At 40.5% G+C, this 72,089-nt stretch overlaps 1 protein-coding gene across 1 annotated transcript; it reads left to right on the forward strand.

The window, feature by feature from the left end:
- The first annotated feature begins 18,262 nt into the window (after window positions 1-18,262).
- LOC102550682 (carcinoembryonic antigen-related cell adhesion molecule 5-like) lies at window positions 18,263-53,038 on the forward strand. The gene is made up of 8 exons (XM_039097369.1): window positions 18,263-18,326; window positions 19,594-19,953; window positions 32,319-32,678; window positions 45,254-45,613; window positions 46,780-47,130; window positions 49,729-50,100; window positions 51,411-51,761; window positions 52,755-53,038. The coding sequence occupies exons 1-8, from the start codon at window positions 18,263-18,265 to the stop codon at window positions 53,036-53,038; spliced, it is 2,502 nt and encodes an 833-aa protein (XP_038953297.1).
- Window positions 53,039-72,089: the final 19,051 nt, after the last annotated feature.

Raw genomic sequence — 72,089 nt, forward strand, 5'->3', positions numbered from 1 at the left:
TCTGGTTTGATGTGGAGGTCCTTAATCCACTTGGACTTAAGCCTTGTACACTTCTTTATCTTTTTTGATGTCTTTTGGTTGTAAGTCAATTTTATTCAATATTAGAGTGGCTACTCCAGCTTGCTTCTTCAGACCATTTGCTTGGAAAGTTGTTTTCCAGCCTTTTACTCTGAGGTAGTGCCTGTCTTTTCTCTGAGGTGTGTTTCCTATAGGCAGCAAAATGTTGGGTCCTCATTGTATATCCAGTTTATTAATCTGCGTCTTTTTATTGGGGAATGGACTCCATTGATATTGAGAGATATTAAGGAATATTGATTGTTGCTTCCTGTTATATTCGTGTTTGGATATGAGATTATGTTTGTGCTTGTCTTCTCTTTGTTTTGTTGCAAAATGATTAGTTTCTTGCTTTGTCTAGGGTGTAGCTTACCTCCTTATGTTGGGCTTTACCATTTATTATCCTTTGTAGGGCTGGATTTGTAGAAAGATATTGGGTAAATTTGGTTTTTTTTCATGGAATATCTTCGTTTCTCTATCTATGTTAATTGAGAGCTTTGCTGGTTACAGTAACCTGGGCTGGCATTTGTGTTCTCTTAGGGTCTGTGTGACATCTGTCCAGGATCTTCTGTCTTTCATAGTCTTTGGTGAGAAGTCACTTGACCTTTTTCCCTTACTTCTTTTAATATTCTTTCTTTGTTTTGTGCATTTGGTGTTTTGACTATCATGTGACAGGAGGAGTTTCTTTTCTGGCCCAATGTATGTGGGGTTCTTTATGCTTCTTGTACGTTTATGTCTTGGGTTCCTGTGCTTGCCTCTTGCCTCTTTCTTTAGGTTAAGGAAGTTTCCTTTGTTGAAGATATTACTGGTCCTTTGAGCTGGGAGTCTTCACTCTCTTCTATACCTATTATTTTTATGTTTGATCTTCTCATAGTGTCCTGGATTTCCTGTATGTTTTGGGCCAGTATCTTTTTCCATTTTACCTTATCTTTGACAGTTGAGTCGATGATTTCTATGGAATCTTCTGCTCCTGAGATTCTCTCTTCTATCTCTTGCATTTTGTTGGTGGTGCTTGTATCTATGACTCCTTGTCTCTTCCTTTGGTTTTTCTATATCCAGGGTTGTCTCCCTTTGTGCTTTCCTTATTGCTTCTAATTCCATTTTTAATTCCTTCACCTGTTTGATTGTGTTTTCCTGTAATTCTTTCAGGGATTTTTGCATTTTCTGTCTATAGGCTTCTGCTTGTTTATTTGTGTTTTCCTGCATTTCTCTAAGTGAGTTCTTTATGTCTTACTTGAAGTCCTCCATCATCATGATCTAATGTGATTTAAAACTAGATCTTGCTTTTCTGGTGTGTTTGGATATTCAGTGTTTGCTTTGGTGGGAGAATTGGGCTCCGATGATACCATGTAGTCTTGGTTTCTGTTTCTTGGGTTCCTGTGCTTGCCTCTTGCTATCACGTTGACTCTGGTGTTACCTTGTTCTGCTATTCCTCAGTGGTTTGACTGTCCTATAGGCCTGGTTGTCAGGAGTCCTGTAGACCTGTTTTCCTGTTGTCTTTCAGCCAGTTGTGCGAACAGAGTGTTCTGCTTTCAGGCATGTAGTTGTTCCTGTCTACTCATCTTCAGGTGTTCCTGTGGGCATGTGTACTGAGTCCATCAGGAAGGTCACTTGGAGCAAAAAAGTTGGTCTTACCTCTGGTCTCAAGCCTAGAGTTTTTTGTCAGAGCCAGGTTTCAGCTGTCTGTGAGGACAGCAACCAGAAGGGCCTGCCCCAAGTTCCCTCAGAACCCTGTGAACGGGGGCCCAGATGGCACTAGGCATTTTCCTCTAGAGTCAGAAGTGTGGGCAGAGAGTAGTCTCCTCTGGCTTCCCAGGTGTGTCTGCCCCTCTGAAGGTCTAGCTCTCCCTCCCACAGGATTTGGGTGCACAGAGCTCTTTGACTGGGTCCCTTCATATCTGGGTGGTGTCTCTCCCCTGTCTTTCTTTTTTTTTGAAGATATTAATAATTATCGTCTTTATTCTTTAATATTATCCTGTGTTCAGTGAACAATAAAATGTCACACAACATCATCAAAAGTACAATGACAGTCCTCACAATGGGTCTATATTGCACTTTTACAGTACCCAGTGATTTTCAAAAACAGATATGCCAAGATTTATTCTCCTGGAAAGAATTTTAAGACATAATAGAATGTGATTTAGTCTCTATTTTTCATTAATACACTTCTGAGATTCATATTTTATTAGAAATAGTCTGATAAAAACTTTGTGTATTACTAGTATTCCCAAATGGAGAATAGTAAATATAAATTCATATTTTGCTTGAAGAATTTGTAGATGATTAGAGTGCTCTAAAGGAAATATGCATTAACCACCACTCTTTCTGCTTGAGGATATGTCAGGGCCAAATTGAATAGCAGGGTCATAAAAACATAAAGAAATAAATCGTCTAAATCTAATAAAATTGTGTGCTGAGAGATTAAGTTAGAATTTTAGAAACTTTCTTGGATCAAGTCAAATTGTGATGATGTTCCCTTTCTCTGTTGTCTCCACTCCATCCCTCCTGCTTGTTTTTTTTTTTTTTTAAAGGTACAACTTTTTTTTTTATTAACTTGAGTATTTCTTATATACATTTCGAGTGTTATTCCCTTTCCCGGTTTCCGGGCAAACATCCCCCTCCCCCCTCCCCTTCCTTATGGGTGTTCCCCTCCCAACACTCCCCCCATTGCCGCCCTCCCCCCATAGACTAGTTCACTGGGGGTTCAGTCTTAGCAGGACCCAGGGCTTCCCCTTCCACTGGTGCTCTTACTAGGATATTCATTGCTACCTATGGGGTCAGAGTCCAGGGTCACTCCATGTATAGTCTTTAGGTAGTGGCTTAGTCCCTGGAAGCTCTGGTTGCTTGGCATTGTTGTACTTTTGGGGTCTCGAGCCCCTTCAAGCTCTTCCAGTTCTTTCTCTGATTCCTTCAATAGGGGACCTATTCTCAGTTCAGTGGTTTGCTGCTGGCATTCGCCTCTGTATTTGCTGTATTCTGGCTGTGTCTCTCAGGAGCGATCTACATCCGGCTCCTGTCGGTCTGCACTTCTTTGCTTCATCCATCTTGTCTAATTGGGTGGCTGTATATGTATGGGCCACATGTGGGGCAGGCTCTGAATGGGTGTTCCTTCAGTCTCTGTTTTAATCTTTGCCTCTCCCTTCCCTGCCAAGGGTATTCTTTTTCCTCATTTAAAGAAGGAGTGAAGCATTCACATTTTGATCATCCGTCTTGAGTTTCGTTTGTTCTAGGGATCTAGGGTAATTCAAGCATTTGGGCTAATAGCCACTTATCAATGAGTGCATACCATGTATGTCTTTCTGTGATTGGGTTAGCTCACTCAGGATGATATTTTCCAGTTCCAACCATTTGCCTACGAATTTCATAAACTCGTTGTTTTTGATAGCTGAGTAATATTCCATTGTGTAGATGTACCACATTTTCTGTATCCATTCCTCTGTTGAAGGACATCTGGGTTCTTTCCATTTTCTGGCTATTATAAATAAGGCTGCGATGAACATAGTGGAGCACGTGTCTCTTTTATATGTTGAGGCATCCTTTGGGTATATGCCCAAGAGAGGTATAGCTGGATCCTCAGGCAGTTCAATGTCCAATTTTCTGAGGAACCTCCAGACTGATTTCCAGAATGGTTTTACCAGTCTGCAATCCCACCAACAATGGAGGAGTGTTCCTCTTTCTCCACATCCTCGCCAGCATCTGCTGTCACCTGAGTTTTTGATCTTAGCCAATTGCACTGGTGTGAGGTGAAATCTCAGGGTTGTTTTGATTTGTATTTCCCTTATGACTAAAGATGTTGAACATTTCTTTAGGTGTTTCTCAGCCATTCGGCATTCCTCAGCTGTGAATTCTTTGTTTAGCTCTGAACCCCATTTTTTAATAGGGTTATTTGTTTCCCTGCGGCCTAACTTCTTGAGTTTATTGTATATTTTGGATATAAGGCCTCTATCTGTTGTAGGATTGGTAAAGATCTTTTCCCAATCTGTTGGTTGCCGTTTTGTCCTAACCACAGTGTCCTTTGCCTTACAGAAGCTTTGCAGTTTTATGAGATCCCATTTGTCGATTCTTGATCTTAGAGCATAAGCCATTGGTGTTTTGTTCAGGAAATTTTTTCCAGTGCCCATGTGTTCCAGATGCTTCCCTAGTTTTTCTTCTATTAGTTTGAGTGTGTCTGGTTTGATGTGGAGGTCCTTGATCCACTTGGACTTAAGCTTTGTACAGGGTGATAAGCATGGATCGATCTGCATTCTTCTACATGTTGCCCTCCAGTTGAACCAGCACCATTTGCTGAAAATGCTATCTTTTTGCCATTGGATGGTTTTGGCTCCTTTGTCAAAAATCAAGTGACCATAGGTGTGTGGGTTCATTTCTGGGTCTTCAATTCTATTCCATTGGTCTATCTGTCTGTCTCTGTACCAATACCATGCAGTTTTTATCACTATTGCTCTGTAATACTGCTTGAGTTCAGGGATAGTGATTCCCCCTGAAGTCCTTTTATTGTTGAGGATAGCTTTAGCTATCCTGGGTTTTTTGTTATTCCAGATGAATTTGCAAATTGTTCTGTCTAACTCTTTGAAGAATTGGATTGGTATTTTGATGGGGATTGCATTGAATCTGTAGATTGCTTTTGGTAAAATGGCCATTTTTACTATATTAATCCTGCCAATCCATGAGCATGGGAGATCTTTCCATCTTCTGAGGTCTTCTTCAATTTCTTTCCTCAGTGTCTTGAAGTTCTTATTGTACAGATCTTTTACTTGCTTGGTTAAAGTCACACCGAGGTACTTTATATTCTTTGGGTCTATTATGAAGGGTGTCGTTTCCCTAATTTCTTTCTCGGCTTGTTTCTCTTTTGTGTAGAGGAAGGCAACTGATTTATTTGAGTTAATTTTATACCCAGCCACTTTGCTGAAGTTGTTTATCAGCTTTAGTAGTTCTCTGGTGGATCTTTTGGGATCACTTAAATATACTATCATGTCATCTGCAAATAGTGATATTTTGACCTCTTCTTTTCTGATTTGTATCCCTTTGATCTCCTTTTGTTGTCTGATTGCTCTGGCTAGAACTTCAAGAACTATATTGAATAAGTAGGGAGAGAGTGGGCAGCCTTGTCTAGTCCCTGATTTTAGTGGGATTGCTTCAAGTTTCTCTCCATTTAGTTTAATGTTAGCAAGTGGTTTGCTGTATATGGCTTTTACTATGTTTAGATATGGGCCTTGAATTCCTATTCTTTCCAGGACTTTTATCATGAAGGGGTGTTGAATTTTGTCAAATGCTTTCTCAGCATCTAATGAAATGATCATGTGGTTCTGTTCTTTCAGTTTGTTTATATAATGGATCACGTTGATGGTTTTCCGTATATTAAACCATCCCTGCATGCCTGGGATGAAGCCTACTTGATCATGGTGGATGATTGTTTTGATGTGCTCTTGAATTCGGTTTGCCAGAATTTTATTGAGTATTTTTGCGTCGATATTCATAAGGGAAATTGGTCTGAAGTTCTCTTTCTTTGTTGTGTCTTTGTGTGGTTTAGGTATAAGAGTAATTGTGGCTTCGTAGAAGGAATTCGGTAGGGCTCCATCTGTTTCAATTTTGTGGAATAGTTTGGATAATATTGGTATGAGGTCTTCTATGAAGGTTTGATAGAATTCTGCACTAAACCCATCTGGACCTGGGCTCTTTCTGGTTGGGAGACCTTTAATGACTGCTTCTATTTCCTTAGGAGTTATGGGGTTGTTTAACTGGTTTATCTGTTCCTGATTTAACTTCGATACCTGGTATCTGTCTAGGAAATTGTCCATTTCCTGAAGATTTTCAAATTTTGTTGAATATAGGTTTTTATAGTAAGATATGATGATTTTTTGAATTTCCTCTGAATCTGTAGTTATGTCTCCCTTTTCATTTCTGATTTTGTTAATTTGGACGCACCCTCTGTGTCCTCTCGTTAGTCTGGCTAAGGGTTTATCTATCTTGTTGATTTTCTCAAAGAACCAACTTTTGGTTCTGTTGATTCTTTCTATGGTCCTTTTTGTTTCTACTTGGTTGATTTCAGCTCTGAGTTTGATTATTTCCTGCCTTCTACTCCTCCTGGGTGTATTTGCTTCTTTTTGTTCTAGAGCTTTTAGGTGTGCTGTCAAGCTGCTGACATATGCTCTTTCCTGTTTCTTTCTGCAGGCACTCAGCGCTATGAGTTTTCCTCTTAGCACAGCTTTCATTGTGTCCCATAAGTTTGAGTATGTTGTATCTTCATTTTCATTAAATTCTAAAAAGTTTTTAATTTCTTTCTTTATTTCTTCCTTGACCAGGTTATCATTGAGTAGAGCATTGTTCAATTTCCACGTATATGTGGGCATTCTTCCCTTATTGTTATTGAAGACCAGTTTTAGGCCGTGGTGGTCCGATAGCACGCATGGGATTATTTCTATCTTTCTGTACCTGTTGAGGCCCGTTTTTTGACCAATTATATGGTCAATTTTGGAGAAAGTACCATGAGGAGCTGAGAAGAAGGTATATCCTTTTGCTTTAGGATAGAATGGTCTATAAATATTCGTTAAGTCCATTTGGCTCATGACTTCTCTTAGTCTGTCGACATCACTGTTTAATTTCTGTTTCCATGATCTGTCCATTGATGAGAGTGGGGTGTTGAAATCTCCCACTATTATTGTGTGAGGTGCAATGTGTGTTTTGAGCTTTAGTAAGGTTTCTTTTACGTATGTAGGTGACCTTGTATTTGGGGCATAGATATTTAGGATTGCGAGTTCATCTTGGTGGATTTTTCCTTTGATGAATATGAAGTGTCCTTCCTTATCTTTTTTGATGACTTTTAGTTGGAAATTGATTTTATTTGATATTAGAATGGCTACTCCAGCTTGCTTCTTCTGACCATTTGCTTGGAAAGTTGTTTTCCAGCCTTTCACTCTGAGGTAGTGTCTGTCTTTGTCTCTGAGGTGTGTTTCCTGTAGGCAGCAGAATGCAGGGTCCTCGTTGCATATCCAGTTTGTTAATCTATGTCTTTTTATTGGGGAGTTGAGGCCATTGATATTGAGAGATATTAAGGAATAGTGATTATTGTTTCCCTTTATATTCATATTTGGATGTGAGGTTATGTTTGTGTGCTTTCATTCTCTTTGTTTTGTTGCCAAGACGATTTGTTTCTTGCTTCTTCTAGGGTATAGCTTGCCTCCTTATGTTGGGCTTTACCATTTATTATCCTTTGTAGTGCTGGATTTGTAGAAAGATATTGTGTAAATTTGGTTTTGTCATGGAATATCTTGGTTTCTCCATCAATGTTAATTGAGAGTTTTGCTGGATACAGTAACCTGGGCTGGCATTTGTGTTCTCTTAGGGTCTGTATGACATCAGTCCAGGATCTTCTGGCCTTCATAGTTTCTGGCGAGAAGTCTGGTGTGATTCTGATAGGTCTCCCTTTATATGTTACTTGACCTTTTTCCCTTACTGCTTTTAATATTCTTTCTTTATTTTGTGCGTTTGGTGTTTTGACAATTATGTGACGGGAGGTGTTTCTTTTCTGCTCCAATCTATTTGGAGTTCTGTAGGCTTCTTGTATGTCTATGGGTATCTCTTTTTTTAGGTTAGGGAAGTTTTCTTCTATGATTTTGTTGAAGATATTTACTGGTCCTTTGAGCTGGGAGTCTTCACTCTCTTCTATACCTATTATCCTTAGGTTTGATCTTCTCATTGAGTCCTGGATTTCATGTATGTTTTGGACCAGTAGCTTTTTCCGCTTTACATTATCTTTGACAGTTGAGTCAATGATTTCTATGGAATCTTCTGCTCCTGAGATTCTCTCTTCCATCTCTTGTATTCTGTTGGTGAAGCTTGTATCTACAGCTCCTTGTCTCTTCTTTTAGTTTTCTATATCCAGGGTTGTTTCCATGTGTTCTTTCTTGATTGCTTCTATTTCCATTTTTAATTCCTTCAACTGTTTGATTGTGTTTTCCTGGAATTCTTTCAGGGATTTTTGCGATTCCTCTCTGTAGGCTTCTACTTGTTTATTAATGTTTTCCTGTGTTTCCCTAAGTGTGTTCATGTCTTTCTTGAAGTCCTCCAGCATCATGATCAAATATGATTTTGAAACTAGATCTTGCTTTTCTGGTGTGTTTGGATATTCCATGTTTGTTTTGGTGGGAGAATTGGGCTCCGATGATGTCATGTAGTCTTGGTTTCTGTTTCTTGGGTTCCTGCGCTTGCCTCTCGCCATCAGATTATCTCTAGTGTTACTTTGTTCTGCTATTTCTGACAGTGGCTAGACTGTCCTATAAGCCTGTGTGTCAGGAATGCTGTAGACCTGTTTTCTTCTCTTTCAGTCAGTTATGGGGACAGAGTGTTCTGCTTTCGGGCGTGTAGTTTTTCCTCTCTACAGGTCTTCAGCTGTTCCTGTGGGCCTGTGTCTTGAGTTCACCAGGCAGCTTTCTTGCAGCAGAAAATTTGGTCTTACCTGTGGTCCTGAGGCTCAAGTTCGCTCGTGGGGTGCTGCCCATGGGCTCTCTGCAGCGGCAGCAACCAGGAAGACCTGTGCCGCCCCTTCCGGGAGCTTCAGTGCACCAGGGTTCCAGATGGTCTTTGGCTTTTTCCTCTGGCGTCCGAGATGTGTGTGCAGGGAGCAGTCTCTTCTGGTTTCCCAGGCTTGTCTGCCTCTCTGAAGGTTTAGCTCTCCCTCCCACGGGATTTGGGTGCAGAGAACTGTTTATCCGGTCTGTTTCTTTCAGGTTCCGGAGGTGTCTCAGGCAGGTGTCCTGCCGCTCCTGGGCCCTCCCCCACGGGAGCCCAGAGGCCTTATACAGTTTTCTCTTGGGCCAGGGATGTGGGCAGGGGTGAGCAGTGTTGGTGGTCTCTTCCGCTCTGCAGCCTCAGGAGTGCCCACCTGACCAGGCGGTTGGGTCTCTCTCTCACCGGGTCTGGGAGCAGAGAGCTGCTGTGTGCCGGGATCCGCGTGTGTGGGACTTCCGGTAAACAGAGAACGTGCCCGGTCCTAGAGAAATTCTGCTTCCGTGTGTCCCAAGCTCACCAGGCAGCTTTCTTGCAGCAGAAAATTTGGTCTTACCTGTGGTCCCGAGGCTCAGGTTCGCTCGTGGGGTGCTGCCCATGGGCTCTCTGCAGCGGCAGCAACCAGGAAGACCTGTGCCGCCCCTTCCGGGAGCTTCAGTGCACCAGGGTTCCAGATGGTCTTTGGCTTTTTCCTCTGGCGTCCGAGATGTGTGTGCAGGGAGCGGTCTCTTCTGGTTTCCCAGGCTTGTCTGCCTCTCTGAAGGTTTAGCTCTCCCTCCCACGGGATTTGGGTGCAGAGAACTGTTTATCCGGTCTGTTTCTTTCAGGTTCCGGTGGTCCCCTGTCTTTCTTGTAGCTTTTCTTTAAGTTTAATTTTAAGGAATGTTTAAGAATTTATTTATTTTTCTATTTATTTATTTATTTATATTTAAGTTTTGTACATATGTTTTTCTGTGTATTAACTTCATGTGTTGCCAGCAGAGCTTTGAAAAAATTCAGATCCCCCCAAACTGGAGTTATAGGCAGTGTAAGCTGCTCTGTGGATTGTGAAATTGAATCCAGTTCCTCTAGTAGAGAAGCCAGTGCTTTCAACCACTGAGTTATTTCTGCAGCTCCTAGCCTCTTTGTCAATGGTACCATCCACATACTGCTCAATTCACTTTTGGATCACTGTTGTACAATTAAGTTAATGGGGAATATTCTACTTGTTCTTGATATGCCAGGCAATGTTTAAATCTTTTACTAATTCAAAGGGATATGTGTGGTTGACAGCCATGGACTCACACAATCTGTAATTGCCAGGAACATAACTGGACTTGATTCTCCACACAGTACCACAACACCAATGTACCTCTGCTGATTCAGATCACCATCCAGATGGCCACAAGTTTTTTACCCTATAAATCTGAAATGTTGGAAGAAACACATGTGAATCACCATATAAACAGTCCATGGTTCTTTTTAATTTCTGGGTGCTAGTTATGGTGTTTCTACTTTGTACAAACTAGAGCATTATATTTGGACTGTGACTACTCCTTGACAGTATTTTGTACCTAAATTAGATTTTAGCATTTAGTGTAGGGCACATGGAGTGTAGACAAAGTACAGTATCATCATCTTTTATCTGAATTCACCCTGTTGAGAGGAGGATTATTATAGGAGAACTCAGTCAAAGAATTAGAATAAGTCATTGTTACTCAAATTTTGGCTACTTTATTTCTTCTTCACTTTTATCTCTTCCAACCCCTAAACAATAGGCAGAAGAGAAGAAGGTTAGAGGGGGAAAGGGTGTATCAATATTTTTAGACTACTTTCTACTTATTAGGTGTGTCAAGATCCTTGGGGGCAATCTTGATCTGTGCTGTCAGTATATATACTTTCTTATTATCTCTTTGAACATGACCACTTTACAAACTACTACAAATCAAGTACAAGCACCATACAGTCAACCAGCCCCTTCTATTAGTCTTCTAGTATTTGTATATCCTCTGAAAAGTCTCCAGAATTTCAAACATTATACTCTTGCCAAAAGTTTTTGCAGCTGGCAAAATCCTTCCCCTGCTAGAGCATAAAGCTGATGTTGACAATCTGAAGCATCCATCCCCATATCCCACACCTGGGAATAAAACAAAAAAAACTATATTCATATTAAAGAAGCCCAAATTCTCACTACAGAACCCTCTATAAATTTGACCTTAAAAAGATCTTTGGGCTTTAGGAAATATCTTGTTGAGTGAACTATGGAGTCTAATTAAAAGGGGGAACCATTAGAAATTCCTAGCTCCAGATCATTGTCCCTGTCTCCTGACCCCAGGTGAGTTGGAGAAGTGTGGGTGGGGTTAGAACTAACAGGGAAGAATGATTTATTAGTTGTCTGAATCTCATAGTCTCTAGAACCAGCTATTGTACTGCCATGAAAGCCATAGGTAGGATTGGTCACTGGGCATCTCTTTCTTCTGAGTTTCAGCATGAAAGCACAGCTGCACAGATGTCCATGCTACTAGCCAAGTGTTCTGATGGACTTACAAGTCTTCACATGAAGGTCACGTTCCCCATGAGAGTGACAGAAGTCATAAGTCCTCTTTATGACTCCATGTCCTCAGGGATTAAGTTTGGATAAATCTTCCCTGCAGGTAAATAGTAACAGACACTGCTGGTCTAGACAGATGACCTGCTCAAATACTTTGCTCCTATTCATATTTGAAGCTACTTTATAGATATTACAATATTCATTAACCATTGTTCCATCATAGGGAAACTGTGAGACACAATGGTCACATCAGGCTCACACAGGCAGATTTGAAGCACAAGGTATATGTCTTAGTCACGTATCCTGTGTCTCCACCCTGGAGGCCATCTCTCATGTCTGTTTAGAAGGGAGGATCTGTTTTTGAGAGATATTAATCTCAGTCTTTGGCAGCTTGAGAAAACATCTGACCCAGGAACTGAAAAAAAATGGACAGTTAAGGTTGACTCTAGAACTAAGTCACCTGCCTATTTTGAATTTCTGCAGAATTCCAGGACTCCCAGACCACTTACTGAACAGGAAATCATCTGTTATCTGGTATGCCACTGTCACTACTCCTGAAACATGATGGACAGGGATTTGCTTTGTCCCTCCCAGTAGATCCTACATCAAATACATAGCCTTCTTTCCTTAGAGAGTCACAGATTTCAAAGAATAGAATCTACCTCTTATCTTAACCTTGTTGTCAATAGCATCTGCCTCTCATATCACTATGCTTTTTAAAGAATTAATCCATATAGGAATTGGCCTTAGATCATGGGTGTTAATAACAATAGTCTCATACAGAGAAAATTAATGTTCCCTAGCCCAGGTCTTCCAAACATACCTCTTTCTTCTAGCCAGATTTCTAGAAAGTTCTTGCACTCTAACTTTTGCCAGTCAGATTTGCTTCTGAAAATATCCATCTGGGAGAGCTGGAATGATATCTGAGTGGCTAAGAGGACTGGATGCTCTTATAAAGGATCCAAGTTCAGTTCCCAGCACATACATATCATCTTATAACCATCTGTAACTCAGTTACAGGGGATGCATGTCCTCTTCTTGCCTCTTTGGGTACCAGGCATGCTTTTGTTTCAGATATACATGTAGCCAAAATAAGTTACACATACAAAAAATTAAAAGAAAGAAAATAACCACCTGTAGTTCACAAAATATCTATGCATTATGCTTATCTTTATGAAACATATCATTAGATACCCAGGACAAAGCAATGGTCCTGCTTCAAGTCTGTCTTTTCCCATATTATAAGCACCCGTGATTCCTATTGTACGTTTACCTGTTATGGCTGGTCAATTAATCAGGCATAGGTTGGAGGGACCACATCAAGACTGAGGTTGTCACAATTTTATTGAGAACAATCAGACTTTTGTGTAGCCTAATCAAAAACAGAATATAGTGGCAGTTTCTATAATCAATGCAATTGTGGTTGCCAGAATACAATGGCATCTCCAAGATATACAGGGTACACAAGATTAATATTTAAGAACAATTTCTGTATCAAATTCTATGTTTCCTTTTCTTCTAGGGGAACATCAAGAAACAAAGTGGATTGAATGATAAACTATCTGAGGGTGTGTCTAGGTTTCTCAGTAACTGAAAGGCACACAGTGCCCCATGAGCCATGGACTCTAACCTTAGAATCATATGGTGCATGCTTCTCAAGCTAGGTAGGCAAAGCAAATTCCATGGTCCCTTGAACCATACCTTCACTCTCCTTGATCATTCTGAGATCTATTTGGTGTCCTGTGCTTCTTATCAGCCACCCTAAAACACCTAGAAAGATTGACCCATATTATTATACAGCCTGAGTAGTTAGCTTAAAGCCAAGTCTGCTCTTGGTATCATGTGCGAGATTTCTGTATAGACATACATCAAGTCCTGAGAACACATTGTGGGTGATTATTAGAGGATAGTCTTGAGCAGGAAAAAAACTTGGAAGGCAATAGACCTGACTTAGAAATGGAGATCAGTGAATCCGGAGGAACACAGCACTCCATAGTGTCAGGAAGACAGAGGGTCTGCAAGGACCAGAAGAAACAATGGGGCTTTGACTCCAGGTTCTTAATCTGAACCTTAAAGTTATGCAGCTCAACTCCTATATAATAAAGACTGTTTCTCCAACAAAGCACAGGAGACCCACCACCTCTGATCACTCAGGTCCTCCTATATCTGCCTTTGAGCCATCTTATCCCTGGTCCTCTAAGGCATGGATTGGGGGTGAAGTTTAGAGATGTCAATATTGGTTAAAAAGAGGCCCTTTCAGGAGTTCCACTCTTGTCTGAACAACACTGATACCTGAGGCTAACACCTCAAGTCACAATTCTAACCCCATGGGAGGGATATTGAAGATGGGGCTTTAAAGCATGAACATGAAACTCAGAATATGACTTACCTGTGGAGGATAAATGATTAAAACCATTCAGAAGATTACAGACTGAAGCTGTCAGAGGACAATTGGGCTTTCACTTATTCAAAGTCACAATTGATATTAACCTGTAACTAAGTGGATGTCATTTTAAATGACCCATTCAACCTGAATGTGAGCTATGAGTGATTTCTGTTTAATCATGATTGTGCCTGCCTAAAAACAGAAGGCTAGAGCTATCTTGAGCTGCACAGACTCCACAGATTCATCATACAGATACCTAAGCTGGCCAGGGTGTCCTGACATCATTCAAGCACATTCAGTCCAGCCCAACATTGAGCTAGAATGGGTTGGAGGGACTCTGCCCATAGAAGAGGCTCATGGTGATAGAGACGCATGAGGCACCACAGATTCAGGCTGAGTGAACAACCGTGCAACTGTTTTGGGTTTATGCTGGTGATGGAGCAGGGGTTTGTGCATGCTATATTAGAAATCCTATACTAATATGCACATTAAGTTCAGGTTGGAACCTGCTTAACTGAGATTATAGCATATCTCAAAGAGATATTATGGCCTTCTGTAGAACAGAACTTCCCCTTCAACCTGCTGATATAACATGTGGCTTTATTCTGTTTGTTCCACATGGTTCAATGATTATGGGTCAAATGTCCTGTGCTTATCATTCTTGGATATTCATTTCCAACCAGATGCAAACATCAACCTCTCCAGCCATGTTGACTTTCACCTCCAAGACCCCACCCCACAGTACTCTAGAGGCATCAAGGAGAAACCTCAATCATCCTTCAAAGAGTACTTTATTCCCAACATCACTACTAATATTAGCAGATCAGGCCCTATATATCCCTTGTCCAGAACTATGCTATGAGCCTTGATAGAATCACAGTGGAAAAAAATTACATGTCTTTGTAAATGAATCTGTGAAATGTCAGCACTTAGTTTTGGGGTGAAGCCTTGGTTTCATGGATAGAGAAATTAACTTCCAGCCTGTGTCCATTTGTATAAACAAGTCCCAGTTCTCTTATGAGATTCTATCTCTGTTTCTTACCCCCCTTCTTGCATCTCTGATTTTTACTGGGTGTCCCTGAACTGCACTTAATGTGAAGTTGGGAAAAACTTCCCTTGTACAGAGACTGTTCTTAATGTCAAGTAGTGTTTCCTTCTTTCAATAACTTAATGCCTTTCTGTCTTTTCCATTTACGTTCATGATCTCCATGACCTAGAAGGAACACCCAGATCGTTAGATGATGCTCATGTTCTTTTATCCCACATGCTCCCAGCTCTTCTCTTCTATCAGATGATCACTTTCATCTACTTCCAATAGAGCCAGAATGTACCTGGGAGGTCTTTCTTTCGTCAGGATGAAACTAATGTTTTGATGGCATTGTTTCACTTATTCTTCACAATGTCAGTGGTGGGCATCACAACAAGGTCTGGGGAATGTGAAAAAGTGAAACCCTAGATAGATGTCCTGAGATGTGCCTGCCTCTGAAGATACAGCTGTGAGACGCAGTGGACAGTAGCACAAGTCATGGCCACAACAAACAGAGCAGGAAACTCACTTGAAAACTGTAGAATTTTCTGCGGAGTCTCCTTGCAGAGGACTTCCTCCTTGCACAGGACTCAGAGTTTGAATCAGCATCTTAGTTAGCATGAACCAGTGAGCTTGACCCAGCCCAAAATTATCTGGGTCTCAACTGTAAAAATTTCTTCAACCGAGTAACTGTCTTATCAAATTCCATGGTAGACATATCTGTGGGGATTGTCCTAACTGATGCAGGAACATCTAAGCCCCTATAGGCAGTACCATACATAGGTAGATGTTCCTAGTTTGTATAAGAAAACTAGGTAATTGTGAGTCAGAGTGTGAAATAGAGAATGAGTCAGCAATCACCATGTTTTATGCCTTGAGGTCCTTCAGTGCAATGCTATGACTCACTTTGAAGTTAAAGTCTCCTGAACTGAGCCTGCCCCACAGGTGGCCCATACATATACAGCCACCCAATTAGACAAGATGGATGAAGCAAAGAAGTGCAGGCCGACAGGAGCCGGATGTAGATCGCTCCTGAGAGACACAGCCAGAATACAGCAAATACAAAGGCGAATGCCAGCAGCAAACCACTGAACTGAGAATACGACCCCCGTTGAAGGAATCAGAGAAAGAACTGGAAGAGCTTGAAGGGGCTCGAGACCCCATATGAACAACAATGCCAAGCAACCAGAGCTTCCAGGGTCTAAGCCACTACCTAAAGACTATACATGGACTGACCCTGGACTCTGACCTCATAGATAGCAATGAATAGCCTAGTAAGAGCACCAGTGGAAGGGGAAGCCCTGGGTCCTGCTAAGACTGAACCCCCAGTGAACTAGACTGTTGGGGGGAGGGCGGCAATGGGGGAAGGGTTGGGAGGGGAACACCCATAAGGAAGGGGAGGGGGAGGGGGATGTTTGCCCGGAAACCAAAGAATTATTATTAAGTATTAAATAAATTAAAAAAAAGGAATAATTTACCCCGCCCATGAACAAAATACAAAACACTTTGCAGTTTTTGTAGGCGGGTTTCTTAGTTATAAATTCTATGTGCATATGGTGGAAAAACATGATAATGTAGCAAATGGTAAAACTATATAGAATGCTTTTAATTGAAATAATATTACATCAACAAAAAAAAAGAAATTGAGTGAGCAATAAAAAGTTCTCAAAATGCAATAAGAAAAAAAAAAGTCTCCTGAACTGCTTCTGTTCAGGGAGGACTTATCACAGCAAGAGAAAGAGACCTAGAACATTGTATAGGTAAAAGCACCTGACACATGCATTTGGATCAGTGTTCTCTGTATTCAACAGCAGAACCCTTCTGCAACCTCTGGGCAGAAAAGGGAAGAATTTGGATACCAAAGAAGGACCAGAAAGTGCAGGCAGAGCCCCTATACTTATGTCTTTTTCTTTGAATACCAAGAGAAATCTCTAAGGATTTACCTTTGAAAATTTTCAGACAAACATCTCCTCGAGAGAATTCCCATTCTTTGGAGGACCAATACTTACAACTTTAGTCCAGGTCTTCCCAGGAAAAGTCTGGGAACCCCATAGAGTCACTCCCTATATTAGATGTAATTAGGAGTTCTGCAGAGCACAGTGTGCAGGATGACAGGCCCTACATCCCACCTATGCTGAAGGGATCAGGGTAGGTCACATTTTGACCATGCCTGCTATATGCCTAGACATGAGATTGCAGTTCTTCCAATGATCTCCAGAACATATAATCAATACTCAAAAAAGTACTCGACAGAGGGGGATTGCAACCCCATTGGAAGAACAACATAGGATGGCCTGACAACCCAGTTCTTCCAGAGTCTAGACCACTAACCAAGGAGTGTACATAGAGGGATCCATGGCTCCAGATGCAGAGGATAGCCTTGTATGACAGCAATGGGAGAGGAAGCCCTTGGTCCCAGGGAGACTTGATGCCCCAGTGTAGGGGATGCTGGAGCAGTGGGACAGGGGAGTGTGAGTGGGTGAAGGAGCACTCTCATACAGGCTAAGTGGAAGGGGAAGGGCATATGTGGGATAGGGGATTGGTGGAGTGGTATCAGGGAAGTGGGCTATCATTGGATGGAGGAGTGATAGAAGGGGTAACTGGGAAGCGTAATATAATTTGACAGGTAAATGAATGGAATGATTAATAAAAATAAAAATTAAAAACAGAGGGGCTTATATTTATTAAGTATAGTTGAATGTGATTCCTGGCTAGATCACTTGTTACATATGAAATTCCAAGTTTGAAAATACTTATATTTTAATTATTTATTTTAATGAAATAAACTAAATGTATTAAAATTTTGAAAAAGTGCTCAAGTTATGTCTTTCCCTTGTAGACTGGTCTTCATCCCTAAGTCTAGCAACCCAGAGATCTCATTCTAGATCATGATCTGACCTACCAGCTGCTACCTGTGCCTGAGAACACCTCTTTGTTTGAGTAGCCTAGAACTCATGTTCATCCTGGCTTCTCTCATAGGGGTGATACCACTAGGAATCACCTAGACAAAGGTCATAGGTGACCAAAGAAGATCAGAGAGGACACAGCTTACACAGCATATGAAGCTAGCAGGTTTCATTGAAACCCTCTGCAGGAAAAAGGAGCACAGAGTTCTTTCTAGAACACACATGTCACTTCTTCTTAAACACTGAAGACATGAAACTCCACACACAACTGGTATAGCACATTTCTCCTGGATCAGAAATTTGACTGGTAATAACAGTGATAAATGATTGCTATTCATCCCTAATCACCACTCAGTGGGTCCTTTTCTGGCCCTTAGAGATATCTTTGTTACCCTCCTGCTAGGAGTGAATATCACCTTCCCAGAGGACTGAGCGCACATGGCAGACTGGGTGCTCAACTGAGTCTATCTGTCCAAAGGACACGTAGGTAGGATGGAGACTCCCTCTTTGACGCTGACAGATTCAAGGCCAGGATTCTGCAGATTTCAGTCCTGAGATGAGCTGTTATTCTCTGAGGGCATGGGGATGCTTATCAGCATTGTTGCTCAGTGTGTTTCTTGGAGGAAAAACATAAAAGGGAGATAAGTTGAGAGGAATTCAGGACAGCACTGGGAATGGAAGGAACAGAGTAGTGCCTTGGACAGACTCCGCCACCCATAGCCCATTGAATTCTGGAAAGTAGTCCTTCCTTGGGAGATGCTCAGCTAAGAAGAAGGAAAGACAGAAGAACCTTGGTGCTGTACTGGAGCTGAAGCTCTTCTCCACAGAGGGGTAACAGCACAGCTAGAAGAAAAATGGAAGTATTCTCTGTGCTTTCCTGCAAGTGGTGTACCCACTGGCAGGGGCTCCTGCTCACAGGTAAGGGTAACCACTCTCTGAGTGTGGAGGTAAGGAAACTTAGAAGCCATCTGTGATCTCCTAAAGAGGGCAGGAGCTCAAGATGAGACTTAGGATTTTTATTCGCAGCCATAGGGCAGAAGGTACTGTGATCTCAGCAGTCAGAAGCTCTCAGGAGACAGGAGATGATGAGGAAAGTGAAAAGCCCCAACAACTCATTATCCATAAGTCACAAGTCAGTCATAATGGCTGCCATATTCTGAAGATTGACGCCCCCATTCATGACAGTGGGACTCTGCAAATAGAAATAAAAAAGATGGGACAGTGAGAAGGCTCAGTGTCTCTATATGTGACAACCTGAATTCATACCATAACTTCTACATAGTAAATGGAGAGAACAGACTCCTGAAAACTCAACCCTGTCCTCCACACAGGTGCTGATAAATGTATCTGTACATGCTCCCACCATTAGATATCTTCTTCCACATAGCACTGTTACATAAAATGGCACATGTGCACAGTAAGACAGGTACCATCACAAAACACACATACAACTCATAAGAAAATGTAAAATATAAATAAAACTTGAGTATATTGTTGTTGATGTCAAACCTGGAAACTATGTAGATAAACCCATGGGCAGTTCCTTCTTTCCTTCCCTCTCTTCCTCCTCCCTCCCTCCTCCCTCCTCCCTTCCTTTCTCCCTCTCTCCTTGCTTCCTTCCTCCCTTCCTTCTTCCTTCCTTTCTTAGATTTCTTTCCCTCCATGCCTCCCTCCATTCCTCCCACCCCTTCTTCCTTCCTTTCACCCACTCCTTCCCTCTTTCCCTACCTTCCTTTCTTCAGTCCTTGACTGGTGTCTTGTCCTTTTGTAGGAATTGAACCTTCCAAAGATATCAAACTAATAGATCGATGAAGTTGCTCCCAAAACTCTGAATATAGTGGACCAGAAATTCCACTGTATTGGATGCGAGGTTACAGTTTTTCTAGAACCACAAAGGGAACATAGATAAAAGGTCAGAAAGTGAAGACCCTCTAGATGAGTAGGTCAGAGAAGCGTTGACCCTTATACTAAATACTCTTTTAATGAGGAGGGATACTAAGCAGTGAATCAGGCAACACCTGAGCAAAGAATAATGGAGAGAGGAAAGGACTTAGATACTCTGAGGGAGTGGAGTTTATGTTGTTGACCTTAATCAAGGAGGATGAGCACACCTCTACCCACACACATAAGCTAAGTGATAAATACAGCTGTTTAATATTGATTGTTTTCTTCTCTTCCTGTCTAGCCTCCCTTTTAACCTACTGGCACTTGCCTACCACTGCTCAAATAACCATTGAATTAGTGCCACCCCAAGTGGTTGAAGGAGAAAATGTTCTCATACGTATTGACAATCTGAGAGAGAATAATATAACCTTGGCCTGGTATAGAGGAATGAGTATTAAAAGCCCTCAAATTGGACAATATACACTGGCCACTAATGTTACTGAGCTGGGGCCTGGTCATAGTGGTAGAGAGACTTTGTACAGCAACGGATCCCTGCAGATCTACAATGTCACCCAGGAGGATATAGGATTCTACAGCCTACGGATCATAAACAGTCATGCAGAAATTGTATCAATAGCATCTATATACCTCAACGTGTACTGTAAGTAATTCTTTGTAAACTCTCGGTGCTGGGTGGAGTTCATTTCATGAGAATTACAAAGAAATATCAGGCCTGCCTGTGGCTACCTCCTTCTTCATTGTATCCTTATGTTGGGGTTTGAGCATTTATTGCAGAACACACATGCTGTAGAATAAGGCAATAGATCATAAACCTTCATTTGACTTCATCTTGCAGACAGGTAGACACATCATGGTTAAATCAGCCAAGGATATCATCATCTCTTCAGGAATGTATGGTTGAGAAAGACCCTTAATCAAAGAATCTTAGATCTTTTTGTGAAGTTTCTAGGGTTCTAACCAGGAATATGTCCTTGAGAAAGACCTCAGGTGACAAGAATTTAGTTTGATTGCAAAAGCAAAGGGGGCCTCTGAAAAAGCCAATCTTCAGGTGGGAAAAACCTTCATTGAAAGGGGATCATATTCAATTCTCTCTTTTATGTAGTTTCTTAGGAAAGATATGGTAGCCAAGGGAAATCACGTAGACAAATGTCCAAAACATCCACAAAAGCCCATGGAGCACAGGGGCAGACCCATCACACCACACCAAGCAGAGGAAATGGGAATATCATCTTGAATCTCTTCATGGGAAAGTGAAGCCCACTACCTGTTTTCAGGAATCAGTTTAACCTACACCCATAAACCTAAGGTGTGAAAATCCATAAATCTGTTCCCAGCACCTGTTTCGGATCAGAATTTTTCATTGAGAATAGTTCTATCCCTTTCCTCATGTACCATTCAGCTTGGCCCTTTGGGGTCTTCCCAGGAATATGTCCCCTTCCAACTGAAGGAGATTACAACTTTATAGAACAATGAGATCACAGGGTAGAGTGTGTGTGCAGCCAATTTTGTGCTTCACACAGGAAGCCCAGAGACTTTCTTTGGTGCTGACGGACTAAATCCAGATCATGGCAGAAGTCAGCCCTGAGATAATCTGATTTCTTATCAGGGCACAGGATTGTTTGTAAGTCTTTTTGATTACAGTGTGGTTTGGAGAACTCAAATGTAAAGAGGGAAAGAGGAGAGGGACACACAGCAGTACTGAGAAAGGAGAAGGCAGAGCAGTTTTTTGAACACAGATTCACCCACAGCTCATGGGACCCATGAGAGGCTGCTGTCTGGGAGGAGGCTCTGTTCAGAAGGGGCACAGGGCAACATAGCTTAGGAGCTTTTGTGTAGCAGAAGTTTCACAGTAAAAGAACTGGTCAGGCCAGAGAGACCAGGGAGAAACCTTTGTATGACTTTGTAAGGGGTATACTCTCTCTCTCTCTCTCTCTCTCTCTCTCTCTCTCTCTCTCTCTCTCTCTCTCTCTCCCTCTCTTCCTTCCTTTCTTCCTTCCTTTCTATTTAAGGAAAATCTCAAACATTCAATTTAACCCAGGAATTAGATGCTGGGATGAAATGCTGATAGCTCAGAGAGGCAGAGAAAGCATCCAGCTTACCTTCCTCTTCAGTCAGTATCCCAGAAGAAAGTTCTCCTTCTCTATGTCATATCAAAAACCCCTCAAACTGAATGCCCCTCCCCCTACTTCCTACACATCTCTCTATCCATCCAAACTCCCTCTTACTCTGTTTTCACCCCTACATACAGTCCCTGTAAACTGGTTGCTTTCTCTGCCTCCTGGCCTACGGTTGACTTTCTTTAATCCTGTTTACAGTAAACAGAAAGCTCTTGGATTAAAGGTATGTGCTGTGGCTCACCCAGACCACAACTAGAAATAGGCTTTTCCAGTAAATAACACAACCTCAAGGCTCACAGTGTGATCAAATATCCTGCAACATTACTATTATTTTGTCTAACTAAAATGAAAATATTTTAACTCTAATACAGTAAAATTATTTACTGTTGTGGCCTTGCAATTGCCACACAATCCATACATACCCCAATCTTTCTTAAGTAAGAATAGCTTACAGAATGCACAGCATAATACTAGGTGTTCAGGACCACAAGAAGGAAAAACCTAATTGTGGCACCAGTCCCTCCCTCAGGGCAGGCTTTTATATGAAAAACCAGGTTCAAAAGTTCAAAGGTAAGCATTGAAGTGGTACAACATCTTTTGGCTAACTAGACAAAGTATTATTAGGTAAAGTGAAGCTGATTGGTTCTGAATGAGTTAAGGGGTGGAGGACAAGTGGTGAGAAAGGGATTTTCAGAATATTGAGACAGCAGAATTACAGTGATTCAACCATAAGTTTTTGGCTTATTAGTAACATTCTTCAGTGTCAGCTATGGATAACTTCCTTGGTAAGTAGAGTTTGAGAATTTGAACTTAATTTCTTTTTATGAGCAAAATGGAGACTGAATACAAAATGGTTAACATATGTTAAAAGGAGAGGGTCTCAACATTTACAGTAATGAAGCATTTTCCCCATGCTTTCCAATGTCCAGCTTGGATGTATTTGATAGTCTTATGAGGAAGTAGTTTTGAGTTCAAAGTTCTGTAAAAATTTTTCTGTCAGTCTCCTACGATCTCAGCAATTGGCATGTCCTGAGCAGTTTGTAGTCCAAAGCTGATCTTTGGATGGTTGTCAACTTAGTGGCAATCCTAGCTACGTAGAACACTGCAGTCAACCTAAAGGTGTCCCCTGTTTGTGAAAAACCTGCTGGCAGAAGAGGCTTGTGGCAGTTTTGTCTAGTGGCTAGTGTTACCACAATCTATGGGGATTCATCAGTGAAGACCCCCACCACCTTCCCTCAGATCTTGAAAGTTACCATTATGAATGATAGAAAACTTAATTTTTAAAAAAGTTTTAAGTATTTTTATTTTCTTTAGAGTCAATTCCTTTGATCAATCTTTCTTTTTTATTGGATATTTTATTTACATTTCAAATGTTATCTCCTTTCCTGATTTCCCATCCATAAACCCCATATCCCATCCCCCCTCCCACTTCTTCTATGAGGTTGTTCCTTCATCAATCTCCCCACACCTTTCTGTCTCCCCACCCAGACATTCCCCTACACTGGGGCATCGAGCCTTGGCTAGACAAAGGGCTTCTCCTCCCACTGATGCCCAATAAGTCCATTCTCTGCTACACCTGGAGCCATGGGTTTGTCCATGTGTACTCTTTGGATGGTATTTTAGTCCCAAGTTGGACTGGTTATGGTCTGCCTTTCCTTAAGTCTTTTCTCCATTTTTGTCCCTGCAGTTCTTTTAATACAAGAACAATTCTGGGTCATAGCTTTTGACTGTAGGATGGCAACCTCATCCCTCCACTTGATGCTGATCTTTCTACTGGAGGTGGACTCTACAACTTCCCTCTCCCTACCCTTAGGCATTTCATCTAAAGGACTGTCCTTTGAGTATTGAGATCTTCTTATCTCTCAGGTCTCTGGTACTTTTAAGAGGGTCCTTCCACCTCCCACCCTACCTTCAGATTTCATATTTCCATTTATTCTGCTGACCCTTGGAGCTTCTCTCCTTTCTCCCCCGACAACGAATCATGTTCCTCCTTCCCCTTCCCACCTCATCCATGTCCCTTCCTCCCTCTGCTTCCCTTTAATGATTTCTTCTCCCTACTAAGTGTGATAGAAACATCCTCACTTGGGCCTTTCTGCTCGCTAACCTTCTCGAGTTTTGTGGATTGTATCCTAGGTATTCTATACCCTTTTGGCTAATACCCACTTGTTAGTGAGTACTTAGTATGCACGTCCTTTGGGTCCCAGTTACCTCTCTCAGGATATTTTTTAGTTCCATCCATTAGCCTGCAAAACTCATGATGACCTTGTTCTTGATAGCCAAATAGAATTCCATTGGGTGATAGCTTCTAACTATCACAGATAAGGCTGCTATGAACACAGTGGAATGTGTGCCCCTGTGTTATGGTGGGGCATCTTCTGGATATATGCTGAAGAGTGGTATAGTCGGGTTTTCAGGTAGACCTATTTCCAACTTTCTGAGGAACTTCCAGATTGATTTCCAGAGTAGTTGTACCAGTTTGCAATAGCACCAGCAGTGGAGGAGTGCACTTCTTTCTCCATGTTCTTGCCAATATGCTCTGTCAACTGAGTTTTTTATATTAGCCATATAATGTGGAATCTTAGGATTCTTTTGATTTGCATTTCCCTAATGAATAAGGACTTTGAACATTTCTTTAGGTGCTTCTTGGCCATTTGAGATTCCTCTGTTGTGAATTCTATTTTTAGCTCTCTACTCCAGGTTTTTATTAGGTTGTTTGATTTTTTGGAGTTTAGCTTCTTGAGTTCTTTATAGATTTTGGATACTAGCCCTCTATTAGATATGGGGTTAGTGAAGTTTTTTTCCAATCTATAGGTACTGATTTGTCCTATTGACTATTTCCTTTGCCTTACAGAGCTTTTCATTTTAATGAGGTCCTATTTATCAATTCTTCATTTTAGAGCCTGAGGCATTGGAGTTCTGTTTAGGAAATACTCCACCCCCACCACCGTGCCAATGAATTGATAGCTCTTTCCCAGTTTCTTTCCTATTCAATTCAGTGTATCTACTTTTATGTTGAAGTCCTTGATCCACTTGGACTTGAGATTTGTAAAAGGTGACAAAATGGATATACTTTCATTTTTCTACATATTGACTGCCAGTTAAACCAGCACCATTTATTGAAGATGTTTTCTTTTTTCCCCATTGTATATTTTTGGTTTCTTTGTCAAAGATCAAGTGTCCATAAGTGTGTGGGTTTATTTCTGCATCTTCAATTCTATTCCATTGATCAACCTGTCTGACTCTGTTCTAGTGTCATGCAAGCCTTATTAATATTACTCTGTAGTACAGCTTGAGGTGAGGCGTGATGATTCCTCTAGAAGTTCTTTTATGATTAAGGATTGTTTTTACCATCATGGGTTTTTCTTTTTCCACATGAAATTGAAAATTGCTCCTTCCCTGTCTGTGAAGAATTGAGTTGGGATTTTGGTGGGTATTGCATTGAATCTGTAGGTTGCTTTTGGTAGGATAGCCATTTTTACTATGTTAATCCTATCAATCCATGAGCCTGGAAGATCTCTCCATTTTTTTGATGTATTCTTCAATTTCTTTTTTGAGAAACTTGAAGTTCTTGTCACATAGACTTTCACTTGATTCGTTAGAGTTACCTGAAGATATATTATTCATGACTCTTGTGGAGAATGTTTTTTCCATATTTCTTTCTCTGATCGATTATCATTTGTATAAAGGAAACCTTCTGGTTTGTTTGCACTAATTTTATATCCAGCCACTCTGCTGAAGTTGTCTACCAACTATAGAAGTACTCTGGTAGAATTTTTGGGGTCACTTATATATACTATCAAGTCATCTGTAAATAGTGATACCTTGACTTCTTTTTGCCAATTTGTATCTCCTTGATCAGTTTTTACTGTCTTTTTGCTCTAACTAGAACTTCAAGTACTATATTGTATAGATATGTGGAGAATGGGCAAACCTGATTTTAGTTGAATTGGTTCAAGTGTCATTCCATTTAATTTGATATTGGCTGTTGGTTTCCTATATATTGCTTTTATTATGTTTAGGTACTGGTTTTGAATTCATGATCTCTCTAATATTTTTAACATGAAAAGGTGTCATATTTTGTCAAATGCTTTTTCACCATTTATTGAAATGATCATGATCAAACTTTTTTCTTTGAGTTTGTTTACATAGCCAATTACATTGAAGGATTTTTGTATATTGAATCATCCTTGCATCCCTGGGATGAGGTCTACTTATTTGTGGTGAATGATGGTTTTTATGTGTTCTTGGATTAGGTTTGCAAGAATTTTATTGAATATTTTTATATTAATATTCATAAATGAAATTGGTCTGACATTCTACTTCCTCTTCTGTAGTTTAGGTATCAGAGGAATTGAAGCTTGATAGAAAGAATTAGGTAGCATTCTTTTTGTTTTTATTTTATTTTATGAAATATTTTGAGAAGTGTTGGTATTAGCTCTTTTTTGAAGGTCTGGTAGAATTCTGCACTAAAGTCATTTGGACCTGGGATTTTTTGGGGGGTGTAGTTGGATGTCTTTAATTAATTCTTCTATATCCAAAAAGGATATGGAATTGTTTAGATAGTTTATCTACTCTTGGTTTAACTTTCGTATGTGGTATCTGTCTAGAAAAAGTCCATTTCCTCCAGATTTTCCTTTTTTATTGAGTATAGGCTTTTGTAGTAGTATGATGATTTCTTTTCATTTCCTCAGTTTCTGTTGTTATGTCTCCCTTTTCATTTATGATTTTGTTAATTTGGGTACTCTATCTGTGCCCTTAAGGTAGTTTGGCTAGGGGTTTACCTACCTTGTTGGTTTTCTCAAAGAACCAGCTTTTGGTTTTGTTGATTCTTTGTCTTGTTCTTTTTGTTTCTATTTGGTTGATGTCGGTTCTGAGTTTGATTATTTCCTGCCTTCTACTCCTCTTGGATGTGTTTGCTTTTGTTGTTCTATGGCTTTGAGGTATGCTGTTATGCTACTAGTGTAAGATCTCTCCAATTTCTTTATGAGGGCACTTAGTGCTAAGACTTTTCTCTTAGCACTACGTTCATTGTGTCCCATAAATTTCGGTATGGTGTGTCATCATTTTCATTGAATTCCAGGAAGTCTTTAATTTTTTTTTATTTCTTCATTGACCAAGTTATTAATGAGTAGAGTGTTGTTCAGCTTACATGTGTATGTGGGCTTTCTGTTGTTTTTGTTGTTATAGAAGACCAGCATTATTCCACGGTGATCTGACAGGATGCATGCGATTATTTCAGTCTTCTTGTATCTGTTGAGGTTTGTTTTGTGATTGTTATATGGTCAGTTTTCAAAAAGGTACCATGAGGTGCTAAGAACAAGGTACATTATTTTGTTTTATAGTGAAATCTTCTATATATGACTTCTAAATCTATTTGAATCAAAACCTCTATTAGTTTCACTGTGTCTCTGTTTAGTTTCTGCTATAATAACCTGTCTATTGGTGAGAATATGGTGTTGAAGTCTCTCATTATTATTATGTGGCATTCAAAGTGATTGGAGCTTTAGTATATTGTCTTTTACAAATGTGGTTACCCTTGAATTTGGGGCATATATGTTCAGATTAGAGACTTTCTCTTGGTGAATTTTTCCTTTCATGAATATGAAGCATCTTTCCCCATCTCCCTTGATAATTTTTTGTTGAATGTCTATTTTATTGGGTATTAGAGTGATAATTCCTACATGTTTCTTGGGACCATTTGTTTGGAAGACTTTTATCTAATTTTTTACTTTGAGGTTGTGACTATCATTGAAGTATGTTTCTTATATTCAGGAAATGCTGGATCATGGTTTCACATCCAGGCTATCAGCTTTGTCTTTTCATTGGGGAACTGAGTCTGTTGATTTTGAGAGATATTAAAGACAGATGGTTGTTAGTTACAGTTATATTTGTTTTTGTAGGTGGCATTATGTGTTCGTGATTCTTTCCTTTTGGTTTTGTTCTGAGATTATTAATTTCTTGTTTTTTTTTCCTTTAGTGTAGGTACTCTTCATGTGTTGAAATTTTCCTTCTAGAATCTTCTGTAGTACCAAATCGGTCGATAGATATTGTATAAATTTGGTTCTGACATGGAATATTTTGGTTTCTCCTTCTATGCTTATTAAGAGTTTTGCGGTGTATCTTAGCCTGGGATGGCATTTGTGTTTTCTTTCTTTTTTTTCATCTTTATTAATTGGGTATTTCTTATTTACCTTTCGATTGTTATTCCCTTTCCCGGTTTCCAGGCCATCATCTTCCTAACCCCTCACCCTCCGCTTCTATATGGGCTTCCGCTCCCCATCCTCCCCCCATTACCATCCTCCCCCCAACAATAACGTTCACTGGGGGTTCAGTCTTAGCAGGACCAAGGACTTCCCCTTCCACTGGTGCTCTTACTAGGCTATTCACTGCTACCTATGAGTTTGGAGCACAAGGTCAGTCCATGTATAGTCTTTGGGTAGTGGCTTAGTCCCTGGAAGCTCTGGTTGCTTGGCATTGTTGTTCATATTGGGTCTCAAGCCCCTTCAAGCTCTTTCAATCCTTTCTCTGATGCCTTCAAGGTGGTCCCGGTGTCAGTTCAGTGGTTTAATGATGGCATTCGGCTATGTATTTGCTGTATTCTGGCTGTGTCTCTCAGGAGAGATCTACATCCAGTTCCTGTCGTCCTGCACTTCTTTGCTTCATGATCTTATCTAGTTTGGTGGCTGTATATGTATGGGCCACATGTGGGGCAGGCTCTGAATGGGTGTTCCTTCTGCCTCTGTTCTAAACTTTGCTTCCCTATTCCCTGCCAATGGTATTCTTGTTCCCCTTTTAAGGAAGGAGTGAAGCATTTGCATTTTGGTTATCCTTCTTGAGTTTCATGTGTTCTGTGCATCTAGGGTAATTCAAGCATTGGGCTAATAGCCACTTATCAATGAGTGCATACCATGTGTGTTTTTCTGTGATTGGGTTACCTCACTCAGGATGATATTTTCCAGTTCCATCCATTTGCCTATGAATTTCATAAAGGCATTGTTTTTGATAGCTGAGTAATATTCCATTGTGTAGATGTACCACATTTTCTGTATCCATTCCTCTGTTGAAGGGCATCTGGGCTCTTTCCAGCTTCTGGCTGTAATAAATAAGGCTGCTATGAACATAGTGGAGCATGTGTCTTTTTTATATGTTGGGGCATCTTTTGGGTATATGCTCAAGAGAGGTACGGCTGGGTCCTCAGGTAGTTCAATGTCCAATTTTCTGAGGAATCTCCAGACTGATTTCCATAATGGTTGTACCAGTCTGCAATCCCACCAACAATGGAGGAGTGTTCCTCTTTCTCCACATCCTCGCCAGCATTTGCTGTCACCTGAGTTTTTGATCTTAGCCATTCTCACTGGTGTGAGGTGAAATCTCAGGGTTGTTTTGATTTGCATTTCCCTTATGACTAAAGATGTTGAACATTTCTTTAGTTCTTTCTCAGCTATTCGACATTCCTCATTTGTGAATTCTTTGTTTAGCTCTGAACCCCATTTTTAAATAGAGTTATTTGTCTCCCTGCAGTCTAACTTCTTGAGTTCTTTGTATATTTTGGATATAAGCCCTCTATCTGTTGTAGGATTGGTAAAGATCTTTTCCCACTCTGTTGGTTGCCGTTTTGTCCTAACAACAGTGTCCTTTGCCTTACAGAAGCTTTGCAGTTTTATGAGATCCCATTTGTTGATTCTTGATCTAAAAACATAAGCCATTGGTGTTTTGTTCAGGAAATTTTCTCCAGTGCCCATGTGTTTGAGATCCTTCCCCACTTTTTCTTCTATTAGTTTGAGTGTATCTGGTTTGATGTGGAGGTCCTTGATCCACTTGGACTTAAGCTTTGTACAGCGTGATAAGCATGATCTGTATTCTTCTACATGCTGACCTCCAGTTGAACCAGCACCATTTGCTGAAAATACTATCTTTTTTCCATTGAATGGTTTTGGCTCCATTGTCAAAAATCAAGTGCCCATAGGTGTGTGGGTTCATTTCTGGGTCTTCAATTCTGTTCCATTGGTCTATCTGTCTGTCTCTGTACCAATACTATGGAGTTTTTATCACTATTGCTCTGTAATACTGCTTGTGTTCAGGGATAGTGATTCCCCCAGAAGTCCTTTTATTCTTGAGGATAGTTTTAGCTATCCTTGGTTTTTTGTTATTCCAGATGAATTTGCAAATTCTTCTGTCTAACTGTCTGAAGAATTGGATTGGTATTTTGATGGGGATTGCATTGAATCTGTAGATTGCTTTTGATAAAATTGCCATTTTTACTATGTTAATCCTGCCAATACATGAGCATCGGAGATCTTTTTATCTCCTGAGTTCTTCAATTTCTTTCTTCAGAGGCTTGAAGTTCTTATGATACAGATCTTTCACTTGCTTGGTTAAAGTCACAGTGAAGTATTTTATAGTATTTGGGACTATTATGAATTGTGTCGTTTCACTAATTTATTTCTTGGCTTGTTTCTCTGTTGTTTAGAGGAAGGTAACTGATTTATTTGAGTTAATTTTATACCCAGTAGTTTAGTAGTTTTCTGGTGGAACTATTCGGATCACTTAATATAGTATCATATCATCTGCAAATAGTGATATTTTGACTTCTTCCTTTTCAATCTTTATCCCTTTGATCTCTTTTTATTGTCTGATTGTTCTGGCTAGAACTTCAAGAACTATATTGAATAAGTAGGGAGAGAGTGGGCAGCCTTGTCTAGTCCCTGATTTTAGTGGGATTGCTTCAAGTGTCTCTCCGTTTAGTTTAGTGTTTGCTACTGGTTTACTGTATATGCCTTTTACTATATTTAGGTAAAAAAACCTTGAATTCCTATTCTTTCTAGGACTTTTATCATATTTGCGAGCTGAATTTTGTCAAATGCTTTCTCAGCACCTAATGAAATGATCATGTGGTTTTTATCATTGAGTTTGTTTTTATAATGGATTAAGTTGATGGTTTCCCTTATATCAAACCATCACTGCATAACTTGGATGAAGCCTTCTTGATCATGGTGGATGATTGTTTTGATTTGTTCTTGGATTTGGTTTTCAAGAATTTTATTGAGTATTTTTGCGTCATTATTTATAAGGGAAATTTGTCTGAAGTTCTCTCTTTTGGGTTTTTGTGTGGTTTAGTTTTAAGAGTAATTGTAGCTTTATAGAAGGAATTTGGTAGTGCTCCATCTGTTTCTATTTTGTGCGATAATTTGGACAGTATTGGTATGAGGTCTTTTATGAAGGTCTCATAGAATTATGAACTAAACCCACCTGGTCCTGGGGTCTTTTGGGTTGGGAGAATTTTAATAACTCCTTCTATTTCTCTAGGAGTTATGGAGTTGTTTTAAATGGTCAACCTGTTTCTGATTTAACTTTGGTACTTGGTGTTTGTCTAGAAAGTTGTCCATTTCCCCCAGATTTTCAAGTTTTATTGAATATTGATTTTTGAATTAGGATCTGAATGCTATTTTGAATTTCCTCTAATTCTGTGTCTATGTCTCCCTTTTCATTTCTGACTTTTTTGTTTTGACACTTTCTCCGTGTCCTCTAGTTAGTCTGCCTAAGGGTTTATCTATCTTGTTCATTTTCTCAAAGAAACAGCTTTTGGTTCACTTGATTCTTTGTACAGTCCTTTTTGTTTCTACTTGGTTGATTTTAGCTCTGAGTTTGATTATTTCCTGCCTTTTACTTCTCCAGGTTGTACTTGCCTCTTTTTGTTCTAGAACTTTTAGGTGTATTTTCAAGCTGTTTATGTATGGTCTCTCCTGTTTCTTTCTGCAGGCACTGAGAGCTATGAGTTTTCCTTTTACCACAGCTTTCATTGTGTCCCATAAATTGGGTTACATTGTACCTTCATTTTCATTAAATTCTAAGAAGTGTTTAATTTCTTCCTTGACAAAGTTATTATGGAGGACAGCATTGTTAAATTCGATGAATACGTGGGCATTCTTTCCTTATTCTTGTTATTGAACACAACCTGAATTCATACCATAACTTCTACATAGTAAATGGAGAGAACAGACTCCTGAAAATTCAACCCTGTCCTCCACACAGGTGCTGATAAATGTATCTGTACATGCTCCCACCATTAGATATCTTCCTCCACATAGCACTGTTACATAAAATGGCACATGTGCACAGTAAGACAGGTACCATCACAAAACACACATATAACTCATAAGAAAATGTAAAATATAAATCAAACTTGAGTATATTGTTGTTAATGTCAAACCTGGAAACTATGTAGATAAACCCATGGGCAGTTCCTTCTTTCCTTCCCTCTCTCCCTCCTCTTCCATCCTCCCTCCTCCCTTCCTTTCTCCCTCTCTCTTTGCTTCTTTCCCTCCCTTCCTTCTTCCTTCCTTTCTTAGATTTCTTCCCCTCCTTACCTCCCTCCATTCCTCCCACACCTTCTTCCTTCCCTTCCCCCCACTCCTTCCCTCTTTCCCTACCTTCCTTTCTTCAGTCCTTGACTGGTGTCTTGTCCTTTTATAGGAATTGAACCTTCCAAAGATATCAGACTAATAGATCGATGAAGCTGCTCCCAAAACTCTGAATATAGTGGACCAGAAATTCCACTGTTTTGGATGCGAGGTCACAGTTTTTCTAGAACCACAAAGGGAACATAGATAAAAGGTCAGAAAGTGAAGACCCTCTAGATGAGTAGGTCAGAGAAGCGTTGACCCTTATACTAAATACTCTTTTAATGAGGAGGGATACTAAGCAGTGAATCAGGCAACACCTGAGCAAAGAATAATGGAGAGAGGAAAGGACTTAGATACTCTGAGGGAGTGGAGTTTATGTTGTTGACCTTAATCAAGGAGGATGAGCACACCTCTACCCACACACATAAGCTAAGTGATAAATATAGCTGTTTAATATTGATTGTTTTTTTTCTCTTCCTGTTTAGCCTCCCTTTTAACCTACTGGCACTTGCCTACCACTGCTCAAATAACCATTGAATTAGTGCCACCCCAAGTGGTTGAAGGAGAAAATGTTCTCATACGTATTGACAATCTGAGAGAGAATAATATAACCTTGGCCTGGTATAGAGGAATGAGTATTAAAAGCCCTCAAATTGGACAATATACACTGGCCACTAATGTTACTGAGCTGGGGCCTGGTCACAGTGGTAGAGAGACTTTGTACAGCAACGGATCCCTGCAGATCTACAATGTCACCCAGGAGGATATAGGATTCTACAGCCTACGGATCATAAACAGTCATGCAGAAATTGTATCAATAACATCTATATACCTCAACGTGTACTGTAAGTAATTCTTTGTAAACTCTCGGTGCTGGGTGGAGTTCATTTCATGAGAATTACAAAGAAATATCAGGCCTGCCTGTGGCTACCTCCTTCTTCATTGTATCCTTATGTTGGGGTTTGAGCATTTATTGCAGAACACACATGCTGTAGAATAAGGCAATAGATCATAAACCTTCATTTGACTTCATCTTGCAGACAGGTAGACACATCATGGTTAAATCAGCCAAGGATATCATCATCTCTTCAGGAATGTATGGTTGAGAAAGACCCTTAATCAAAGAATCTTAGATCTTTTTGTGAAGTTTCTAGGGTTCTAACCAGGAATATGTCCTTGAGAAAGACCTCAGGTGACAAGAATTTAGTTTGATTGCAAAAGCAAAGGGGGCCTCTGAAAAAGCCAATCATCAGGTGGGAAAAACCTTCATTGCTAGAGGACCATATTCAATTCTCTCTCTTATGTAGTTTCTTAGGAAAGATGTGGTAGCCAAGGGAAATCATGTAGACAAATGTCCAAAACATCCACAAAGGCCCATGGAGCACAGGGGCAGACCCATCACACCACAGCAAGCAGAGGAAATGGGAATATCATCTTGAATCTCTTCATGGGAAAGTGGAGCCCACTACCTGTTTTCAGGAATCACTTTACCTACCATCTATTGGGATGATCATGATCAAACTTTTTTCTTCGAGTTTCTGTATATAATCAATTACATTGAAGGATTTTTGTATATTGAACCAACGTTGCATCCCTGGGATAAAGTCTACTTACTTGTGGTGAATGATGGTTTTTATGTGTTCTTGGATGAGGTTTGCAAGAATTTTAGGGAATATTTTTTATTTATTTATTTATTTTTTATTTATTAACTTGAGTATTTCTTATATACATTTCGAGTGTTATTCCCTTTCCGGGTTTCCGGGCAAACATCACCCTCCTCCCTCCCCTTCCTTGTGGGTGTTTCCCCCCCCATTGCCACCTTCCCCCCAACAGTCTAGTTCACTGGGGGTTCAGTCTTAGCAGGACCCATGGCTTCCCCTTCTACTGGTGCTCTTACTAGGATATTCATTGCTACCTATGAGGTCAGAGTCCAAGGTAAGTCCATGTATAGTCTTTAGGTAGTGGCTTAGTCCCTGGAAGCTCTGGTTGCTTGGTATTGTTGTACATATGGGGTCTCGAGCCCCTTCAAGCTCTTCTAGTTCTTTCTCTGATTCCTTCAATAGGGGTCCTATTCTCAGTTCAGTGGTTTGCTGCTGGCATTCGCCTCTGTATTTGCTGTATTCTGGCTGTGTCTCTCAGGAGCGATCTACATCCGGCTCCTGTCGGCCTGCACTTCTTTGCTTCATCCATCTTGTCTAATTGGGTGGCGGTATATGTATGGGCCACATGTGGGGCAGGCTCTGAATGGGTGTTCCTTCAGTCTCTGTTTTAATCTTTGCCTCTCTATTCCCTGCCAAGGGTATTCTTGTTCCCCTTTTAAAGAGGGAGTGAAGCATTCACATTTTGATCATCCGTCTTGAGTTTCATTTGTTCTAGGCATCTAGGGTCATTCAAGCATTTGGGCTAATAGCCACTTATCAATGAGTGCCTACCATGTGTGTTTTTGTGCGATTGGGTTACCTCACTCAGGTAACATCACTCAGGATGATATTTTCCAGTTCCAAACACTTGCCTATGAATTTCATAAAGGCATTGTTTTTGATAGCTGAGTAATATTCCATTGTGTAGATGTACCACATTTTCTGTATCCATTCCTCTGTTGAAGGGCATCTGGGTTCTTTCCAGCTTCTGGCTATTATAAATAAGGCTGCGATGAACATAGTGGAGCACGTGTCTCTTTTATATGTTGAGGCACCTTTTGGGTATATGCCCAAGAGAGGTATAGCTGGATCCTCAGGCAGTTCAATGTCCAATTTTCTGAGGAACCTCCAGACTGATTTCCAGAATGGTTGTATCAGTTTGCAACCCCACCAACAATGGAGGAGTGTTCCTCTTTCTCCACATCCTCGCCAGCATCTGCTGTCACCTGAGTTTTTGATCTTAGCCATTCTCACTGGTGTGAAGTGAAATCTCAGGGTTCTTTTGATTTGCATTTCCCTTATGACTAAAGATGTTGAACGTTTCTTTAGGTGTTTCTCAGCCATTGGGCATTCCTCAGCTGTGAATTCTTTGTTTAGCTCTGAGCCCCATTTTTTAATAGGGTTATTTGTCTCCCTGCCGACTAACTTCTTGAGTTCTTTGTACATTTTGGATATAAGGCCTCTATCTGTTGTAGGATTGGTAAAGATCTTTTCCCAATCTGTTGGTTACCATTTTGTCCTAACCACAGTATCCTTTGCCTTACAGAACCTTTGCAGTTTTATGATATCCCATTTGTCGATTCTTGATCTTAGAGCATAAGCCATTGGTGTTTTGTTTAGGAAATTTTTTCCAATGACCATGTGTTCCAGATGCTTCCCTAGTTTTTCTTCTATTAGGTTGAGTGTGTCTGGTTTGATGTGGAGGTCCTTGATCCACTTGGATTTAAGCTTTGTACAGGGTGATAAGCATGGATCGATCTGCATTCTTCTACATGTTGACCTCCAGTTGAACCAGCACCATTTCCTGAAAATGCTATCTTTTTTCCATTGGATGGTTTTGGCTCCTTAGTCAAAAATCAAGTGCCCATAGGTGTGTGGGTTCATTTCTGGGTCTTCAATTCTATTCCATTGGTCTATCTGTCTGTCTCTGTACCAATACCATGCAGTTTTTATCACTATTGCTCTGTAATATTGCTTGAGTTCAGGGATAGTGATTTTTTTAATCTTTATTAACTTGCATATTTCTTATTTACATTTTGGTTGTTATTCCCCTTCCCGGTTTCCAGGCCAACATCCCCCCAACCCCTCCCCCTCACCTTCTATATGGGCTTCCCATCCCCATCCTCCCCCCATTACCACCCTACCCCAAACAATCACGTTCACTGGGGGCTCAGTATTGGTAGGACAAAGGGCTTCCCCTTTCATTGGTGATCTTAATAGTCTATTCATTGCTATCTATGAGGTTGGAGCCCAGGGTCAGTCCACGTATAGACTTTGGGCAGTGGCTTAGTCCCTGGAAGCTCTGGTTGCTTGGCATTGTTGTTCATATGGGGTCTCGAGCCCTTTCAAGCTCTTTCAGTCCTTTCTCTGATGCCTTCAACGTGGTCCCATTGTCAGTTCAGTGATTTAATGATGGCTCTGGCTATGTATTTGCTGTATTCTGGCTGTGTCTCTCAGGAGAGATCTACATCCAGTTCCTGTCATCCTGCACTTCTTTGCTTCATGATCTTATCTAGTTTGGTGGCTGTATATGTATGGGCCACATGTGGGGCAGGCTCTGAATGGGTGTTCCTTCTGCCTCTGTTCTAAACTTTGCCTCCCTATTCCCTGCCAATGGTATTCTTGTTCCCCTTTTAAAGAAGGAGTGAAGCATTTGCATTTTGGTCATCCTTCTTGAGTTTCATGTGTTCTGTGCATCTAGGGTAATTCAAGAATTGGGCTAATAGCCACTTATCAATGAGTGCATACCATGTGTGTTTTTCTGTGATTGGGTTACCTCACTCTGGATGATATTTTCCAGTTCTATCCATTTGCCTATGAATTTCATAAAGTCATTGTTTTTGATAGCTGAGTAATATTCCATTGTGTAGATGTACCACATTTTCTGTATCCATTCCTCTGTTGAAGGGCATCTGGGCTCTTTCCAGCTTCTGGCTGTAATAAATAAGGCTGCTATGAACATAGTAGAGCATGTGTCTTTTTTATATGTTGGGGCATCTTTTGGGTATATGCTCAAGAGAGGTACGGCTGGGTCCTCAGGTAGTTCAATGTCCAATTTTCTGAGGAATCTCCAGACTGATTTCCATAATGGTTGTACCAGTCTGCAATCCCACCAACAATGGAGGAGTGTTCCTTTTTCTCCAAATCCTTGCCAGCATTTGCTGTCACCTGAGTTTTGATCTTAGCCATTCTCACTGGTGTGAGGTGAAATCTCATGGTTGTTTTGATTTGCATTTCCCTTATGACTAAAGATGTTGAACATTTCTTTAGATCTTTCTCAGCCATTCGGCATTCCTCACTTGTGAATTCTTTGTTTAGCTCTGAACCCCATTTTTTTTTTGAGTTTTTTTTTATTAACTTGAGTATTTCTTATATACATTTCGAGTGTTATTCCCTTTCCCGGTTTCCGGGCAAACATCCCCCTCCCCCCTCCCCTTCCTTATGGGTGTTCCCCTCCCAACCCTCCCCCCATTGCCGCCCTCCCCCCATAGACTAGTTCACTGGGGGTTCAGTCTTAGCAGGACCCAGGGCTTCCCCTTCCACTGGTGCTCTTACTAGGATATTCATTGCTACCTATGGGGTCAGAGTCCAGGGTCAGTCCATGTATAGTCTTTAGGTAGTGGCTTAGTCCCTGGAAGCTCTGGTTGCTTGGCATTGTTGTACTTTTGGGGTCTCGAGCCCCTTCAAGCTCTTCCAGTTCTTTCTCTGATTCCTTCAATAGGGGACCTATTCTCAGTTCAGTGGTTTGCTGCTGGCATTCGCCTCTATATTTGCTGTATTCTGGCTGTGTCTCTCAGGAGCGATCTACATCCGGCTCCTGTCGGTCTGCACTTCTTTTCTTCATCCATCTTGTCTAATTGGGTGGCTGTATATGTATGGGCCACATGTGGGGCAGGCTCTGAATGGGTGTTCCTTCAGTCTCTGTTTTAATCTTTGCCTCTCCCTTCCCTGCCAAGGGTATTCTTTTTCCTCATTTAAAGAAGGAGTGAAGCATTCACATTTTGATCATCCGTCTTGAGTTTCGTTTGTTCTAGGGATCTAGGGTAATTCAAGCATTTGGGCTAATAGCCACTTATCAATGAGTGCATACCATGTATGTCTTTCTGTGATTGGGTTAGCTCACTCAGGATGATATTTTCCAGTTCCAACCATTTGCCTACGAATTTCATAAACTCGTTGTTTTTGATAGCTGAGTAATATTCCATTGTGTAGATGTACCACATTTTCTGTATCCATTCCTCTGTTGAAGGGCATCTGGGTTCTTTCCATTTTCTGGCTATTATAAATAAGGCTGCGATGAACATAGTGGAGCACGTGTCTCTTTTATATGTTGAGGCATCTTTTGGGTATATGCCCAAGAGAGGTATAGCTGGATCCTCAGGCAGTTCAATGTCTGAACCCCATTTTTAACAGGGTCATTTGTCTCCCTGTGGTCTAACTTCTTGAGTTCTTTGTATATTTTGGATATAAGCCCTCTATCTGTTGTAGGATTGGTAAAGATCTTTTCCCACTCTGTTGGTTGCTGTTTTGTCCTAACCACAGTGTCCTTTGCCCTACAGAAGCTTTGCAATTTTATGAGATCCCATTTGTCGATTCTTGATCTAAAAGCATAAGCCATTGGTGTTTTGTTCAGGAAATTTTCTCCAGTGCCCACGTGTTCAAGATGCTTCCCCACTTTTTCTTCTATTAGTTTGAGTGTGTCTGGTTTGATGTGGAGGTCCTTGATCCACTTGGACTTAAGCTTTGTACAGGGTGATAAGCATGGATCGAATGGATCTACATTCTTCTACATGCTACCTCCAGTTGAACCATTTGCTGAAAATGCTTTTTTCCATTGGATGGTTTTGGCTTTTTTGTCAAAAATCAAGTGACCGTAGGTTTGTCGGTTCATTTCTGATTCTTCAATTCTATTCCACTTGTCTATATATCTGTCTCTGTACCAATACTATGTAAGTTTTATTACTATCGCTCTGTAATATTGCTTGAGTTCAGCAATAGTGATTCCTCCAGAAGTCCTTTTATTGTTGAGGATAGCTTTAGCTATCCTGGGTTTTTTCTTATTCCAGATGAATTTGCAAATTGTTCTGTCTAACTCTCTGAAGAATTGGATTGGTATTTTCATGGGGATTGCATTGAATCTGTAGATTGCTTTTGGTAAAATTGCCATTTTTACTATGTTAATCCTGCCAATCCATGAGCATGGGAGATCTTTCCATCTTCTGAGGTCTTCAATTTCTTTCTTCAGAGGCTTGAAGTTCTTATCATACAGATCTTTCACTTGCTTAATTAAAGTCACACCGAAGTATTTTATATTATTTGGGACTATTATGGAGGGTGTCGTTTCCCTAATTTCTTTCTCTGCTTGTTTTTCTTTTGTGTATAGAAGTTATGAACCAAATAGATTTAACAGATCTCTATAGAACATTTAATCCTAAAACAAAAGAATATACCTTCTTCTTAGCACTTCATAGTACTGTATCTAAAATTGACCATTTAATCTGTCACAAAACATGCCTCAACAGATACAAGAAGATTGAAATAATCCCATTCATCCCATCAGATCACCATAGACTAAGGCTGGTCTTTAATAACAACAAAAATGACAGAAAGCCCACTTACACATGGAAGTTGAACAACACTCTCCTCAATAACTTGGTCAAGGACGAAATTCAGTATGTTTTAGAATTTAATGAAAATAAAGGCAAAAAACATACACAAAATTATGGGACACAATGAAAGCAGTGCTAAGAGGAAACCTCATAGCTCCGAGTGCCTCCAAAACAAAGTTGAAAAGAGCATATACAAGCAGCTTGACAGCACACATGAAAGCTTTAGAACAAAAAGAAGCAAATACACCCCAGAGGAGTAGACAGCAGGAAATAATCAAAATCAGTGCTGAAATCAACCAAGTAGAAACAAAAAGAATTATACAAAGAATCAACAATACCAGGAGCTGGTTCTTTGAGAAAAACAACAAGATAGATAAATGCTTAGCCAGCTTAACCCGAGGGCACAGAGAGTGTATCCAAATTAACAGAATCAGAAATGAAAAAGGAGACATAACTACAGAAAGTAAGGAAATTCAAAGAATCATCAGATACTACTACAAAAACCTGTATTCAACAAAAATAAAATATCTGGCCGAAATGGGCAATTTCCTAGACAGATGTCTGGTACCAAAGTTAAGTCAGGATCAGATAAAACATCAAAACTGTCCCATAACGCCTAAATAAATAAATAACGCCAACCAAAAAAAAAAAAAAAAAAAAAGAACAACCCAGGACCAGATGGGTTTATTGCAGAATTCTATCAGACCTTCAATGAAGACATAATACCTATACTTTTCAAACTATTCCACAAAATAGAAACAAAAGAAGCACTACCCAATTCATTCTTTGAAGCCACAATTATGCCTATACCTAAAACACACAAAGAACCTACAAAGAATATGACCTCAGACCAATTTCCCTCATGGATATCAATTCAAAATTACCCCATAAATTTCTCACCACCAGAATCCAAGAACACATAAAACAAAACCCAAAAAACCATTCATCATGATTAAGTAGATGTTATGTCAGTGATGCAAGGATGGTTAAGTATTCAGAAATCTACCAAGGTAAAAACACTGTATCAACAAACACAAAGAAAAAAAACCATCATGATAATTTCATTAGATGCTGAGAAAGCATTTGACAAAATTCTACCCCCTTCAAGATAAAAGCCTTGCAACCACCAGGAATTCAAGGCCCACACCTAAGCATAGTTAAAGCATTATACAGCTAACCAGTAGTCAACATCAAACTAAATGAAGAGAAACTTGAAGCAATCCCACTAAAATCAGGTACTAGACAAGACTACCCACTCTTTCCCTACTTATTCAGTATAATCCTCAAAGCCCTACTGAGAGCAGTTAGACCAAAAAGGAGGCCAAAGGGATACAAATTGGAAAAGAAAAAGGCAAAATATCACTATTTGCAGATGATATAATAGTATGTGACCCTAGAAATTCCACCAGAGAATTCTTACAGTTGATAAACAACTTCATCGAACTGGCAGGATATAAATCTAACTCAAATCAGTAGCATTCCTCTACTCAAGGGATAAACAGACAGAGGAAGAACTTAGGGAAATGACACCCTTCACAATAGTCACAAATAACATAAAATACCTTGGTGTGACTCGAAGCAAGCAAGTGAAAGATCCATATGACAAGAGCTTCAAGTCTAAGAAGAAAGAAATTAAGAAGATCTCAGAAGATGGAAAGAACTCCCAGGCTCATAGATTGGCAGGGTTAATATAGTAAAAATGGACATTTAGCCAAAAGCAATCTACAGATTCAATGTAATCCACATGAAAATCTCAACTCAATTCTTCATAGAATTAGAAAGAGCAATTTTCAAATTCATTTGGAAAAGCAAAACAAAAAACCTAGAGTAGCTGAAAGTAGTCTCAATATTAAAAGAACTTCTCGGGGAATCACTATCCATGTCCTCAAGATATATTACAGTGCAATTGTGATTAAACCTGTATGGTATTGGTACAGAGACAGGCAGGTAGATCATTAAATAGAGTGAACACCGAGAAATGGAGTCACAAACCTATGGTCACTTGATCTTTGACTAAAACTGTCCAGTGGAAAAAAGACAGCATTTTCAACAAATGGTGGTGGTTCAACTGGCAGCCTATAGAAGAATGAAAATTGACCAATACTTATCTCCTTGTACAAAAATCAAGTCCAGGTGGATCAAGGACTTCCACTTAAAACCAGATATAGTGAAACTAGTAGAAGAGAAAGTGGGGAAGAGCCTTGAACACATAGGCACAGGGAAAAATTTCCTGAACAGAATACCAATGGTTTATGCTCTAAGATCAAGAACCTACAAATGGGACCTCATAAAATTACAAAGTGTCCTCTAAGGGAAAGGACACTGGCATTAGGACAAAATGGCAGCCAAGATATTGGAAAAGATCTTTATCAATCCTACGTTAAACGGAGGGCTAATATCTAATATATACAAAGAACTCAAGAAGCTAGACTCCAGAGAATTAAATAATCCTATTTAAAAATGGGTTCCAAACAAAACAAAGAATTCTAAACTGAGGAATATCGAATGGCTCAGAAGCACCTAAAGAAATAACATCCTTAGTTATCAGAGAAGTGCAAATCAAACCAACCCTGAGGTTCCCCCTCTCACCAGTCAGAACTGCTAAGATCGAAACAAGTTACAGAAGATGCTGGGGAGGATGTGGAGAAAGATGAACATTCCTCCATTGTTGGTGTGATTGCAAGCTAGTACAACCACTCTGGAAATCAGTCTGTTGATTCCTCAAAATTTGGACCCAGCTATACCTCTCCTGGGCATATACCCAAAGACGCTCCAACATATGACCAGGACACATGTTCTACTATGTTCATAGAGGCTTTATTTACAATAACCATAAGGAGGAAAATACACAGACATTCTTCAGCAGAGCAATGGATTCAGAAAATTTGGTACAATAATTCAATGGAGTACTCCTCAGCTACTAAAAACAATGACTACAAGAAATTATTAGGCAAATTTGACACAAAAATACTGAATAAAATTTTTGCAAACTGAATCCAAGAACACATTAAAATGATCATCCATCATGATCAAGTAGGCTTCATCCCAGGGATGCAGGGATGGTTTAATATATGAAAAACCATCGATACAATCCACTATATAAATAAACTCAAAGATAAGAGCCACATGATCATTTCACTAGATTCTGAGAAAGCATTTGACAAAATTCAACACCCCTTCATGATAAAAGTCCTGGAAAATCAGGAATTCGAGGCCCATAACTAAACATAGTAAAAGCAATATTTCAGCAAACCAGTAGCTAACATCAAACTAAATGGAGAGAAACTTGAAACAATCCCACTAAAATAAAGGACTAGGCAAGGCTGTCCACTCTCTCCCTACTTATTCAATATAGTACTTGAAGTCCTAGCCAGAGCAATCAGACAGCAAAAGGAGGTCAAAGGGATACAAATTTGGAAGGGAAGGAATCCGAATATCACTATTTGCAGATGATATGATAGTGTACTTAAGTGATTCCAAAATTTCCACCAGAGAACTACTTAACCTGATAAACAACTTCAGCAAAGTGTCAGGGTACAAAATTAACTCAAACAATTCAGTAGCTTTCCTCTACTCAAAGGATAAACTGGCTGGGAAAGAAATTAAGGAAATGACACCCTTCACAATAGTCCCAAATAATATAAAATATCTTGCTATGACTTTATCCAAGCAAGTGAAAGATCTGTATGACAAGAACTTCAAGTCTCTGAAGAAAACAATTAAAGAAGATCTCAGAAGATCGAAAGATCTCCCATGCTCTTGGATTGTCAGGATTAATATAGTAAAGATGGCCATTTTGCCAAAAGCAATCGACAGATTCAATGCAATCCAAATCAAAATTCCTACTCATTTTTTTATAGAGATAGAAAGAGCAATTTGCAAATTCATTTGGAATTACAAAAAACCCAGGATAGCGAAAACTATCTTCAACAATAAAATAAATAACTTCTGTGGGAATCATCATCCCTGACTTCAAGCACTATTACAGAGCAATAGTCATAAAACCTGAATGGTATTGGTACAGAGACAGGCAGATAGATCAGTGGAACAGAATTGAAGACACAGAAATGAACCCACACACCTATGGTCACTTGATCTGTGACAAAGGAGCGAAATCCACCCAATGGAAGAAAGATAGCATTTTCAACAAATGTTGCTGGTTCAAATAAAGGTCAGCATGTAGATGAATGCAAATCGATCTATTCTTATCATGTACAAAGCTTAAGTCCAAGGGGATCAAGGACCTCCACATCAAACCAGATACACTCAAACTAATAGAAGAAGAAAGTGGGACATGGGCACTGGGGAAAATATCCTGAACAAAACACCAATGGCTCATACTCTAAGATCAAGAATCAACAAATGGAACCTCATAAACTTGCAAAGCTTCTGTAATGCAAAAGACACCGTCATTGGGACAAACGGCAGCCAACATATTGGGAAAAGATCTTTACCAATCCTATATCTGATAGAGGGCCAATATCCAAAATATACAAAGAACTCAAGAAGTTAGACTCCAGAGAGCCAAATAACCCTATTAAAAATGGGATACAGAGCTAAACAAAAAATTCTCAGCTGAGGATTATAGAATGGCCAAAAAGCACCGAAAGAAATGTTCAACATCGTTAGTCATCAGGGAAATGCAAGTCAAAACAACCCAAGATTCCACCTCACACCAGTCAGAATAGCTAAGAGAAAAAACTTAGGTGACAGAAGATGCTGGCAAGGATGTAGAGAAAGAAGAACACTTCTCCATTGTTGGTGGGATTGCAAACTAGTACAACTACTCTGGAAATCAGTCTGGAGGATTCTCAGAAAATTGGAAATTCCACAACCTGAGGACCCAGCCATACCTCTTGGGCATATACCCAAAAGATACTCCAACATACAACAAAGACACATGCTCCACTATTTTCATTAGCAGCCTTATTTATAATAGCCCAGCCTGGAAATAGCTCAGATGCTCTTCAACAGAGGAATAGATTCAAAAAATGTGGTACATCTGCACAATGGAGTACTACTTAGCTATCAAAAACAATGACTTCATGAAATTCATAGGCAAATGGAATGAACTAGAAAATATCATCTTGAGTGAGGTTACTCAATCACAGAAAAAACACACTTGGTATGCACTCCTTGATAGGTGGATATCAGCCAAAAAGCTCGAATTACCAAGATGCAATCCGCAGACCACAGGAAGTTCAAGAAGAAGGATGACCAAAATGCAGATGCTCCACTCCTTCTTAAAAGGGTAAAAAACATCCATAGGAGGGGATATGGAAGCAAAGTTTAGAGCAGCGACTCAAGGAATGGCCATTTAGAGCCTGCCTCACATGTGGCCCATATATATACAGTCCCCAAAACTAGATAAGATTGATGAAGCTAAAAAACGCATGCTGAAAGGGACCGAATATAGATATCTCTTGAGAGACACATCCAAAGCATGGCTAATATAGAAGTCAATGCTAGCAGCAAACCACTGAACTGAAAACAGGACCCCTTTGGGGGGAATTAGAGGAAGTATTGAAAGAGTTGAAGGAGCTTGCAACCCCATAAAAACAACAATGCCAACCAACCAGAGCTTCCAGCGTCTAAACCACTGCCAAAAGACTATATGTGGACTGACCCAGGGCTCCAACTGCATATGTAGCAGAGAATAGCCTTGTTGGGGCACCAGTGGAAGGGGAAGCCCTTGGTCATGCCAAGGTTGGACCCCCAGTGCAGGGGAATTTGTGGGGGTAGTAAAGGGGATGTATAGGGGGAAAACCTGTATGGGGGATGGCGAGGGGAGGGAATGGGTGCTTATGGACAGGAAACCAGGAAGGGGAATAACATTTGAAATGTAAGTAAACAAATATATCTAATAAAATATTTTTAAAGGACAACACAAAGCAAGAAAGAGTGTAGGGGAAAAGCTACTGGGGGAAAAAAATCCAATATCAGTCTACACTGAATGTTAGAAGTTACATCCAGGCAATGAGTCAGAGACATGGTGACACCTGAGTATTAAGTGCCATGCAGAGGACGATAGACGTTCAGAGACACAAAGCAAGACAGAGAGACACTTATTCACAGAGTTAGGCTTAATAATGAACATACCTGCTCAGGATACAGGGATTCATCTTACCAATAAGCTTTCTGATTTATATGGATCTCTCTTTTTACTTCTAGCACCTCTTTGGAGATGTGAGCACCATTCTCCCTATGCCAAGCTCACCGTTGAATCAGTACCACCCAGAATTTCTGAAGGAGAAAGTGTTCTTCTACTGGTTCATGGCCTCCCAAGGAATCTTCTATCTCTTTTCTGGTACAAAGGTGTGTTTGCGGTGAAGAAATTTGAGATCGCCAAACACATAAAAGCCACAAATTCAAGTGTTCCAGGGCCTGCACACAGTGGTCGAGAGACAGTATACAGCAATGGATCCCTGCTGCTCCACCAAGTCACGCAGAATGATACTGGATTTTATACTCTGAGAACTATGAGTACAGATCTCAAAGATGAAGTAGCACGTGTGCAGCTCCAGCTGGGCAGTAAGTGGTTCTCTGTGGTTGTTCAGTGCAGGCTGGGGCTTTGATACACAGGATTGTCATGTCTGTACTGTACCTTATTCCCCCACTGCACTGTGTTCCCATGTTGGGGTTTGAGCACTTAATGCAGGACATACGTGTTGGAGCCATAGAACAGACCTTGTTGGTTGACTCTCCCCCGTACAGTAAGTCACTGATGGACAGCAGCTCAGCCTAAGATGTCGGACGGCCAAGAATCAGAATTGTGTCCATGTATATAGGGAAACCATTGCATTCTCACAGATATGTGAGTACCAGGAAGCCCAGACCACAGCCATCGGACATAAACGTGACCACAGGCGACCCTGGGGATCATTTACCAGGACATTACCCTTACTTTTCTCAGTGCTTACAGAGAACCAGGCTTTTAGACTAATCATGCCAAATTGGGGTATTTATGAGCACCAAGCAACCGAGGTCTGTAAATATAATGTATGATCGCATACAGATAAAATGAGGAGTGCTGCACACTGACTTGCCCCTATGGCTTGCTCAATGTGCTGTGTTATCTTTTGTCACCTGACCAGGGGTGGACTGTCCTGCAGTGGTCTGGACCCTGCAATATCAATATCCCATTAAACATTATATTATACAGGTTATCCTTGTAGTAACGTATCAAACTGAGGCTTCTATTTTCCAAAGGACTTTAGCCTGTGTAAAGGTCAATTAAAACTAGCCATTTTAGTATCTGAATCTTTTCTAATACCTGAGCCTGAGAAGATCAGATTTCTCCTTGCCCTCATTCAGTCTTAATCTCGTGGGCTGCAGGGCAGAGCAGCAAGCACATCTATCAGGTGGAATTAGTGGTTGGCTGTAGCTATAAAGCAAATTGGAACAAGAGTCACAGAGATGTCAGGAGAGACATTATCTAAAACTTCAGTGGACATGAGAGTGCCCAGTATCTGACTGACAGAGAGAGAAGGGGCGGGGGATCCTTGCAGAGAAAGGATATACTCAGCATTCTTGAGAGAATGGAAGTCAAGTTGCTGGCGTTCACCAAATAAGATAGGCATAACCACACTTGCAGTTTTAGGTTGAGTGATAAATCTATTTGCTCATGACAAAGATCAGCACCTTCCCACCAACCCAATATTCCAAATAATAACTTTTTCTTTCTCTTTTCTGTCTAGCCTCCTTTTCTACTTGCTGTAACTCTTTCCAAGTCAAGATCGAGCCAGTTCCTCAGAGTGTTGCTGTAGGGCAAAGTGTTCTTCTATTAGTTCATAATTTGCCAGAAGACTTTCAATCATTTTTCTGGTACAAATCAGCATATAGGACAAATACATTCAAAATTGCGGAACATAAGAGAACCATGGATTCCACCATCATGGGGACTGCATACAGTGGAAGAGAGTTGGTATACACCAATGGATCCATGCTGATACATCATGTCACTGAGAAGGATGCAGGATTGTACATGCTAGAAATTTTAAGCAAAGACTTCAAAATTGAAAAAATCCACGTTCAACTCCATGTAAATAGTAAGTGACTCTCAATGGCCTCCAGGTGCTGATTGCTCCTATACCAGAGGGCAATAGGTAGGTTCCCCCGGGGCCAGAAATGTGAGCAGGAGTGGTAGCCTCCTCTGAGATCTCAAGATTGTCCACACTTCTGAGAGTCCAGCTCTCTTTCCCATAAGAATTGGCTGTGGGACTGGTTCAGTTCAGCTTTGGGTACAGGCAGAAACTGGACAGGTCCTGCCCCTGACTGCTCCTAGTTTTCTGTGCACAGAGGCCACAGAGGGCACTAGCAAGTTCCTCTTGGGTCAGGAATGTGAGGAGAAATAGTTGTTTCGTCTGAGTTCTCCAGATTTTCTGCACTTCTGAGAGTTCAGCTCTCTTCCCCATGGATTTGGGTACAGAGAGCTCCACAGCCTTTTTTTTAGACCTAATGCCTCATTCCCATGTTTGGTATACTGCCAGGGAATCATGTTCATTTATCTTTTATTCACTTCCTTTGGGAAAGATACGGTAGTGGAGGGACATCACCTAGACAGAGGCCCAGGGCATCCCAGCCATCCTAGGGAACACGCAGGCATACCCATCAAGAACTGGAAGAATCATCTTGAAATATGTCAAGGGACAATGGAGTCCACCCCATCGTTACAGGACACAGGTTACCCACTCTCATAAAACCAAGCTGTAGAACTCCATAAATCTGCCCCTGGTCCTTTGTCTTGGGTCAGAATGCTGACTGGTGACCCCACTCAGAAAAGTTTTGCCCCTTTCCTCATGTATCACTCAGCTGGTCCCATTCGGAGCCCTCACCGACATCTATGCCAACTTCTAGGTGAGAGAAAAATTCCACCTTTATTAAATATTGAGATCACTGAGTCTGCAGCTGGGGTTGCAGCACAGGAAGCACAGAGACTCTCTCTTTGATGCTGACAGAGCAAATCCAGGCCATACTAAGAGTCAGCTCTGAATTAAGTTGCTGTCCTCTCAGGGTACAGGGGGGCTTATCAGCCTTTTTGATCACAGTGTGGTTTGGAGAACTAAAATGTAAAGAGAGAAAAGAGGGACAATGGGCAGTACTGAGAGTGGGAAGGGGAGAGCAGTGTTTTGAACACAGGCCCATCCACAGCTTATGGGACTCTGGGAGATGCCCTTGCCTGGGAGGGGCAACACTTGGAGAGGGAAAATACAGCAGAGCTCAGAAGCTGTCCTGGAGCTGAAGTTTCACAAAAGGAGGACACCCTTGTAGCCCTTTTCAAAGGGTACACCATCTGTCAGGAGCTTGGCTCACAGGTGAGCAGGAACACAACAGTAGATCACTCTGCTCTCTTGATTCTCCTAATAGGCAAAAGAACCTAAGAGAAGTCGTGGGGTAATAGAAGAGAATATGTGTTCATCATCAGGAAGCTCATAGTGAACACAAATTTTAAGGATTGGCATGAGATTTTTCTTATGTAAGGTTAATTATATGAGACTAATGTTCTCAGTTATGCCTTCCCTATCAAAAAATTACCTTGGTGTTTATCAGTGACATGGATTAATGGATGTAGGCATTTGCTTCATTGTCTGATGACCTGAGAACTGATGAAAATAGTGTGACATCTGACCTCCACCTAGGTGGTGTGTCCTGCATCCATCCACACACACTGAGACACAGCCTTGCACAGGACTCACGCACAAATATAATTTGTAAATAAGTGCAAAAAGTCAGAGCAATTGGAAATATTTAGCCCTGTATCCCCAAACCTATAAATCATGTACATCTATGTACATATATATACACATACATATATTCATGCACACATATATATACATATATACATAACATGTATATACATATACATACACATACACACATATACACATATGTATATACATATGTATATACATATACATACACATACACACATATACACATATGTATATACATATGTATATACATATACATACACATATATATGTATATACATACACACATATGTATATAAATACATATGTACATATGTACATACACATACACATATACATACATATACATATGTATATGTATATACACATACATATGTATACATATACTTATGAATTTTTTGTATACGTACATATATTGAGAGACATAAAGGATGATGCAACTTCATTCATTCATTAATTCAGTCATTCATTATCCAAAGGTATCTGATTGTTTTTCTAGACTGTATTTCCTTAAAAGACAAATCCCAATATTATAATATTCCAGACCAAGTTGACTGGAAACATGGTCAGTAAAGCAAGCTATAAATTGAAATGAGATGATTGGAACCACAAGAAGTACAGAAGAGAGTAACTACAACAAGATAAACAACAAAGATCCAGGGAGATAAGATGCAGGGTGTGTAGAGACAATGGTAGGGGTGCATCACTCTAACAACAGTCTGTGCTGAATGTTTGTAGGGATCTGAGGATAGTGAGCCAGAACCATGTTGACACCTGAGTAGAGAACACCATGCAGAGAAAATCACAAGTAGAGGGACACAAAGTAGAACAGGGAGACACTCATCCACACAGGTAGGCTTAATGATGAACACCCCCTCAGGACATAGGGAATCATCTTACCAAAACACAAAAGTCACAATTAATATGGTTCTCTCTCTTTGCATCTAGCCCCTGTTTCAAACTCCAAGGATCCTATTTCCACTGCTCATCCCAGTATTGAATCAGTGCCACCCAGGATTGCTGAAGGGGAAAGTGTTCTTCTACTGGTTCACAATCTCCCAAAAAATCTTATGTCCCTATTTTGGTATAAAGGGGTGTTTGCAGAGAAGAAATTTGAGCTCACACAACACATAAGAGCCACAAGCTCAAGCACGCAAGGGCCTGCACACAGTGGTCGAGAAACAGTGTACAGCAATGGATCCCTGCTGCTCCACAATTTCACACAGAATGATATCGGATTCTATACTCTACGAACTATGAGTACAGATCTCACAGATCAAGTAGCACATGTGCAACTCCAGCTGGACAGTAAGTAGATTTCTGTGATCGTTCAGTGCAGGGTGGGCCTTAGACACACAGGATTGTCATTTCTGTACTGTGCCTTCTTCTCCCACTGCACTGTGTCCCCATGTTGGGGTTTGAAAACTTAGTGCAGGACATACATGGTGGAGACAAACAGCCATAGATCAGACTTTGTTGTCTGACTTTCCCCTTTACCAAAGAAGTCATTAATGGTAATCAACTCAGCTTAAGATGTCTGACCCTGCCAAGCATCAGAGTTGTAGTCATATACATGAGGAAACCATTGCATTCTCACAGAGAAGTGAGTACCAGGAAGCCCAGACCACAGTCACCTGACCCAGGCTTGACCACAGGTGACCCTGGGGATTATTGGCCAGGATATTACCCTTACTTTTCTCAGTTCTTAGTGGGAACCAGGGTTTTAGACCAATCTTGTCAAAGTGGGAAATGTATCAGCTCCAGGTATCAGGGGTCTATAAATGTAAGTACTGCTTACTGCTTTGCTCCTTATGGCTCGCCCAGTGTTCTATGCTTCCTTTTATGCCCCTAGGACTGATAGCAGAGGGGTGAATTGTCCTGCAGTGGTCTGGACCCTGCAATATCTGTATCCCATTAAACATTATATACTCTAGGGTTTCCCAGGTCAAGCCTGTTGCTTCCATTTTTCAAAAGGCTCTCACTTGTTTCAACTTGACATAAAGCCAGCCATTCTAGTATCTGAACATTTTCTAATACCTGAGCCTGCCGACAAAATCAGACTTCTCCTGGCCCTTTTTCAGCCCCAGTCACATGGGCTTCAGGACAGAGCAGCACGCATGTGTAGTAGGGAAATTTAGCGGTGGGATGTAGCTATAAAGCAAATTGGAACAAAAGTTACCAAGAGGGGTTGGGGATTTAGCTCAGCGGTAGAGAGCTTGCCGAGCGAGCGCAAGGCCCTGGGTTCGGTCCCCAGCTCCGAAAAAAAAAAAAAGGAAAAAAAAAAGTTACCAAGAGTTCAGGGGAGGCATCATCTCAAACTTCAGTGGGTATGAGTGTGTCCATTGTCTGGCTGAAGGCAGTGAGGAGGCAGTCATGGAGAAAACATGGGAGGTGGGGAGGGGAGGAGGAAGAGGAGGAGATATTTTTGTCGAGGAAATGATACACCCAGAGCCCCTGACAGAATTGATGTTATATGCTGACCTCCATCAGGTAGGAGAGACATACCTGTGCCTCCATCTTTAGACTGAAGGATCAATTAGTTTGCTCAGGACAAAGCTCGTTTCTTTTAACGCCAACCAAATGTTGCTCAACTGATAACGTTTTCTCTTTTCTTGTAGCCTCTACTTGCTGTAACCTCACCTCTGACCAACTCAAGATTGAACCAATACCTCAGAATGTTGCTGTAGGGAAAAGTGTTCTTCTCCTAGTTTATAAAGTGCCAGGAGAAATTCAGACATTTTTTTGGTACAAATCAGTGTATAGGACAGATAAATTTAAAATTGCAGAATACAGCACAGCCGTGAAATCTACTATCTGGGGTCTTGCACACAGCGGAAGAGAGATGGTGCACCTGAATGGATCCATGCTGATCCAGAATGTTACTGAGAATGATGCAGGATTATATATGTTAGAAATTTTACATAAGGACTTCAAAACTGAGAGAGCCTACGTGCAAGTTCATGTAAATAGTAAGTGACTCTCACTGGCCTCTAGCTGCTTTGCATGACTTATCTTGCTTTATATGCTGTACTGACTGGAAAGAACTCGAGATCTTCACTCTCCCATTATGTTTTCTCTCCACACTGGGATGTGGGCCTGCATTCATTAGACAAACTGCAGTAGACCAGAATTCCTGACCAGTATCTTCTTGCAGAGAGGAGAACATTTGCTGGATAACTCAATACTAGGACATCAGACCCAGCACAGACTCTTGTGGTTCTCACTGACTCCAAGAGAGACTCTGTGGGGCTTGGGAAGGCCCTGGTTGAGGGAGACATTTGCTCTTCACAAAGCCCACCAGGATACTTTGGGTTCATGCTTCATCTCCAGGTGCCACTGGGAACTTTTTAGTCAATGTTTTGTTTTGATTTTTGTTAGAGCTTACAGAGAACAAGTTTATCCTGATTGCTGATGTTCCACAGACTGTATAACCAGCTATACACTGCCAAGAAAGATTAAGTTTTGTGGATCACTTGGACCATCACCTTCTTCTGAATTACTTCGCACATGTTCCTGGAGCATGAACCAGTTATTGTGTAGGGTTTATGAGACTTCACAGAAAAGTCCGTTTCCCCAATGGAAGAAGCGGTGGAGACAGTTACTCTACCCTATTACTTGTCCTCAGGGGTCCAGCAGAGGGAATATTCTTCTGCAGGCATATACTTCTGGTTTGAGCAGCTACTTCATTCCAAGATCTAGAAAATTGATCATAAATAAGCTTAAATCATAGATATGATCATGTGCCATGGGCCAGATTATAGAGAAACTGAAACACGGTTAACTCAGTGGGTGATTCAGGCACCCACAGCCCATGGATGAGAAATAAAACACACAAGATATCTCTATAATAACAGCTTCAATTTCTCCTCCCTGGGAGCTTTACTAAGTGTGAACTATTGAGGAAATCATTGAGCTCTCTGAGGGACTACTGTCATTTTGTCCCCTCTGCTGTTTCTTCACAGACCCTGTTTCATGGCCCTTCGTGCGAGTCACTGACACCATGGTCAGAGTACAGAGCTCAGTGGTCTTCACTTGCTTCTCAACTGACCCTGGAGTCTCCATCCGTTGGCTCTTCAATAAGCAGAGTCTGCAGCTTACAGGGAGGATGACCCTGTCCCCATCAAAGTGCAAACTCAGTATAGATCCTGTCAGGAGGGAGGATGCTGGAAAGTATCAATGTGAGGTCTCCAACCCAGTCAGTTCAAAGACCAGTCTCCCAGTCAGTCTGACAGTGATCGAAGAGTGACCTATCTCTTCTTGTCCTACAGCAGAGTAGGGTCATTGACGGGGTGCAAAATGGAGACAAGTTATGTGGTAAAAATTGTCAGTTACCACACATGTAACTTATGGTCACGCATACCTATAGTCCTGACATAACCATGTGTAGAAGAACAGGCCGTAATTTAATATGAAATATGTTTTCCAAAACAAAGACATAATATAATAAACACAATTGAGGTTAAGAGCTTAGGTTGTGGATTAAATATATAACCTTTTTTTAGAATCTATGAACACTAATTTTATGTGCTTCAAGCTTACAAATGTTGTGAGTTCCCTGTTAAATGGTGCAGTGTATGCATGGAGACAAACATCTCCTCATATCCTCAAATAGTTTCATCTAACATCAGTTCTACCTGGACGTCAGTCTTCCATGGGAAGTTAGAAAGAGTGACAGGAGAAGGGACTGTACATGGATCCCTGTCCACATAGATTGTTTCTAAATAGTTTTGACCCACAACTTGTTTGATGTCCAGATGAAAAATTCCTGGTGTTATTCTCCACTCACTGTTTTTATCCTGAAACTGACTTTTACAGTCAGATCTCATAGTGATACTTTTCCTGTTTATATGATTTGAGATTATGGGATTAATTACATATTATGTATTAGATATCATATCATATATTACACATTCTGTATCATGTATCACACATATCAATTATAGATCATATATATCTCCCATTTCACATTCATATATATATAACATATATATATATATCATATATATATATATATATATATATATATATATATATATTGCAAAGCCTGTCTGCACCATTCACATTGCTACTTCATTCTTAGATTCATGCCTCATCCTTAGGTAGCCAGTGGCTTATCATGAACCATCTAAGCATAATGGCTCAAGTTGTGGCTCAACGAGACCACTGAGCTGAAAGTCATGGCTTCCTGGGTTTTCTGTTTCTGTTCACACACTGAATCCTGAGCACCATCTATGAGTCTTCCTGGAGAAGCACAATTGGAACTCTCATCACCACCTATATGGAGGGTAGCGTTAGACAGTGAAGACTTGGAGGGAACTGACCCATGCTGAGCAGAGGAGGTCAGCACATCTAGAGGAACACAGAATTTTGGGCTGAATGGTCATCCTAGGTATGTCTATCATCAAGCTATGTATCTCCGCTCATATATAAGAAATTTTTGTGTTTTTTTTTACAAAGGACATAACACATACACCATCTCTGAGCATTCAGATACCCCTGCATCTGCCAGAGATTCACCTTCTCAGTCTCTCCCTCTGAAGTCTGGTCAACATGGAGGCAAGATGCCAACACTAGTGGAAAGTCAATTGCAAGGATCAAAAGTCCAACAAAGGGAAATACCCTTTGTGTTATCTCCACAACACTGTTACAACCAGAGGTAGTAAATCTAGCTCCAAGTTGGGTGAGCATTTGTGGCATTAAAACATAAACTCAGGACTCAGGATATAATCTTCTCTATGGTAGATAAGTGGTTAAAGCCTCTCAGAAGGTGCCAGGCTGAAGTTGTCTGAAAGCAACAGGAATCTCCCTTAATCAGTGTTATGGGAGTTCACACAGGAGTATTTTAGTGTAGAATATGGAACTTCATGAGGGCAAAACAATGTGACACAGTCAGTCTGAGTGTTACATGTGAGTAACTTGTATTCCATAATGTCCAGAGACAGACTACTTAGTTCCTTTTAGTTTAACAACTATATATACATCCAGGTTGGTTCTATGCCATTTTTTCCTGTGCTAGCCCCAGGATATCTAGTAAGACTTATTCTGGAGCCAAGAATGGCATAGAAGGACTTCTCCTGTCTGAAGAATCTCAGGGTTACTACCTATGACAAAGAAAATGGGATCTTAGACTCAGGCTCAGTTAACACATGTGAGTTTACTTGGAAGTTTTCACAACATAAGATATGCTGATATTGGGCTTGGAACACAGATACAATACTAACTTACACTTCTAGCCTCAATTAGGTAGTAATTAGTGGAAGCCTACATGCCTATCAGACCTACTGTGAACTTCTGAAGACCAGGAAGCCCCCCCCCCCTTCCAATCTTCATCCAGGAAACTTTTAGTTCCTTTGTTTCTGTAATAAAACACCATGACTAAAACAACTTATAGAGAAAACAATTTATTTGGGTTTATGGTCCTTCATGGCAGTGAAGCATGGCATAAAGATGTCAATATTGTGGCAGGAGAAAGAAGCTGAGAACTAAAGATATTGAACTGCAAGCACAAAGCAAAGATAGAATAGGAAAGGATTCAGAGCTTGCTAGTCTCAAAACTTTGCCCAAGGATGATATGACTGCAGAGGTTGTGGCTCTGAATTCTCACCAAACAGCTCAAGGCTACCTGTTCATATGCCTGAGACTATGAGGGATATTTCTCAGTGAACAAACTCCTGACACTTCCTTTGCATCTTCTAGATGATCTGTCCACTATTCCTACCTCATCAAAGGGGAGCCTCATTCAGACTCTCCAAAATTTCTATCTCCAAACCATTTCTTTTTTCTATTGGTTATTTTATTTATTTGCATTTCAAATGTTGTCCTCATTCAAGTTTTCCCATCCACAAACTCCCTGTCCCATTCCCGCTTTGCCTCTATGAGGGTGATCCTCCACTGAGGATCCCCTCCCACCCCTATAGCATCCCCCTACTCTGGGGCATCAAGCCTCCATAGGCCAAGGGGCTCCCCTCCCATTGATGCCAGATGAGGCAATCCTCTGCTCCATATGTAGCTGGAGGCAAGGATCCCTCCAAGTATATACTGTTTGGTTGGTGCTTTAGTTCCTGGGAGCTCTGGGTGGTCTGGTTAGTTGATCTTGTTGTTATTCCTATGAGGTTGCAATCCCCTTCATCTCCTTCAGACATTCCCCTAACTCTTACATTGGGGTCCCTGGGCTCAGTCTGATGGTTACCTATGAGTATCTGCATTTGTATTAGTCAGGTGCTGGCAGAACCTCTCATGGGAAAGCTATACCAGACTCTGGTCAGCAAGTGCTTCTTGGCATCAGCAATATTGTTGGGATTTGGAGTCTGCAAATGGGATGAATTCCTAGGTGGGGCAGTCTCTGGATGGCCATTCCTTCAGTTTCTGCTCCATTTTTGTCCTTCCATTTAGTTTAGAAAGGAAAAATTCTGGGTTAATAATTTGAGATGGGTAGGTGGCCTCATCCTTCAAATGGGGGCCATGCCTATCTACTAGTGATGGTATCTACAGATTCTCTCTCCCTTTTGTTGGGTATTCCTGCTAATGTCAAACCTTTTGCGTTCAAGGAACCTCTCACTTCTCTGGCATCTGAGACTTTCTACTAGCTACCTCCAGTTCTCCATCCTGCACTGATACATATTTCTCTTCAAATTTCTGACCTTCTGTACGTCTCTCCTGTCTCTTCGCATACCTGATCCTGCCTCTCTTTTTTCCATCACTCTCCTGTCTTCCTCCCAGCACCTTCCCTCCCTCTACTTCCCATGATTATTTTGCACCACTTTCCAAGTGAAACTGAAGCATCCACATTTGGATCTTCATTTTCTTAGGCTTCACATGGTCTGTGAGTCGTACCATGAGTATTCTGAGCTTTGAGGCTATTACCCACTTATCAGTGAGTACATACCGTGTGAGTTCCTTTGTGTCTGGGTTTCATCACTCAGGATCATATTTTCTAGTTCCATCCATTTGAGTGAATTTAATGAAGTCTTTTTTAATAGCTCAGTAGTACTCTATTATATAATCTACCACATTTTCTGTATCCATTTATTCTTCTGTTGACAAACATCTGGGTTGTTTCCAGATTCTAGTTATTATAAGTAAGGCTGCTATAAACATAGGGGAGCATGTGTCCTTGTTATATGTTGGAGTATCTTTTGAATATATGCCCAGTAATGGTGTAGCTGGATCTTCAGGTAGAACTATTTTCAATTTTCTGAGGGACGTCCAGATTCTTTTCAAAAGTGTTTTTACCAGCTTGCAATCCCACCAGCAATGGAGGAGTGTTTCTCTTTCTCCACATCTTTGCCAGCATCGGCTGTCACCTGAATTTTAGCCATTCTGATTGGTGTGAGGTGGAATCCTAGTGTCATTTTGAATTTCATTTTCCTGATGAGTAAAAACTTTGAACATTTATTTAGGTGCGTCATGGCTATTAGAGATTCCTCAGTTGAGAAATCTTTGTTTAGCTCTGAATCCCATTTTTTAAAATTTTATTTTTCTTGGATATTTTATATATTTACATTTCAATTGTAATCTCTTCCCCTCTCACTTACTCATGCCATTAAGCATAAATTAACAGCTTAGCACAACTGTACCCCATTATTAATAGGGTTCTTTGGTTCTTTGGAGTATGGCGTCTTGAGTTCTTGGTATGTTTTAAATATAAGCCCTCTATTGGACATAGGGTTGGAAAAGATCTTTTACCAATCTGTAGGTTGCTGTTTTGTCCTATTGACAATGACCTTTACCTTGCAGAACCTTTTCAATTTTTATGAGAATCCATTTGTCAATTGTTGATCTTATAACCTGAGCCACTGGTGTTCTGCTCAGAAAATATTCTCTTGTGCCCATGTGTTTGAGGCTCTTTCCCTATTTGATTTCTATTAGTTTCAGTGTATTTGGTTTTCAGTGAAGGTCTTTGATCCACTTGGACTTGAGCTTTGTATGAAGCAAGAAGAATGGATTGATCTGCATTCTTCTACATGCTGATCACCAGTTGAACCAGCACTATTTGTTGAAAACGCTATCTTTTTTTCCACTGGATTGTTTTGGCTTCCTTGTCAAAGATTAAGTGACCATAGGTATATGGGCTCATTTCTGGGTCTTCAAGTCTATTCCACTAATTTACTTGTCTATCTCTGGACCCATACCATGTGGTTTTTATTACAATTGCTCTGTAGTACAGCTTGAGTTCAGGGATGGTGATACCCCCAGGAGTTCTTTTATTGTTGAGAATAATTTTCACTACCCTGGGTTTTTTGACATTTTTCACTGGATATTTTTATTTACACTTCAAATGTTATCCCCTTTCTAAGTTTCAGGGTCCTGTCAGCATGCACCTCTTAGCATCACCAATAGTGACTGTGGGATGTGGGATGGAAGCCCATGAGTGACAGTCTCTGAATGGCCTTTCCTTCAGTCTCTCCTCCACACTTTGCCTCCATATTTCCTCCTATGACTAGTTTGGTCACCCGTTTTAAGAAGGACTAAATCATTCACACTTTTGTCCTCGTTCTTCTTGAGCTTCATGTAGTCTCTGAATTATATCTTGGGTATTTCAAACGTTTGTCCATGCATAGCATGTATTTACTTCATTTGTGATTGGGTTACCGCATTCTGGATGATATTTTCTAATTCCATTCATTTGGCTAAGAATTTCGAGAATTAATTGTTTTTTTCACATCTTTATTATATTGGGTAATACTTTTTTTCTTTTCTTTTTTTTATTAACTTGAGTATTTCTTATATACATTTCGAGTGTTATTCCCTTTCCCGGTTTCCGGGCAAACATCCCCCTAATCCCTACCCCTCCCCTTCTGTATGGGTGTTCCCCTCCCCATCCTCCCCCCATTGCCGCCCTCCCCCCAACAGTCTAGTTCACTGGGGGTTCAGTCTTAGCAGGACCCAGGGCTTCCCCTTCCACTGGTGATCTTACTAGGATATTCATTGCTACCTATGAGGTCAGAGTCCAGGGTCAGTCCATGTATAGTCTTTGGGTAGTGGCTTAGTCCCTGGAAGATCTGGTTTCTTGGCATTGTTGTTCATATGGGGTCTCGGGCCCCTTCAAGCTCTTTCAGTTCTTTCTCTGATTCCTTCAATGGGGGTCCTGTTCTCAGTTCATTGCTTTGCTGCTGGCATTCGCCTATGTATTTGCTGTATTCTGGCTGTGTCTCTCAGGAGAGATCTATATCCGGCTCCGGTCGGCCTGCACTTCTTTGCTTCATCCATCTTGTCTAATTGGGTGGCGGTATATGTATGGGCCACATGTGGGGCAGGCTCTGAATGGGTGTTCCTTCAGTCTCTGTTTTAATCTTTGCCTCTCTATTCCCTGCCAAGGGTATTCTTGTTCCCCTTTTAAAGAGGGAGTGAAGCATTCACATTTTGATCATCCGTCTTGAGTTTCATTTGTTCTAGGCATCTAGGGTAATTCAAGCATTTGGGCTAATAGCCACTTATCAATGAGTGCATACCATGTGTGTTTTTCTGCGATTGGGTTACCTCACTCAGGTAACATCACTCAGGATGATATTTTCCAGTTCCAAACATTTGCCTATGAATTTCATAAAGGCATTGTTTTTGATAGCTGAGTAATATTCCATTGTGTAGATGTACCACATTTTCTGTATCCATTCCTCTGTTGAAGGGCATCTGGGTTCTTTCCAGCTTCTAGCTATTATAAATAAGGCTGCGATGAACATAGTGGAGCACGTGTCTTTTTTATATGTTGGGGCATCTTTTGGGTATATGCCCAAGAGAGGTATAGCTGGATCCTCAGGTAGTTCAATGTCCGATTTTCTGAGGAACCTCCAGACTGATTTCCAGAATGGTTGTACCAGTCTGCAATCCCACCAACAATGGAGGAGTGTTCCTCTTTCTCCACATCCTTGCTAGCATTTGCTGTCACCTGAGTTTTTGATCTTAGCCATTCTCACTGGTGTGAGGTGAAATCTCAGGGTTGTTTTGATTTGCATTTCCCTTATGACTAAAGCTGTTGAACATTTCTTTAGGTGTTTCTCAGTCATTCGGCATTCCTCAGCTGTGAATTCTTTGTTTAGCTCTGAACACCATTTTTTAATAGGGTTATTTGTCTCCCTGCAGTCTAACTTCTTGAGTTCTTTGTATATTTTGGATATAAGGCCTCTATCTGTTGTAGGATTGGTAAAGATCTTTTCCCAATCTGTTGGTTACCATTTTGTCCTAACCACAGTGTCCTTTGCCTTACAGAAGCTTTGCAGTTTTTTGAGATCCCATTTGTCGATTCTTGATCTAAGAGCATAAACCATTGGTGTTTTGTTCAGGAAATTTTTTCCAGTGCCCATGTGTTCAAGATGCTGCCCTAGTTTTTCTTCTATTAGTTTGAGTGTATCTGGATTGATTTGGAGGTCCTTGATCCACTTGGACTTAAGCTTTGTACAGGGTGATGAGCATGGATCGATCTGCATTCTTCTACATAGTGACCTCCAGTTGAACCAGCACCATTTGCTGAAAATGCTATCTTTTTTCCATTGGATGGTTTTGGCTCCTTTGTCAGAAATCAAGTGCCCATAGGTGTGTGGGTTCATTTCTGGGTCTTCAATTCTATTCCATTGGTCTATTTGTCTGGCTCTGTACCAAAGCATGCAGTTTTTATCACTATTGCTCTGTAATACTGCTTGAGTTCAGGGATAGTGATTCCCCCTGAAGTCCTTTTATTGTTCTAGATAGTTTTAGCTATCCTTGGTTTTTTGTTATTCCAGATGAATTTGCAAATTGTTCTGTCTAACTCTTTGAAGAATTGGATTGGTATTTTGATGGGGATTGCATTGAATCTGTAGATCGCTTTTGGTAAAATGGCCATTTTTACTATATTAATCCTGCCAATCCATGAGCATGGGAGATCTTTCCATCTTCTGAGGTCTTCTTCAATTTCTTTCTTCAGAGGCTTGAAGTTCTTATTGTACAGATCTTTTACTTGCTTGGTTAAAGTCACACCGAGGTACTTTATATTATTTGGGTCTATTATGAAAGGTGTCATTTGCCTAATTTCTTTCTGGGCTTGTTTCTCTTTTGTGTAGAGGAAGGCTACTGATTTATTTGAGTTAATTTTATACCCAGCCACTTTGCTGAAGTTGTTTATCAGCTTTAGTAGTTCTCTGGTAGACTTTTGGGATCACTTAAATATACTATCATATCATGTGCAAATCGTGATATTTTGACTTCTTCTTTTCCAATCTGTATCCCCTTGATCTCCTTTTGATGTCTGATTGCTCTGGCTAGAACTTCAAGAACTATATTGAATAAGTAGGGAGAGAGTAGGCAGCCTTGTCTAGTCCCTGATTTTAGTGGGATTGCTTCAAGTTTCTCTCCATTTAGTTTAATGTTAGCAACTGGTTTGCTGTATATGGCTTTTACTATGCTTAGGTATGGGCCTTGAATTCCTATTCTTTCCAGGACTTTTATACTGAAGGGGTGTTGAATTTTGTCCAATGCTTTCTCTGCATCTAATAAAATTATCATGTGGTTTTGTTCTTTCAGTTTGTTTATATAATGGATCACGTTGATGGTTTTCCGTATATTAAACCATCCCTGCATGCCTGGGATGAAGCCTACTTGGTCATGGTGGATGATTGTTTTGATTTGTTTTTGGATTCGGTTTGCCAGAATTTTATTGAGTATTTTTGCGTCGATATTCATAAGGGAAATTGGTCTGAAGTTCTCTTTCTTTGTTGTGTCTTTGTGTGGTTTAGGTAAAAGAGTAATTGTGGCTTCATAGAAGGAATTCTGTAGTGCTCCATCTGTTTCAATTTTGTGGAATAGTTTGGATAGTATTGGTATGAGGTCTTCTATGAAGATCTGATAGAATTCTGCACTAAACCCATCTGGACCTGGGCTCTTTTTGGTTGCGAGACCTTTAATGACTGCTTCTATTTCCTTAGGAGTTATGGGGTTGTTTAACTGGTTTATCTGTTCCTGATTTAACTTCGGTACCTGGTATCTGTCTAGGAAATTGTCCAATTCCCGCAGGTTTTCAAGTTTTGTTGAATATAGGCTTTTATAGTAAGATCTGATGATTTTTGAATTTCCTCTGATTCTGTAGATATGTCTCCCTTTTCATTTCTGATTTTGTTAATTTGGACACACTCTCTGTGTCCTCTCGTTAGTCTGGCTAAGGGTTTATCTATCTTGTTGATTTTCTCAAAGAACCAACTTATATTCAGCCACTTTGTTGAAATTATCAGCTGTAGAAGTTCTCTGGTGAAATTTCTGGGGTTATTAAATTACTATATCATCGTCAAATAGTGATATTTTGACTTCTTTTCCAATTTATGTCCCTTTGACCTCTTTTTGTTGTCCAATTGCTCTGGTTAGAACTTCAAGTACTATACTAAATTAGTAGTGAGAGAGTGGGCAGTCTTGTCTAGTCCCTGATTTTAGTGGGATTGCTTCAAGTTTCTCTCCATTTAGTATGATATTGGCTACTGGTTTGCTGTATATTGCTTTTACTATGTTTAGGTATGGGCCTTGAATTTCTGATCTGTCCAGTAATTTTAACCTGAAGGAGTGTTGAATTTTGTCAAATGCTTTCTCAGCATATAATGAAATGATCATGTGGGCCTTTTCCTTGAGTTTGTGTAAATAGTGGATTACTTTGAGGCATTTCTGTACATAGAATCTTTGCTCTCTACTACAGGATACCTATTATCCTGATCTTCCAGGATCACTCTCCCTCCTAAGCCCACAGCCCACAGGTAGGACCAAACTTTCTCTCCACTGATATTCTAAAGAGAGACATGCCAGTAGTGCACATGATTCAGATGCCACAGTGCAGTCTTGGATGGGACCCTTCTGGTCTCCATCTGGACCCAGACCTGTGACTACCCCGCAGTTCTTGGACCCAAAACTTGCAAGCAAGGAACTAGTCTGCCAGAAACACTCTCCCTCCTAAGCCCACAGCCGACAGGTGAGACCCCACTGTCTCTCCATTGACTATCCAAAGAAAGACACACTAGGAGTGCATAATGCACAGTAGTCACAGGGTAGCTTAGGACAGACCTTTCCATTCTCCATCTGCACCTAGAGCTGGGGCTGTCCCACAGACCTTGGACCCAAAACCTGCCCTGAGAGAACTGATCTCCCAGAAGCCCTCCCACTCCTAAGATCACAGGCCCACAGGAGGGACAGCAAGACTAACCAACATAAGAGATAACCTGCTGGCAAGAGGGAATAGCAAGAACATAAGCAACAGAAACCAAGACTATCTGGCATCATGAGAACTCAGTTCTCACCCCATGGCAAATACTAGATATCCCAACAAACAAGAAAAGCAAGGTTTGAATTTGAAATCCCATCTCAGAACTATGATAGAGGATTTTTAAAAGGACATAAATAACTCCCATAAAAATATAGGAAAACACAGGTAAACAAGTAGAAGCCCTTAAAGAGTAAACACAAAAATTGCTTAAAGAATTACTGTAAAACACAACCAAATAGGTGAAGGAATTGAACAAAACCAGTTAGCATCTAAAAATGCAAATAGAAATAATAAAGAAATCACAAAGGGAGAAAAACCTGGAGATAGAAATCATAAGAAAGAGTTCAGGAGTCATAGATGCAAGCATCATCAACAGAATACAAGAGATAGAAGAGAGAATCTCAGGGGTAGAAGATACCATAGAAAACATTTACACAATAGTCAAAAACAAAAAGCTCCAAATCTGATACAATCAAGGCATCCAGAACACAATGAGAAGATGAAACCTAAGGTATAGAAAAGAATGAAGGTTCCCAACTTAAATGTCTTCAATAAAATTATAGAAGAAATCTTCCTTATGAAAGAGATGCCAATGAACACAGAAGAAGCCTTCAGAACTCCAAACAGTCTCTACCAGAAAACAAATCAATCTATTGTTATCTTCTTTTATGAAGCAGAAGTCCAAGTGGATCAAGGACCTTCCCATAAACCACATATACTGACTCTAACTGAAGAGAAAGTGGGAAAGAGCCTGGAACACATAGGCACAGGAGAAAATTTCCTGAACAGAAAATCAATGGCTTATGCTTTAAGATCAACAATCAACAAATGGGACCTCATAAAATTGCAAATCTTTTGTAAGGCAAAAGACACTGTCAATAGGACAAAATGGCAAGTTACGGATGGGAAAATGTTTACCAATCCTACATCCAATAGAGAGCCAATATATATGTATATATATATATGTATATATATATATATACTATATAAATCCTATATAAATATATCCTATCCTATCCTATATAAATATATCCTATATAAATCCTATATATATCCTATATAAATATAAATTCTATATAAATCCTATGTAAATATATCCTATCCTATATATATATGTATATATATATATATTTCAAGAAGTTAGACTACAGAGAACCAAATAACCCTATTAATAATGTAGTACAGAACCACACTATGAATTCTCAAGAAGAATATGAAATGGCTGAGCAGCACCTAAAGAAATGTTTAGCATCCTTAATCATCAGGAAAATGTAAATCAAAAGAACCCTGAGATTCCATCTCATACCAATCAGTACTGGTAAGATAAGAATCTCAGGTTGTAACACATGCTTGTAAGGATGTGTGAAAGAGGAACACTCCTCTATTGTTGGTGGGATTGCAAGCTGATACAAACACTGTGGAAATCTGTCTGGCAGTTCCTCAGAAAAGTGGACACAGTACTACCTGAGGACCCATCTACACTACTTCTAGGCACATACCCAAAAATGCTCCAACATATAACAAGGATATACAATCCACTGTGTTTATAACAATCTTATGTATAATAGCTAGATGCTGGAAAGACCCCAGATGTCCTTCAATGGAGGAATGGGTACACAAAACGTACATTTTATACTACTTAACTAATAAAAAAACAATTACTTTATAAACTACTTAGGCAATTGATGGAATTGTAAAGTATCATCCTGAGTGAAGTCACCCAGTCACAGAAAACCACACATGGTATACAATCATTGATACATGGATATTAGCCCAAATCTCAGAAAGCCCAACATACAATTCACAGGCCACATGAAGCTTAAGAGGAAGGAAGACCAAAGTGTGGATGCTTCAGCCCTTCTTAGAAGGGGGGACAAACTACTCAAGGGAGCAAATACAGAGACAAAGTAAGTAGCAGAAGCTGTTAAAGAGGCTATCTAGAGACTGTCCCACCTGGGGATCCATCCCATACACAGACATCAAAGCCAGACAATATTGTGGATGCCAAAAAGTGCTTGCTCACAGACTCCTGATATAGCTATCTCCCTAAAGGCTTTACCAGAGTTAGACAAATACAGAGGTGGATGTTCAGAATCAATGATTGGACTGAGCATGGGGTCCCCAATGGAGGAGTTAGAGAAAGGACTGAAAGGAATTTAGAGGTTTGCAACCCATAGGAAGAAGAACATTAGTATCAATAAACTAGACCCCACAGAGCTCTCAGGGGCTAAACCACCAGCCAAAGGACACACATGGAGGTACCCATGGCTCTAGCCACATATGAGGCAGATGATGGCCTTGTAGGACATCAGTGGTAGGAGAGACCATTGACTATGTGAAAGCTCAATACACCAGTATAGGGAAATGCCTGGGTGGTTAAGTGGGAGTGGCTAGGTACATGGGGGAGCACCCTCATAGAAGCACTGGGATTGGGGGCTTCCAGAGTGGAAACTGGGCAAGGTGATAAAATTTAAAAAATAAATAAATAAAATACCAATTAAAAAAGAAAAAAGGAAAATCTAAATATAACAGAAAAATCACATAATGTAAAAGAAAAAATCTCTTTGTCTTCAAGTAGGATCTTTCTGAGGGAATTATCAAATATTATTAAATGGGGACTACTACAAAGTCCTGGCTAAAGGTCAGTGTTCTAGACTCCTGAGTTCAGGACACTCATGGAGAGTGGGGGCAGGGTTGGAATATGACCTGCTAGAACTGACAGGGCAGACTGATCTATTACCTGTCTGAATCTCCTAGTTCATGGGACCAGGCAGTGCATTTCCATGAGAACCACAGTTATTTTGGTCACCTGAGCATTTCCTTCTGACTCTACATAGAGAGCACAGCTGTACAGGTGCTCAGTTCCTCAAGCAACACTTCTGATGAACTCATGAGACTTCACAGAATAGTTAAGATTCCCAAGGAGAGGGACAGTGGACATAGATCCTCTTGACACCTCAGTGTCTTCAGGGTTTAAGTCTGGTGCAGAATCTCTCCTTCAGGAAAATAGGAACAGATGCTGCTCATCTAGTTGTCCTGTGTCAAGGTTATGTTTTGCTCTTATTTAAGGTGGCATTATAAATTCCTGTACTTGCCTCTCATCATCTTGTTGCCTCTGGTGTTAGCTGGCCTTGCTGTCTCTTACAGTTACTTGACACTCCTGTAAGCCTGGGTGTCAGCACTCCTGGAGATCAGTTTTGTCCCAGGAGGGTCTGGGTACAGAGAGTTGTGTCAAAGGGTCATTTCCAAGCACAGGCAGAAACCAGAAGGATCATGCCTGAGACTGCTCCTTGGTCCTGTGTCCAGAGGACTCCAGGCAGGTTCCTCTTGGGCCAAGAATGTGAGCAGAAGTGTGGTCTCCCCTGAGCTCTCAGGATTGTCCTTACTTCTGAGAGTCTAGCTCTCTCCTCCATGGAATTTGGGTGCAGAAAGCTGTGGGACAGGGTAAGCTCCAGGCACAGGCAGAAACTGGAAGGATTCTGTCCAAGACAGCTCCAAAGAATAAAATAACCCTATTAAAAATGGGATACAGAGCTAAACAAAGAATTCTCAGCTGAGGAATATGAATGGCTGATAAGTACCTAAAGAAATGTTCAACATCCTTAGTCATCAGGAAAATGCAAATCAAAACAACCCTGAGATTTCTCCCTCACACCAGTAAGAGTGGCTAAGATCAAAAACTCAGGTGACAGTAAATGCTGGCAAGGATGTGGAGGAGGAACCTCCCTTCATTTTTGGTGGGATTGCAAGATGGTACATTCACTCTAGAAATCAGTCTGGAAGTTCCTCAGAAAATTGGACATAGTACTACCTGAAGACCCAGCTAGACCATTCCTGGGCATATACCCAAAAATGCTCTAACATATAATGAGGACACATTCTCCACTATGTTCATAGCAGCCTTATTTATAATAACTAGAAGCTGAAAGAACCCAGATGTCCTTCAGCAGAGGAATGGATACAGATAATATGGTACATTTACACAATGGAGTACTATTCAGCTATTAAAAACAATGGCTACATGAAATTCATAGGCAAATGGATGGAACTAGAAAATATCCCCCTTAGTGAGGTAACCTGATCACAAATGAATGATTTCCTTCACTCACTGATATGCACTCACTGATAAGTGGATATTAGCCCAAAAGCTCAGATTACCCAAGATACAATCCATAGGCCACATGAAGCTCAAAAAGAAGGACGACCAAAGTGTGGGTCTTTCAGTCTGTCTTAGAAGGGGGAACAAAAATATCCATTGGAGGAGATATAGAGACAAAGCTTGGAGCAGAGACTGAAGGAATGGCCATTCAGAGTCTGCCCAATGTGGGGATCCAGACAATATACATACAGCCACCAATCCCAGAAAATATTGCTGATGCCAAAAAGTGCATCATGACAGGAGCCTAATATAGCTGTCTCCTGAGAGGCTCTGCCAGAGAATGACAAATATATAAGCAAATGCTTGCAGACAACCATTGAACTGAGAATGGGGTCGCCACTGGAGGAGTAAGAGAAAGGATTGAAGGAACTGAAGGGGTTTGCAACCCCATAAGAGCAACAATACCAACCTACCAGAGCTCCCAGGGACTAAACCACTACTGAAAGAGTACACATGGACAGACCCATGGCTCCAGCTGCTTATGTATCAGAGGATGGCCTTATTGGGCACCAAAGGGAGGAGAAGTCCTGGGTTCTGGCAAGCATGGATGCCCCAGTGTAGGTGAATCTCAGGGTGGGGAGGTTGGAAGGGGTGGGTAGTTGGGTGTGGGAAAATTGATAACTTTTGAAATGTAAATGAAAAATATCCAATTAAAGACCTGACATTATAGAGATTTCAACATCCATTAGCCATGTGTCCTATATCTGGGAAACTAAGACTCAGAAAGAACTCCTGCCTCAGCAAATTTCTATAGAATTCCAGGACTCTGCATCCTGCCTATTTCAGATGAAATTATGTGTTATCTGGTGTGCCACTGTCACTCCTGCATGTAAAGAAGGCTTTGCTGTGTTCCTCAATAAATACTGAATCTGATACAGGGCTCTCTCTCTCTCTCTCTCTCTCTCTCTCTCTCTCTCTCTCTCTCTCTCTCTCTGCTCAAACTCACACAGGCCATGGTGGCAGCTATGAAGTGTGAGCTAACTGTCTGCAGCTACATATCTTCTGTCTCTATGCTGGAGGCCTTCTCAGATGACTGTGGATCAAGGAGAGGCTAATATTAATCTTGGTCATTTGTAGCTTGAGAGGACATCTTGTTCAGGAATCATAACAAATGGACAGTTAGATTTGACTCCAGAACTAAGACTCATGACTCTAGTGATTTTCTGCAGAATTCCATATACTGCACAATAAATTCTATATTTTCTGATGTGATTCTACTCTAGGAACATAAAGGACTATTTTTTGCTTTGTCCCTCCCGGTACATGTTACATCTAACACAAGGTTCTTTACAGAGAGTCACTGATTTCAACTACATTAATGTTTATTTTGTTTCAACATGGGTAGTTAGCAGAATTCTGGTCCTGCTTCTGGTCTCAGGTGTGAGTTTTTTTGTCCACACATAAAGTCCCAAGCATAGGCTGTGGGTGCTGCTCAGGAAGCTTAATGGGAAGTATTATTCAGCCATATATGCAAGACATTTTTGAACAATAAAATTTTGGAGGGCACTGGCCCAGACCAATCAGTGTTGATCAGTGCAGCTGGAGGGACACAGAATTCTCTAGCTTCAGGCAGGCTAGGTCAGTAAAAACAAGGACACTCTAAGGAGCTCTGACCTCAGCTTCAAGGTCTTTATTATCAAGGTCTGTAGTACAGCTTACATATGTCAAAGACTGTTTTTTAACTCTGCAGAGGGGATTAACAGTATTGGAGAATTCAGTCCTCCTGTGTCCTCCTGTGAGCCAACTTCTCAGTTTTTAAGGACATGTATTGGTGCTTGAATTTAGGGAGACCAATAGTGGAGGAACTATGCCTTTGCAAATATCAGAGATCCCACAGAGGGCCATCTTTTCTCTGTTGCCTGCACAGTACTGCTATCCAAGGCCACATCACAGAAGATAATTCTAACCCCTCAGAGTGGAACATTATCTTGTGTGTTTCAGACTCAATATGCAATCTGCCTATAATGCTCAAATCAACAAAGCCTCTCACACAGGCTGTGTCTTTCTGAAGGAAACATGACTCTCACTTCACACAGTATCACAGTGAATTGCTTAGGATTTTATTACTGTTGAACCTGGTCTCAGTCAGTGCTAACAGAAATGAAACAACCTGAACCTTGGCTGACAGTAAATTTGACTTCTTTAGGACTCTAAATACCTACACACAAGACTAGAGTATGAACAACCAGTTCAACTTTGGTTCACAAACTAAAGCAGCCACATGGACATGTAGGTTGAAACCATCGGTGTTTATTATCCCACGACAAATATTTCGGGTTCAGTGTTGCATCAGGAATGGGGTTGAGGAGCCATTACTCTTTGGAGTAGAACCAGGTTATTCCAAGTGATTGAGGAATAGGGAGAACTCAGACTCACTCATGAGAGGATAGTTCAGTCCTCTTTATATGTATGCTGCAAGGGCCTTGATTATGGTAGTCAAGCATACTCCTAAGCTACATCCTGATCTGTGGTTGTTATCTATTTAATTGTGGTTTTATCATAGCCCATAGAGACACTGTGGATTACTATAGACAAGGAATTTCCCACTGCCCTCTGTTGATATAAGAAGTGACTTTCTTCTGTTTTCACCATATGGTCCTGATGTTCCATTAATAACACCTTAGACTTTTATTTCAATCAAAAACAGAAACTTCTGCCTCTCCTGCCGTGAAGGCCTTTACACATTTGTATATTTCTGATGGCAGTATTTACAGGAACCTTCACAATTCTTATGAAAACATGTTTCCTTACAAATTATTTTTAATAACAGGGACCACATTCCCACCTCCTCTGTAGCCCTCTCATCATGCTCAATAGGAATATAGATGAAACAAATTACATCCTGGACTGAGAAGATCTACACTGAGCTTTGGGATGAAGTGTTGTTTTCTGGAGAGACACAGATGAGGATTTCAAGTCTGTGTGAGGGTAATCAAGTTTCAGTCTTCATCTGAACCTCCTGATCTGGCCCTCAGAAGTTTTCTTTTTTGCCTTTCTGATTTTTTCCAGGTTCAGCCTAGATGTGGGGAATCCTAGAAAATCTTGGGTAGTTTGTTAATTGTTTTGCTATCTTACAACAAGAGCCTCCCTTTAAAGGCATTGCATTGGTACATTCCTTCGATCATTCACTAACTCCTTCACACATTCATTCATTCATTCATTCATGCACATACATCTCAGAGTTTTCCATGCACTAGATCTTTCCAGAAATTTAAGACCTTCCTTCCAGCTCATATCCTCAACCTGCCAGATCACTGGCCAGACAGATACCTGCCTAAACACTACAGCCTGCGAACCTCCCAGGAGTTTGACAGTAACCAAAGGCACAGGATGGCCATGGGATCCAGGGCACAGGAGGGCTACTCTAATGAGAGACTCAGGAGGCCCACCATAATCAGAGACAATACTGCTTGCCTAATATGAAGCCAGCCTAAACTCAGGTCACAGAGCTCTACCTATCTGAAAAATTTCAGTCTGAGACACCCACACCAGTTAACACCATCAGAGAACAAGATTGCCAGAAACAAGCACAAGATCAGAAACTACAGAACTCTTTGCACTTTGGCACCATTAGAACCAAGTTATCCCACCACAACAAGCCCTGGATACCCTAACATGCCTGAAAAGCAAGATAATGACCTAAAATCCCATTTCATGAAGATAGTCTTTAAGGAGGATAAAAACTCCCTTGAAGAAATACAGGAAAACACAGGGAAACAGGTAGAAGAAATTAAAGAAGAAACAAATAAATCTCTTAAAAATACAGCCAAACACAGTTAAGAAGGTAAATGAATTATTAAAAATGGTCCAAGAACTAAATATGGAAAAAGAAACAATAAAGACACCACAAAGGGAGGCAACTCTGGAGATGGAAAACTTAGGAAAGAGATCAAGATTCACAGATGCAAGCAAGAATCACCAATAGAATACAAGAAACAGAAGAGAGAATCACAGGTGTAGAAGGTACCATAGAAAATAGTGAAACATTTACTAAAAAAGATAAAATGTGAAAAGTTCCTAACCAAAATATCCAAAAAATTCAAACTGCAATGAAAATATCAAACTGCATATGTAGCAGAGGATGGACCTTTTGAGCATCAATGGGAAGACAAACCCTTGGTCCTGCCATGGCTGGACACCCCCAGTGTAGGGGAATGTCAGGGCAGGAGTCAGGAAGTCAGTGTTGTTGTGGAAGGGGAAAACCATCATAGAAGTAGGAAAGTGGGGAATAGGATAGGGTGCTTAAGGACAGGAAACTGAGAAATGGAATAACATTTGAAATGTAAATAATAAATATCCAATAAAAAATTCAAAATGGAAGAAGACCTCAGAAGATGGCAAGATCTCCCATGATCATGTATCAGTAATACGAATGTAGTAAAAATGGCCATCTTCAAATGCAGATCGATCCATGCTTATCACCCTGTACAAAGCTTAAGTCCAAGTGGATCAAGGACCTCCACATCAAACCAGACACACTCAAACTAATAGAAGAAAAACTAGGGAAGCATCTGGAACACATGGGCACTGGAAAAAATTTCCTGAACAAAACACCAATGGCTTATGCTCTAAGATCAAGAATCGACAAATGGGATCTCATAAAACTGCAAAGCTTCTGTAAGGCAAAGGACACTGTGGTTAGGACAAAACGGCAACCAACAGATTGGGAAAAGATCTTTACCAATCCTACAACAGATAGAGGCCTTATATCCAAAATATACAAAGAACTCAAGAAGTTAGACCGCAGGGAAACAAATAACCCTATTAAAAAATGGGGTTCAGAGCTAAACAAACAATTCACAGCTGAGGAATGCCGAATGGCTGAGAAACACCTAAAGAAATGTTCAACATCTTTAGTCATAAGGGAAATGCAAATCAAAACAACCCTGAGATTTCACCTCACACCAGTGCGATTGGCTAAGATCA

The sequence above is a fragment of the Rattus norvegicus genome, chromosome 1, assembly GCF_036323735.1.
Source record: "Rattus norvegicus strain BN/NHsdMcwi chromosome 1, GRCr8, whole genome shotgun sequence".
Classification (NCBI taxonomy): domain Eukaryota; kingdom Metazoa; phylum Chordata; class Mammalia; order Rodentia; family Muridae; genus Rattus; species Rattus norvegicus.

Bases quoted from the DNA above. Each gene is read 5' to 3' on its own strand.
- LOC102550682 (XM_039097369.1), top strand. From the start codon at position 18,263: ATGGAAGTATTCTCTGTGCTTTCCTGCAAGTGGTGTACCCACTGGCAG. The intron at 32,679-45,253 runs GTAAGTAATTCT...TTTTACTTCTAG, and splicing joins TATATACCTCAACGTGTACT to CACCTCTTTGGAGATGTGAG. The intron at 50,101-51,410 runs GTAAGTAGATTT...CTTTTCTTGTAG, and splicing joins TGTGCAACTCCAGCTGGACA to CCTCTACTTGCTGTAACCTC.